Source organism: Nelumbo lutea, chromosome 1 (assembly GCF_056320005.1).
Source record: "Nelumbo lutea isolate HS-2025 chromosome 1, American lotus-T2T, whole genome shotgun sequence".
NCBI lineage: Eukaryota > Viridiplantae > Streptophyta > Magnoliopsida > Proteales > Nelumbonaceae > Nelumbo > Nelumbo lutea.
The window spans coordinates 41,597,783-41,669,871 of NC_142684.1; the positions used below are offsets into that span (position 1 = coordinate 41,597,783).

At 39.6% G+C, this 72,089-nt stretch overlaps 2 protein-coding genes across 2 annotated transcripts; both read left to right on the forward strand.

Moving 5' to 3' along the window:
• The first annotated feature begins 17,615 nt into the window (after positions 1–17,615).
• Positions 17,616–21,592, forward strand: LOC148874389 (UDP-arabinopyranose mutase). Its single transcript, XM_088963505.1, has 3 exons — positions 17,616–17,755; positions 19,999–20,128; positions 20,201–21,592. Exons 1-3 carry the CDS (start codon positions 17,642–17,644, stop codon positions 20,218–20,220), a joined length of 264 nt encoding a protein of 87 aa, XP_088819631.1. The 5' UTR covers positions 17,616–17,641; the 3' UTR covers positions 20,221–21,592.
• RGP5 (Alpha-1,4-glucan-protein synthase family protein) lies at positions 20,321–21,592 on the forward strand. The gene has a single exon (XM_088963504.1). The coding sequence runs from the start codon at positions 20,321–20,323 to the stop codon at positions 21,377–21,379; it is 1,059 nt and encodes a 352-aa protein (XP_088819630.1). The 3' UTR covers positions 21,380–21,592.
• Positions 21,593–72,089: the final 50,497 nt, after the last annotated feature.

Sequence of the window (72,089 nt, forward strand, 5' to 3'; positions counted from 1 at the left end):
TCGAACTTTAAAATGCGACAATTAAGAACCTAAACTTTTAAAACGTGACAATCCAATACCTGCCGTTAATTAGATGTTAGCCTACCATTAAGTGACATTTGAAAAAGATACAAATGCCCTTCAAGTGTCATTTAATTTTCTTTATCAACCATTTAAACATTGACAAAAAATTAACAGTCCCAAATCCTTGCTTGTTTCATTCAAGAAAGTTGGGGTCACGCGTGTGTGGGCATTTTGGTGACCCCTAATTTCTTGAATAGAAGAGGCAAGTATTTGGGAATGTTAATTTTTTTGTCAATGTTTGGATGGTTGATAAAGAAAATTAGATGACATTCGAAGGGTGCAAGAACGATCCTAGAAAAATGTAGTTTTTTTTAAAACTACGAATATGATTCCCGGAAGGGTGCAAGAAAATTTTTGAAAATTTGCCTAGCCATCTAGCATGGTTTGGCCATCCATATGATGGATTTTCCCTTCCTTCAGTGGTATTAGAGCGATGTTCAATCTTGAGCTAAAATAAACCAGATCTGAAATAGAATTGAAATCAACAGAACAGTTCTGACCAATTTGCGCACTTACCAGTTTTTTGAGAAACCGGTTCTCGAATTTTGGGCGATTTGATCTGAAATTATTTTTATTATATTCTGATGTAATTTTAGAATTGTTCTATTATTATTTCTTTGGTTCTTGGTTTGTTTGTGTGTTGGAGATCAAATTCTTTATTGGCTCCAATATTTGCGCACCCGGGAATTAATTATTTAATCAGTGGTTTGTAAATAATTTTTTTTCTTTTTAGAAAAAATGTATTAGGATTTATTTTGATGTAATTAATAGAAAATTAGGTTTTTCTATTTTTTTAGATTGGAACTCTTGCTGGAGCACGCGGAGACGGTGATGGAAAATTTTTTAGAAAAACTACAATATGCGATTAACTGTTTTTTGCAGGTTTGCAATTCATCTAGATCAGATTCAGACCATCACACTTGCAGCCTTAGACTATTATTTTTTGCTATGATTGATTGTCAATATTTAGCTATTGAAAATTTCAGATAAAATTCTTGTGAATTGTTGCATGTTTTGGGCACCGAACCCTAGGCCGACTTGACCTAGTTTGGTCCAAACTAGTTGGGCCGAACCAACGGTTTGATGGGGTCTGATCACAGCCCCATGGGTCACATTTTTGGTGGATCAAAATTGGTTATGGAGCAAAGGTTTGATGGCCCATCACATGGACCAATTCGGCCCCCCTGAAAACCCAGTTTATGATAAGTTAATCAACATCAACCCATTTCAGCATAATTGTTGTGTCGGCTGAACTGTACTATGCAATTTAGCCCATATACCTAAATGAAATTATTGGATCATTCATGGGCCTTTAATGGGCTGATTGTGTGTTAACTTAAATTAATTAGGGTTTTACAAACCCATTAAATGATTGGATCAATTTATGCATGTGCTTGTGATGTGCTGAATGTGATTCATTCATGGCCATAAGTGCTTGGCCCTTGTTTAATCGTATGCGGGTCTCTTCGAATACCATAGCTGAATGCACATCATTGTCATGGTGCCCTCAGATCATTGGATGATCTCCTTTTTCAATGAGCCCCCTGATTAGATTCCTCCCCAAAAGGAACCTCGTGGAACCCTAGCCCGTTTTGGGCTCATTTGAATCTGACTTTATGAAAGTCAGTGGGAGCCACTTTGATATGAACTAAACTAGACCTAGGGACTGTTTTTCTTGTTCCCTCCAGATTAATATAAGTGCAAGAGATAGGGAATATCATATGATGAGTTCTCTAAAGGCCTTCCGTCATTAGTGATGGAGGATGATCTGACCCAACCTATGAAACGGTGACACATGGACACTAACTCAGCACGAGCGACAACTCAGCATCGTAGCCTGGTGCGACCAAGTGACGGGCCTACGAAGTAGCTTGCTACATTGTAGCTCACGGAAGGAGGAGTTCGCCGCGACGTGAACCTCGGGCTCCCTGAGCTACCTTTGAAGAGATACTCCGAGGCAATTTTAGCTCTTGAGCTAAAGTCGTTAGCTCGTCTGAGCTCCCAAGCAGACAAGCCATCCCCAGGACCAATTCTACTAAGGGTAACCCTGGAGTGTTCCAAGTTCGCTACAGAATAGCTCACGAAAGAATCGCACGAGCACTCCCCAGGAAGCTTCCGACTAATAGACCATACCGGTCAAACTGCACCATATCTCTTACTAACGGCGCAATCCCAGTCCTTTTGGTAGTCTGCGTCCATATCTCATAGTAGGCAAGGGTGTGCCTGTCACTTCGAAAACGTGTCACTCAACCGGGTGAGATGTACGCCACAACGGCCACCTGTGCAGCCCTGCAGGTAACGGTTGTAGCAGGAGCCCACTGGCGGTTATGCTCGATCTAACGTGAGGATCCCTATAAAATCCCTCAGGGCAGGAGAGAAACGGCTTCTTGAAACCTCTAATCTCTTGAATATAGTAAGAATGCACTATCTGCACTCTTAGTCTCGTCTCCTTTTGCTTCTTCTCCAAAGTACTAACTTAAGCATCGGAGTATCCCCACCAGGTAGACTCCCTGGGGATTCTTCTTCTTTCTCATCTTAGGTACCTTCCAGGAGCCACGTGAGTGCTAGCTAGGAGTGACCGGATCGGGCTACATCATTTGCCGCCGTCTGTGGGATACGCTTCAAAAAGCCTTTCTCTAAACTTTCACATCTTTTCTCTCCAAAAACTCAATGCTCATGGCGTCCTCAAGCAATATCGGATGAAGCACGGAGATGAATAACTCCAAGGAACAGCCCCAGCTTCCTACTGTCTGTATCGGACAGTTCATTGTCCCCCTCTCAGCAGATAGGAGCCCTAGTTTGGATGTGCCTCTTGTAGTGGCACCCGTCATTGCTCCACTCCATACCGTAGTCGGAACAATCGTCACTAAACCCTCGGCTGTGCCCCCTGCAGCCAGACCGAACTAGTTGGAAGACTTGGTGCAGTGCATGCAGGCCATGCAGGCTCAAATGCAACAATTTCAACAATTCCAAGTCTACCAACAATACGTGCTACACTAGGTCTCTCAGTACCAGTATCAACAACAATTTCCCCAGCTATCGCAACCTCAACTTCAGCAATCGCAACTCCCTCCTCGACACCTAGCCTCACACCTGGCTCCTTGGAACCCTCCAAGGAGCCAGACCTCCTCCCGCAACAGAGAGGAAAGCCGGCCACTCCGGCCTCGCCATGAGAGGTCAGGTCGGAAGGACCCAGCTCGCCAAGTCCACATCGTCTCAGACCTCCAAGCCTGATGCCCCATTCTTGGAGAATCGGTTCGAGATTCTAGTCGCAGGCTCTAAGCAGGACCCTTCTATTTGCAGTCATCACCAGCGACCCGAACTACTTCCTGCACACACCATCCCAGACAGCACAGAAGTGAGTAGTACTAATGCCGAGCCCGTCAAGAAACAAAGACGTTGCCGCCGAGCTCGCCGGTCTGCCACCCGCGACTTGTTCGAGCTTGGAGGCAAAGAAGAAGCAAGCTCAGGCAAAGTCAAGGCTCCCATCCTTTCGGTTCAATCCCCTCTATCTCCCGAGCTCTTGCCTAGAGACTTTATGCTCCCCCCTCTTGACAAGTATGACAGGTCATTCGACCCAAATGATCACGTAGATGCCTTCCAATCACAGATGCACCTGGCAAGAGCCAGTGAGTCATGCATGTACGTTGCCTTCTCCACCACTTTTAGAGGAGCAGCCTATACGTGGTACTGAAACTTGGCACTTGGGTCGATAAGAAGTTGGGCACAGCTCGCACAAGCCTTCACATCCCACTTCATCATAAAAAAGCAGTGTCCGCGAACTGGAGAGAGTCTTCTCAGCATAGTGCAAAGAGAGGGAGAGTCCATCTGGGGTTACATCAGGCGGTTGAATGACGCTTGTATGCAAATACCGTGCCTGGACCACGCCATGCGCCTTGTAGTAGCCAAGAAAGGTGTGACGCATAAGGAGTTCAAGTGGCACATGGTCGTCAACCAACCAACGACCATAACCTAATTCCTTAAGCTCACAGACAAGTTCATAGCCACCGAGGAAGAGATCAACCAGAAGGGCAAAGGAGCGTCCAAAAAGAGGAAAAGGGAAGAAGAGCCTTCCAGTCAAGGGGAGAGTCGAACGAAAAGGATGTCGCTCGGGGGGCAAAGCTGGGTCAGTTGTTCTGAGCTCCAGTAGTGGACCAAAATGTTTACACCCCACTGAACATGAAGCTGGTCGAAATCCTAATGGCCATCAAGGACGCCCCGTATGTGAAGTGGCCACCCTATTTGAAGGGGAATCCCAATGAAAGAGATAAGAATCTGTATTGTAGTTTTCATAGAGATCACGATCATTGTACCGAAATTTGTAAAAACCTCCACGACGAGATTGAAGAACTCATTCGTCGCGGGTATTAATGAAATTTTGTACATAATAGTAATAATAATAATAAAGCAGGTCGGCAAGGGGAGCACGGTAAGGATGCTCCCAAGTCCAGCAACAGGCCGGCCGAACAGCCACAGAGGTAGCCTCCAAAAAAGAGGTCGGTTCGGGGGACCATCCACATGATAGTGGGAGGCTTGATCTTTGCGGGTTGTACTTTAGCAGCAGCTCGAACGTCAGTTCGTGAGGCCGCCCAAGAAGATTAGAATCCTCCAAAGCGGTCGAGAATAGAAGAGCCAAATTTCTTCACAGAAGATGATCCGCGAGGGGTCCACTACCCCACAATGACACATTCGTAATAAAGCTGAGAATCAACAACTTCGAGGTCAGGTGCATATTCGTCGACTCGGGCAACTTGGCCGACATCCTGTTTAAAGCTGCGTTCGACCAGCTTCAGCTGCAGAGAAGTGACTTGAAGTCTGCGGACACTCCTTTGGTGGGCTTCAACGAAGAAGAAGTTCGGCCATTTGGGAAAATAACAGTACATGTGGAAGTCGACATGTGGCCTTGCATGGTCAGATTCAAACATGACTTCCTGGTGGTAGCGACCCCCTCCCCCTACAATGCCATATTAGGTTGACCGATCACCCATGTTCTACGGGCGGTGCTCTCCACCTACCATTTGGCTATGAAGTTCCCAACAAACTTCAGTGTGGGGGTAGCACAGGACGACTAGCTTGAGTCTCGCAAGTGCTACGTCCCCGCCCTGAAGGGAAAGGCCAAGGTGGCAGATGACCTCGAACTGGAGCGGCCTATGGAGCAAAGCAAGGAACGAGCCGCGCCCATGGAAGAAATAGTCGCAATCCTGGCCTCAGCAACCGACCCAGCTCGAATGCTTCAGATCGGTGTTTCCATCTAGGAACCTCTAAGATACGAACTGTTAGTCCCATTAGACAGAAGAAATGCAACATAGCCTCGGAGCGGTGGAAAGCGGTCGACGAGGAGGTCGAGAAGCTTCTCGCAGCTGACTTCATAAGAGAAGTCCACTACCCTATCTGGGTGGCCAACCCCGTCCTGGTAAAGAAGGCCAACGGCAAGTGGCGCATGTGTGTCGACTACACCGACCTAAATCAGGCTTGCCCAAAAGACTGCTTCCCACTCCCCATAATTGACCACTTAGTGGACGCGACCTCAGGGCATGAGTTGCTAAGTTTCTTGGATGCCTATTCAGGTTATAACCAAATCAAGATGGATTCGGCGGACGAAGAAAAGGTTGCTGTCATCACGGAGTTGGGTCTGTACAATTACAAGGTTATGCCCTTCGGGTTGAAAAACGCAGGGGCGACCTTTCAAAGGCTTGTAAATAAGTTGTTTGCACCACTAATTGCTAGAAAAGAAGAATGCTATGTGGATGACGTGGTCATCAAAACTCAATTTTCACATGAATTAATACAAGACTTGCATTAAGTTTTTGAAATTTTTGAAGGAGGTTCAAAGGTTGAATCGCCGCATAGCCGCCTTGAGCCGCTTCATGTCCAAATCGGTGGACCATTGTCTGTTGTTCTTTAAGGCGATCAAGAGCAAAGGGTTCGAACGGACCCCAAGTGTTAGACAGTTTTGTATGCCCTTAGCTTTAATCAAAATTGATGTACTTTATGAGTTTATTGTAAATGAATAAAAGTGCATATTTGAATCATGTTCCCTTGGTATGTTTCTGTGTAATACCCTTAAGAAGTAGGGAGGGATTATACCTGATACGGAGAAACAGTATCTCCCAATGGAGGTGTTCACGCCCAAGGAAGGATTCAAAATATGCTCCCACTGAATATGGCACAGTGTAGGGTGGAGCAGAATCAATAGTGTTCTTCAAAAAGAACTTGACCCTTCGCAAGAATCAACTGGATGGTTTCTGAATAAAGCTCCAAAAAAAAGATTGGTATCAAGATTGAATCTTGATTACTCCTATAGAGAGGAGGAGATCGAACTGCTGGAGGCGACGACTGCAGGAAGGAGGCGGCAAGAGAGTATTCGCAGGGTGCAGAATTGTCTCTTCTTGTGATATCAGCTTTGAAAATAGGAGTTGTGTATTGCATGTTTAAAGGCTGCCGCCCCCTCCTCCTTTTATAATCTTAAAGGGATCTGCTCCTAAGCCCATTAGGAGTTGCTAATCCAAATCATATTTGGATAAGAAGTCCCTTTAAGTGATAATGGATAACCCTTATCTTATTTGCAGATCAGATCAGCCATCTCCTAATCTAATTAGGAGGCTTTCAGATCTAAATCTTATTTAGATCTTGGACTCTCTAAGTGAATAGGGTTTAGGCCCCATCCCATCTGCTGATCCAACTCAGAATTCACCCCTTTAAATGACTGATCAAATCAGCCTAGTTCGAAATGGTCTTAAGGCCCATTAAGGTTATGTATTCATTTAGCCTTCCAAACTGTTGCCCATTTGGGCTTCCTTGTATGGCATGGGACCCAAACATTGATCTACACATCAACCACATGGGTTCGGCCCAGCCTTTGTTACAAGGCCTGGCCGAATACACTGTTATGGACAGTGCACCCCCTGAAACCCATCTCATGGGCTCTATGGGCCCATGAGAGTCACTCCCCTTATGAGTGTGATGGAGCTCGCCCCGGATCTGGTCGAGCTTGTTGGACAGTTTTGTTTGCCCTTAGCTTCAATCAGAATGATGTAGATTATGAGTTTATTGTAAATGAATAAAAGCACATATTTGGTTCATGTTCCCTTGGTATGTTTCTGTGTAATACCCTTAAACTGGACACTTAATGAGACCCATGTTAGTTTAGAATGTTCACAGCCAGTGGGTCGGTCTGGGGAGACCTATCCTGATAAGGCTGACACTGTTGTGCCACCAAGTCGGTTGGGGTGGCCTGTCTCAGCTGCCAGGGTGAGACCCTAGGCACATACAGTGTAGGATTAATTGAATCTTTGAACTGGACCAGATTTCCAGTATTGCCTTGGACCTGGGAGATTGATGGGCAAAACTGAAAAGTTACACCCGACCCCTAGACTCGATTTTGACAGAAAAATTGAAACGGATGTTCCAACTCCTAGAAGTCTGTTAAGTCCATATATGGATCTATTAAGTTTACATACCATGTGTTCCTGACCCGTAGTAATGAAGCCTTGTGGCTGCTGCATGTAGATATCTTTATTAAGATCTCCATTCAGGAACGCGGTTTTGAGATCCATCTGCCAAATCTCGTAGTCATGGTATGCTGCTACAGCTAGCAGGATCCTAATGGATTTGAGCATGGCCATGGGTGAAAAGGTCTCCTCATAATCGATACCTTCTTTCTGAGTAACCCTTTCACCACCAAACGAGCTTTGTAGGTCTCAATCCTGCCATCGGGGCCCTTTTTTCTCTTGTAGATCCACTTGCAACCAATTGCTTTTACCCCGAAGGGCGGATCTACTAGAGTCTAGACTCCATTGGTCTCCATTGAGTCCATCTCAGCTCTCATGGCCTCCACCCACTTTTGGGAATCTATGTCTAACATAGCTTCCGTAGAAGTTACGAGATCCTTTTCACTAGTCAAGGCTTCCACCAGGTAACTATCCTGATCATAACCATATTGGATTGGTGACCTGGATACCCGAGTGGATCTTCTAGGTTGGTCACTACCTGGAGCTTGTGGGACATCTCCCACTGCACCTGAGCTCTCCTCATCAAGAACTATTTCTTGACGATGGGTGTCCAGGATGTAATCGGTTTCTAAGAATTGGGCGTTCGACTGCAGAACACTTTCTGCTCACTTGGGTCACAGAATAGATAAACCACCGAATCTTTTGGGTAGCCTATAAATAGGCAACAACTGGTTTTGGATTCCAACTTGTCCGCACTTGTTCTTTTAACGTGTGCAGGTCAACCCCAAACCTTCAAGTGTCTTACACTTGGCTTCCTTCTGATCCATAGTTCATATGGAGTCTTCGGAACCGATTTGGTTGGAACCCGATTTAGTACGTAGATAGTAGTCTCTAATGCATATCCCCAAAAGAATGTGGGTAATTCTGAGTGGAACCCAAGCCTAGCACATTTTTATAAGTGAGGCTGCTTAATGGATGAAGTTGTTCATCTTGGAATTTGGAATCCTACCATATCACCCATTGCACTATTGTGTAACAACATTCGATCTACGAAAGATTGTTGGTAGAGGGGACGTTCAGATTCAGAAGGTAGTTTTAACGGAGAATGTGGCTGGCCCATTAAATAAGCCACTCACACAGAAAGTGTTTGAGAAACACGTGAACAGTATGTGGGATCTCTTAGACAATGTATGCTCTTAGTTCTAATCAAATTGATGTACTGATACATTTATTAATGAGTAAAAGTACTGAATCGTTTCAAGTTGTGATTTGTGTGTTTCTATGTAATTACCCTTAAACTGGACACTTATTAGTCTCGTGTTAGTTTAGAAGGTTATCAACCATTGGATTGTCTTGGGGAAGTTTACCCTACCAAGGTTGACACTGATGTGCTGCCAAGAAGGTTGGGGCAGCCTGTCTCAGCTACCAGGGTTGGAACTGAAGCACATGTAGTGTGTGTTTGTTTGAAAAACTGAACCAGACCATTTTCCAGTTATGCCCTGGACCTTAGAGACTAGTGTGCTAAACTGGAAAGTTACACATAACCCCTAGACTCAATTATGGTACTACACTACCGGCAGTCGATTTCAAACTTGTTTGAGATTTTTTTGTAAAATATATATTTATATGATAATATATATTATGTTTTAAGAAAAATGTTTGCACAACGTTTCAATTCCCGTGACCCATCCGAGCAGAGAGTGCAACATTGCACCTTGCAGCTTGGGGAGAGGTCCTTTCCTATCGGGTAGTGTTTGATCATTAAGGTCTAAGAGGTTAAGTGTAAGAGACCATTTCGGGCTATTTACCTAATGGGCTATATCCTGCTTAAGTTCATTATCCTTAGGCTTTCATAGGATGGCTAGACTCAAAGATCATTTAATGTAAATGTTGGGTCCATTAAGAACCATACTGATGGACTCAGGGGTTCACTGTGCTTGACAGTGAATTCGGCCATGCCTTTTTCACAAAGACTAGGCCGGACCCATATGGGCTTATGTAGGGTAATTGTTGGGGTCCCATGCCATATAAAGTGAACCAAATGGGCCAGCAACTACAAAGGGACGTGAGCCACTTGCTTATTGGGCCTAAAGCCCGTGATTAATTGGATTAATCAAGGTGTTACATGACAACTTAAGCAGTCATGTGATTTGGGCGAATATGGGTTTGGATAAACCATTGGGATAAGAGGATAAGTCTTATCTACTTAGAGAGTCCAAATCCAAATAAAGATTTGGATTAGAAATCTCCTAACTCGATTAGGAGTGGTGATCCTTAAAGCTAAGAAAAGAGGAGATCAAATTTGCTCCAGTTTACTCTGCTCTCAGTTCTCTTTCTCTGTTCTTCACACCCAGAAACCCTAATTCGACCTCCAATTCTTGAACTGATATTGATCAGTTGTGACTTCTGATTTTTGCAAGAAAATATCAGAAGCAATTCGTGCTCACCTCCCTTGTTCGATCCAAGGTGTTGAATCATAGTTTTGTTGAAAACTGTGTTGTTGAATCAACTTCAATTCAAGCTGCGTCATCTTTAGTGGAAGCTGGTTTTGGTACTCTCTTTGGGCATGAACTATCACTTTGAGAGCTACATTTGTGGAATCTGTATTTAGCATACTTCTCCATTTCTTTTGGTTTCAAATCTGGTCTGGTTTCGGTGCAAGAATGATCCAAAAAAAATGCATTTTTTCTAAAACTAGGAATATGATTCTCGGAATGGTACAAGAAAATTTTTGAAATTTCGCCCAATTATCTAGCATGGTTCGACCATCCATATGATGGATTTCCCCTTCCTTCAGATAAGTGAACAATTAGAGATATTTTTGGAATAAAAACCTTGGACCACCAATACCCTTCATATTTTTGGCACACCTCAAGGGGTCATGTGATCATTCCATAATGAAAATACACATGATTCTTGATGGAGGATCAATTAAGTAAAACATATGCAAAATATACGGGGTGTTTTAGTAATGTACAAGGATATATTTTAATAAATATATGAAACTATAAGGAGTGTCTAAGTAAATGTCATGCCCCAAACCTAAGTCAAGACATGATAACCCCGCATCTTCAAAGAACATGCAAGGCTATCTTGCTTAAGATAAAAAATGGAGGTTTGTAGAATAACCTTAAATACCTCTAAATAAATTTATCCAAATTTATTGAATAATCCTTACATCAAATATATTAAAAAGAATCTAATGTCAACAAGTGGGATGAAAATTCTTATTTAACTAGTGAATAACTTCAAACTATGGTTCCTTTAAAACACAAATATATATATATATATATATATATATATATATATATATATATATATATAAACAAATAAACAATTAACTAATGAGATCTAATCTTGATTTCAAGAATAATGTGTTCTCTATTCTTTCCACACCTAAACAAATCTACAAAAGCTATTCTTCAGTGTTTGAAAATGTGGAAAGGAAATTGACGAGTACACTACTGAGTAATTAACAGTCCATCCCATTAGTTGGACCAAGTAAAAATAATTATACAATAATTGAAATATGATAGAAAATTCTTGTTGGGAAACTTACATAAATCAATACACATTTTGTTAAAGGAAATGACAATTTAAATAGTTGCAAACAAAACTTACATACAGAGAGAAAAAATGGTTAGAAACATATAATGTGGAATGTGTAATAGATATCACATAACAGATTCAGAAAGTAGACTACGACCACTTTAATCCTAGTGAAAAGGTCTAGAACTACATATATGCCTTGTGGTGAGGGTCCAGAACGGACTAACATATGATGCAATTGTATTCATCCCCAACGGTGGGGTCTAGAGTGTAGTCACTTAATTTCAGAATATGGACATATATGATAATCCAGGCATTGGTCTCAATAGCACATTTAACAATAGTAGTCAAAATATATTCAACTTGAATATCGAATATTCAAAAAGTCAGTGGAATATTTTAAGAAAGACAACGTATCAAATAATTCATTTCAAATAATTAATGGTGTAATTAGAATAATTCCAAATTACAATTGTTTAAAAGTTTCGATTACAATCTATCACTTCATAAGATCAAATAGTTTCTTGTGCATGATCCTATTTTATGTAAGAAAGAAAAAGTAGTATATACTTTTGCTCAATTAACTTTTTAAAGACTACTAGAGAGATGGAAGGTCACTTACTTGGTACTCTAAATCCTAGTATCTAATAAATATACCAAATCAAGGTGTGTTGTGAAAGCCTATAAATAATAAATAGATAAATAAATAAATAAAATATTATAACAAATCCATAATTGTAGATTCTATGTGCACGATGCATATGCCTCTAGCTCCTTGCCTAAATCCCACTAAATTTAAAATGATTTATCACTTGGGCTTCTAAGCTTTTCTAATTTCTAAATTATAGCTAATAAGTTCTCGAGACCAATTTCCATAATCATTTATAAGATAGGAATGAAATTAGCCCAAAAATATTACCAAACAGCTAATAATCATTCTTTGTGGATTTTCTAGTTTCGTTATGTCCAAAAAGCCAACTTCCCAAGACCATAAATTTTCACTTAGAAGTCTAAATGAGGAGTTCTACCAACCGTTTCGAAGATCTCATTAAAAGCTATGATTTTAGAAGCAAAGTTTGGCCCAAAACGTCACCAGAGGGCCGGTTTTCTATGACCTAAATTTAGATGACGTCTAGTCTACTATAGTATAAATTTTAACATAATTCAAAACCTAAAAATGCTACAATGTTGGATTTGTTGGGATCCTAATGGTGTGGGTTTTGATTAGAATCATTTTCCTTGCTAGAAAGTGGTCAAAAAATGGATGTTTGGTAAAAATACCCTAATTCTTGATTTAAAAAGTAATCTTAAAATGCATGAAAAGAAAAACTCAATGATTTAAAGAAGAAAATAACTTACCTAAATCGATTGCAGCAAAGATCTCAATCTGAATTACCATCTTTGAGTCTTTAATTCTTGACTTCTTCCTTTTAATAGAAAAGAGAAAAGGCTCTTAATTTTCAAAGAAAGAAAAGAAAAAGTCCATTTTGAGAAAATGATGCCACATAGGCGCTACATTAGAGAAAGTGGTGCTTCAAACAACATCCTCTTGTTTGGTACCATTTTCCGAAAAAAATTTGCTCCAGGCATTTAGGTTTAGTCTTTATTAGACCTGACAAAAAGTTGACCCAACCTATGAACCCGACCCTAACCCACCTGAAAAAATAGGGTTAGGGTTCCCAAGTTATGACCCAAGAATGTGTTCGACCCGAACCCGACCCTATGGGGTGGGGTATTTTTGTAATTATAGTTATAAATGAGTCCTATTACAAATAGGACTAGGAATAGATTAGGCTAAAAGCTTAACAATAAGCCTAGGAGGTTAGGAGTCTAGGATTAGAGTGAAACCAAGAAATTACTTTTTAGTTTTGTTCATGTCTTACCTTCTTCCATTAATTTTGATTTTTCAAAAGAAACTCTCTCTCTACTCTTTAGTCTTCTTTAGTCTTCTCCATTCTCACTTTTATGTTTTAGCCAAAAGAAGTAAGCTTTATTTTTTCAAGAACTTCAAAGCTGTTGGTGTTGAACAATGAGCCACCACAAACTCCAAGGTTTGTTTTCTTACTCTTTTTTTCTATTTAATGTATCTAATTTTTGCCTTTTAATTTTTTATTAATAGATTTTAGCTATTTAGTTATTTTTAATGGTTTATTTTGCATAGAATGATGAATGATATAATTAATCTTTTCTTTTCTATTTAATTATTTTTTATGGTTTTTAATGATTTTAGTTATATGTTCTTAACGATGAATGAACACAAATTTTCATAAAATTCTTTTTTCATTTTTCTCCAAAAATATGATTTAATGAATGAAAAATAGGACTTGCTTTTTTTTAAATTTTGATTTTTTCCTAATCTTGTACATTTTCTTTTTAAATTTGAATTTTCTTTAATCTTTTTTTTTTTAATTTTATTGATCCAAAATGTTTTTGTTACTTTTTTTTAGCCAATGAATAATTAATTCAAAAATAAAACTCATAAAAAAAATCATTTGCTTACTAACTCATTGTCTTTGTTTTGTTTGTATTTTAGTTTTTAAGAGTAAATCATGTCTTCTGTGCATGTGGTTGATAGTGATGCTGATAAATATCATTGAAGATTCCTCAAGTGCTTCAAAAAAATGATGAACATCTTCTGAGGTTTGGAAATAATTTGAAATTATTCTTGGAGATAAGTTTGAAGATAAAAAATAAAGAGTAAAGTGCAAACATTGTTCTAAAGTATACATCGTAGACTCTTCACATGGCACTTCTAATTTCAAGCGTCACATTGAAATTTGTCCTAGGCGTTATTGTAAGGATGTGGGTCAATCGATGATATCTAAGGAAGGGAAATTGACTAGAAATATTGATCTTGAGGTTTATAAAGAGTTAATAGCATTATGTATTATACGACATGGGTATCCATTATCATATGTTGAACATGAAGGAACAAGAAATGTTTGGTGTTATCTAAATGAAGATGTCAAAACATTGGCTAGGAACACTACTAAAGCACATTGTTTGAAAATCTATAAGAGAGAAAAAGAAAGACTTAAACTTGATTTAAATAATGTTCCTAGTAGGATTTGTTTGACATTTGACATGTGGACTTCTTCCTTTACTCAGGGGTACCTTTGTCTCACTGCACATTATGTGGATCATAGTTTAAAGTTGAATAGCAAAATTTTGAACTTTTGTCATGTTCCTCCTCCACAAAATGCATTTGCCTTAAATGAAAAAGTGTATGGAAAGCATGGGCAATTGATCCCAAAATATTCACAATCACTTTAGATAATGCAGGATATTTTGTGTGATCAACATAAATCTTCATTGCCTTGTAAAGGTGATTTTTTTCATATTCAATGTGGTGCTTATATTTTGAACCTTATTATACAAAAAGTTTGAAGGTGATTGATTAATCTACATATAAAATAAGAGAGGGAGTGAAATATGTGACATGATCGGAGGCAATGAACATAAAGTTTGAAGATTGTGCAAAGCGTGGGGGTTGTATTTGTTCCAAGGGTTTATGGTTGGATTGTCCAATAAGATTGATTTCCACTTATATGATTCTTGAGAGGGCACTCATCTATCGTTATGCCTTTGTTAACTTGCAAAGTGTAGACAAAAATTATATTTGGTGTACAACAAATGAAGAGTGGTCAAGGGTTAAAAAGATTAATAATCTTTTGAATCCTTTTTATGATATCATATATTTTTTTTCAGGAATTGAATACATAACAATGAATTTATACTTTAAAAGTGTTTGGAAGATTGAGTTGTGTTTATTTGAAGAAATGGAGAATCAAAATCTCTTTATAAGTGACATGGCACAAAGAATGAAGTGTAAATTTAATAAGTATTGGGATTGCTATAGTGTGGTGCTTGCATTTGCTATAATATTTGATCCTCGTTACAAAATGGGACTTGTAAAATTTTATTATAAAAAATTAAATGAGGAAATTGCAAATGCAAAATCGACCAATCTTTATACTTAGTTGTGTAGGCTCTTTAATGAATATGCAAACAAAAACTTTAGTGCATCATCATCAATTATACGCTCAACAAAGAATTATGATGTTAGAATTGATTTAGACGAAAATGATGACATTCCATTAAGTTTAGTGTGTATAATGTAATTTAATTCATTTATATTTCATTATATTTATAATTTTTAAGACTTATGACTATTGATTTTTGATGTAGGAATTTAATTACTTTGAGAAAGAGCCATTAAATTCAAATAAGTCAGAGCAAGACGTATATTTGGATGAACATAGACTTTATCACAAGCAACAATTGAATGTTCTTTCTTGGTGGAAAGATGACCAGTATTGGTTTCCTAATCTGTCTCTTATGGCAATGGATTTATTAAAGATTCCTATAACTATTGTTGCTTTAGAGTTAGATTTTAGTATGGGTGGTAGAGTTATAATCAAATGGAGAGCTTTTCTTTTGCCAAAACATGCATAAGCTTTGATCACTACTCGTAATTGGTTATTTGGATATCATGGTCAAATAAATTTTTATAACATTATAATTTATTTAGATTATAAATATATTTTTATTTAATTATCAAATATATTTCTTACATTATTAATGCTTTAATATTTTATCTTCTTTGATTTGATGTAGTTGATGATAATGAGACCAAGGAAATGTTGGGATTGGAGGTGCACTTTTCTAAGTCAAATATTCTTGAAGGATCATCATCGGAAGCTTCAAGTCCATTAGAGTTTTATGAGGAACAAATTTAGAAATGGTGAAACGTGTTTGAACTTAAAGTTATTTTGATTTCTTATTTAATTTTTATTGGAAGTTTGGAACATTTGCATATATCTTTTGGCCATCTAATCAGTAATCATCTATTTAGGTTAGTTTTTTTCTTTGGTATTTAATCTATACTTTTAATTGTTGACTTTTTTAATTTTATAGTTTTTTGTTGTTATTGGTAAAATTGTTAGAATTTTAGGCTATGTTTGGTTTAAAGGATAAAGTAGGGAAAGGTAGGGAAATCTTTACAATACTTGTATTGGTTCCCTTGCCTTTTCCTTCCCTTCCCTACTTTTTCCTCAAGCCAAACACAGCCTTAGATTAATTCATTTAATAGTTTATTTGACATCTTCAATTCTTCTTATTTCAGTTTTTAAAATTTCAATAATTGATAGAGTTGAGCCAAATTGACCTGTGGGTCAACCTTAATCCGAATGTTTAGGGTCAGGGTCTAGCATTCACTAAATCGACCCAAAATCAAACCGAAAATGCATCGACACAACCCGAACCCGACACACTCGACCCGATTCCCAAGTCTAGTCTTATGCCTTCTTTTGTTTTTTTACTAAAAAGTCCCTCTAGGGTGGGAAAATTATAAGGTAACCCATAGACCCCAATTGATAATTTTTTTTTGATATTTTGCAGTAAATGACACTTTTTAATAATAATATAGATATAGATGAATTTTTCAGGCTCAGCCCAACTTCAAGCTTGAGCCCAACCAAAGTTGTATTTTTAGCCCATTTATGTTAAGTTAGGCTTGTGTTGATAAATTCAGGCTTTCACCTTGAGTCAAGGCCCATGATCTATTTACAATTTTGAACCCTAAACCCGGCCCAACTCACCAAATTGCACACATTTGTAGGAACAAAATTGTCTAGATTAGATTTGTTTATGGGTCGGGTAGCTCGATGGTCTAGCCCGGTCCAACCCATTATTAAGTTGGGCTTGGTAATAATTTTAGGCCTGTGGGCTCGAGCTCGGGCCTAAAGCATCAGGCTTGAATTTTTTCCGGGTCAGGCTCAGGCTTTTCCAAAAAAGTCCAGCTTGAGCCCGAGCCTGACTTGATACTATATATTAAATAATAAAAATATATTTTATTTAATAAAAAATATATATTTAATATTTAAGTCCAGCTTGAGCCCGAGCCTGACTTGATACTATATATTAAATAATAAAAATATATTTTATTTAATAAAAAATATATATTTAATATTTTTTCTTTATTTTCCTTTTTTTCCAATTAATAATGAGCTATTTATTAGTTTTGAGTTTTGAAAAATTTTAATATAAATAAAATACTTTTTTGTTAAATAAAAAAAATTAAATGAATTCGGGCCTTGAATGCATTCTATTGATACATATGCAAAGCCCGACCCAATCCGGCTATAATCTAGATCGACGGGTTACGGTAGTTGATAACCATCCGAAATTCAGTGTACCCAATCAAATGGAAGGGTTCACGTCAGCTTGGGCATTTCCCAGTGAACATAAAATTGATGTTCCTCTCTGTTGGGACCCACATAATGAAAACTTTTTCTGAAATCTAAACCCTAGATTCGTTTTGGAGATTTAGCTGTTGATCCAAGAAGAAGCACTTCAGTTCAGACAATCCACCTGAGATGCATAGGAACAACCGTCTCTAGTCTTCCTTCCCAGGAAAAAAATAAAAAAAAGGAAGAAAAAAGGAAAGAAGAGCGGCGGGAGCGGAGAAAAGGGGAAAAGGTCTGCAATCGCGTGTCCGAGGGCGAGAACTTGGCCCAATTCTTTTCACAGTTTCAGTTTTTTCGGTGGAGAGAGAGAACCAATAACAGAATATGTGAATGAGACCACCGCCTTCCCTCCTTTCTCTCGCAATTGACTCTGCTCTTCTTAACATCAATCGTCTCTCTGATCTCTCTGTCATTCCTGAGCATATTCTTCTCGACCTCTTCCTGGTATTTCCCTCTTCCTCTTTCTTCTGTTTATCTACTTTCTGTTCTAAGTTTTCATTCTAGCAATCTGTTCCTTTGAGCAAAACATGGGTTGTCTCAATAGACTCAAATGTGTCTGCTATGTAGGTTTTTCTGCTGATTTATCTCTTTATGCAAATAATCAACTTGTCTTGGACTTGGTTGATTTGATGCGAATTTCTCTAGGTGATATGGGTTCCTCTTGTTTGGCTTCAATTTCCTTCTTTATTTGATTTTCTTGAAACCTTGTTGCTAATGTAGTCAAAGTAATGATGTTAGGCGTTTACATAAAGGGCATCACCTACAAGGAATCAAAATTTTGGCTAAATTGGCATGACTTTTTACTTGTTTGGAGAATTTAGAAAGCTATCAGCTAAAGCTGTTTACTATGTATTTTGGAAACTTAGTGTTTTTTTTTTTTCGGGTATTACAGCCTACTGTTCTGTGGGCTTGGTCTTGCGTCTCCCTTTTTTGGAGGGACGCTGAGAGTCCAAGCGACCATCTCAACGACTGCACCCTTAGCTATTAATCTTCTTATTAATGATTTTTTTTTATTTTTTATTTTTAGTTACTTGATTTTTTTACTGTATATTGTAATAGTATATGTGGTTTGGTTTGGATGATATGATCACAATCTGAAGCCCATGGTTGTTTTGATTGATGAGAATTGAATCGAGTTTGCTTTGTTAGACTATGATGATCTTTGGTTGTGGGTTTTTATTTGTCGTTGGAGCTCATTTTCATATTCTACATGGACCTCCACCTGCGCAGAATCTGTGTTGTCAAAAGTGTGCTCATGCAATACTGGATGGACATTATGTTAAAGACTTACAGAATTCAAGTGCCTGCTGTTGGGGAATTTTGGGACGATGTAGATCACTGAATACCAAAGAGATGACTCAAAATGCATGGTTACCACAAGTCCCACATTAGTACTTAGTATGGTTTAATGGTATAATACTGATCATTCAATTTGGACCTGATTCAAGTTTCCTTTATATGTGGAGCTTTCATTAGCTACTTATTGGTATCTTGAGGCAAAGTCAAATTAGGAGAGCTTCAACCAACCTAAATTTCAAGGTGTAAACCATGTTAATGTTTTTAATAAGTTCCATATGAAAGAATCTTTGTGAATCCATATATGCCAATGATGAATCTTCGATTGGTTTTCTTATCTTCTGATCTATATCATGCAAAAGGTCCTTTGCTCATCTTAGAAAGCACCAATTCACTTTGAAGATATCCATATTATCTGTATAAACAATAGTGCTGAATTTACAGTGCAAAAAGAGATTACCAGTTTACATGGTCATAGACTTATATGCCTTTTCCATATCAATTTTGCAAAGCACGTAGGTTTTTATCTTCTTTCCAGTGTTCATTAACTTGTTTGGAATGAGCATGCCACCTAAAATCTGTCTACCATGTGTAAATATGAAAAGGGATATGATTGAGCTTATAACATTCTTCATTTCTTAAGGTGAGAGCTTATAACATTGTTTATGCTTCCAGTGATGTTTCCAATGAAGCCTATGGAGTGATGTGTGTGATTAATTCTTGGCTTTTTGGTACATCTTAATGCCTGTTTGGAGTCTGTTTATTATTCATTGTGGTGCCATTTTTTGGTTCTAAGCTTTATGCATAATATATTTTTTGATTGATTACTTGTGTCTCTTTGATTTTGAAAATCTTCATTTTAGATTCACTTCTTCAGTTTCCCTCCCTCTCTCTCTCTCTCTCTCTCTCTCTCTCTCTCTCTCTCTCTAACGTTCAGAATGATTGTCTACAACAAACCGAATTCTTAATAGAATAAACCAGGGAAACCACTCGGTCAAGGGCAGTCCATATTTTAACCATACACAAAATGCATACAATGCAACCAAGTGAAAATGCAATATGGCCTAGTTAGAAGCCCTATCTTTATCATTCCCAATATAGGTCATCTTGAGTAGATCTACTGGGTCAGGATTAAATCTTTGGATGCATTGAACTGGGCTAATTTGTAATCTATTAATCTTTTAGTCTAGTCTTTTGGTTCAGACATTATATTGTATTGCAGCATTGATTCTTAGTAATACATAGTAGTACTGTTATTTATTTATTTATTTATTTATTTGTGTTGAGACTTGACAATTTGAACCTGGATGACCTCATTTTTTATTCTGATGGTTAATTGCACTTCCTCCCCTTGCTCCGGTGCTCCCCTCTTCCTTCCTTTCAATGTGCAGAAGACTATTGGAGCTGGAAAACTAACAGAGAAGGTTTTGAAACTATTCATGGCAACCGGCAATGAAAAGATCCTCTCACTTATTCAGGAACTTAATATCCAGCACATAATCACCCCTGTCCTCCCTACCAGTAAGTTATCAATAAAACTAACCCTCCATGTTTTTCTAATAATGTTCTTATCTTCTAAATTCCTCTGGTCAGGGTGCTCTGAGAAATTCTGAATGGTCAAAATTTGCTCCGGAGACATACTTTGGAGGACTCAAGCAACTGGTGCTTGTTGAAAAGAGACAGAACTGGTTTTTGCTTTTCGATTCTGGGAAAATGTCTCACACTGTCATCAAGGATGATGAGGTTGATATTATTATTGCGGCACTTCAGTCTGACCTTACTTCTTTCATGGAGGAATGGAGACCAGTCTTTTCTCGATTTCACCTGATAATTGTGAAAGATCCTGACCTCAAGGAGGATCTCAAAATACCAGAGGGCTTTAATTGTGATGTGTACACCAAGTCTGATATTGACAGAGTTGTGGGATCATCTTCCATTGTCGACCTTTTTTCTGGTTACTCTTGTCGTTATTTTGGCTATCTGGTCTCCCGCAAGAAGTACATTGTCTCAGTTGATGATGATTGTGTTCCTGCAAAGGATGAGAAGGGCTTTTTAGTTGATGCTATAGCCCAGCATATTTCTAATCTCAGAACTCCTGCAACTCCTTTCTTCTTTAATACACTCTATGATCCGTACTGTAAAGGTGCCAACTTTGTTCGTGGATATCCATTCAGCCTTCGGGAAGGAGTGAAATGTGTCCTATCATGTGGGCTCTGGCTCAACTTAGCGGATTATGATGCACCCACACAAGCCTTGAAGCCTGAACGTAGGAATTCTCGATATGTTGATGCTGTTTTGACAGTACCAAAACAAGCTTTAATGCCTTTGAGTGGGATCAATGTTGCCTTTGATCGTGAGGTGGTGGGACCTGCATTGTTCCCAGGGCTCAGGTTGGAAGGAGAAGGAAAGATGAGGTGGGAAACAATGGAGGACATATGGTGTGGGATGTGTGCTAAGGTGGTATGTGATCACCTGGGTCTAGGGGTTAAGAGTGGTCTGCCATATGTGTGGAGAAAGGAAAGAGGTGATGCCATAGAGAGTTTGAAAAAGGAGTGGGAGGGGATGAAGCTGATGGAAGATGTTGTCCCTTTCTTCCAGTCTGTGAGGTTGCCAAGGATTGCAGTTGTGGCAGAGGATTGCGTGCTTGAGCTAGCTGAGATGGTGAAGAAGAAGCTGGGGGTAGTGGATCCTTTGGTTGGACGTGCAGCTGATGCTATGGTGGAGTGGGTCCGGCTCTGGAAGGCTGTTGGATCTGGGTCGTCTTCTCTTTGAGAGTAAGCGCATTATTTCTCTCCTTTCCCTTTTAATTTGTTTCCCTACTCTTACCTGAGAAAATGCCAGATGGGCAGTCAAAAATAAAAATTGTAGTTTTTTTTTTTTTATGGTACTTTCAGCTTGTTTTTATGTGTAAGATTGAGCATGACTTTTGAAGCTGGACCAATTATTTTGGTTTTCCAAATGAACATTCTTGTCTTGTTGCCTGAATTATATCCTCACAAGTAACACACCAGTTAGAAATTTCTAAAAAGCCTTATGCTATATTTTAATCAATAATCTGTTCTCCTGCTAGGCATGTTATAGCCAATAATCTGCCTCATTGCCTCTGCTTTTCTGAATATGTGGATGTTTTGGAGTTGAATTTAGGTTTCAAGTGCCTCCGGCACAGGCTTTAGTACCTAGTTCAATGGGCTTCCCAGCCTCATAATTCTGCGTTTTTGTTCACTATCTTTAGTGGGTATGAGTTAACAACAAATAAGTTCTTGGGATAAGTAGACTGCGCTCCACCTCAGAATTCTGAATTCCACTGCAGACCTACACCATTTCAAAATTTCAAACAACTCCACCTATAACACCAATACCTGACTGTGTATTGGCATCAATTCCGAGCTGCCACTTACCCCAACTGTATGGTGGAGCTAAGATTTGTTGGGGTGGACTGAACAGTAAAAACCTTGTAGTTCTTCTCCAACTCTGCAGTTTTGGAATTGTTTATCATTAAGGTGCTGCACGTTGAAGCATATTGAGATCCTTAGGGTTGGTTTGGTTCCCTGGAATAGATGCTTGGAATCGGAATTGGACCAACCTTTTGTGTTGCTGGAACATCAAAGGGCTTAAGAAAAGGAAGATGGTGTGGAAGACTATTCCTAGTGCTGTCTTATGGTCCATCTGGTCTGAGAGGAATAGTAGGCTTTTCTGTAATAAGGCCTTAAGTCCAGAAGATTTAATCCAGAAAGCTGTGGGCAAGTTAATCTCTTGGGTGTCAGTTTCTAAGGAGTTTAGCAATTGTAATTTGTCTGTTGCTTTTCATTCTAGTTCTTGGAGTATGTAATTGCTGAGTTGATCGGTCTGCCTTTCTGGGACTGATCTCAGCTTGTATGTGCTGCTTTTGATTCAATAAATATTATGTTACATTTTACCAAAATAATAATAATAATATATTAATAATAAAATAATAAATAATTAATAAAATATTAGTAAAATATAATTAAATAATACTATAATAAAAATATTAATAAATTAATAATAAGATAATAATATCTTAATAATTACATAATAATAAAATAATTGTATTATAGTAAAATATTAATAAATTAAAAATTAAAAATAAAATATTAATTATTAAATAATGATAAATTAATATCAAAATAATAAAATAATAAATTATTAATAAAATATTCACAAATTAATAATAAATACTAAGACTTGAATTATTAAATACTAATAAACTATTAACAAAATATAAATTATTATTAAACCTCTATTAAAATATTCATAATAAAGTGATAATAAAATAATTATATATAATTATAGAATATTAATAAATTAATAATAAAATACTAAGATTCTGATTATTAAATACTAATAAAACAATAATAAAGTACTAATAATAATATTACAAAAATAATAAAATAATAAAACAATGATAATAAAATATAAATAGACTAATACAAAGTTGAAAATTTTCAATTGATTCCGATTCAAAACTCCAAGTGAACCAAACAACAACGATTGGAATCTGATTCCGATTCCTGTCTGAACCAAACAGGCATTGGGAATTGGTGATTATTCTGATTCCAGGGTATTCCGATTTCGATTCCAATTCTGGTCCTGACTGAACCAAACAGACCCTTAGTGTTTCTTCTCCATGAGTTGAGACATGGTGATAGAAAATTGTTTTGAGGATTCTGATATGAGGGTTTGGTTGTTCCCTTCAATCAATTTATCTGTTCTGAATCTCCTCCATGACTACGACAATGAATTGTTAGAGCTTTCTCAAAGAGGAAGGAATGTGTGCCGTGTACGATAAAATGTAGTAATGATCTTTTGTTAGCCAAAAACGTAAACAAATAAAGGTCTTTCTATGTTCTATCATAAAAGCTCAACAATATCAGATCTTAATGGCTGTATACTTTTCTTTTCCTGCTATTCTTTTGACTCCTGGGATGGATTATAACTCACTATTATTCTATAATATTTTTGAGTAACCAACAGTTCTATCTAGTTTCTACTCTATATGAACAAAGCAAACCCAGTCAGATGGTTAATCTTGTCATGTTTCAACCTTGACATGTGTCATGTAGGACCACTGCCTTAGGTCCTACATGACACTACTTCCCATCTTGTTCATAGCTAAGCCGGTGGATACTGACCGCCGGCATAGACCTTTTTCTTTTTTTAAAAAAATATATGCCTACTCAATTTCAGCATTTTTGGTACCTAACTTTTTCCAATGTTTTAGCATTTTAATATACTTAAGAAATCCCATGACAATTGATACATGACAACTTTGAGAAGAACCTTAAAAACTTTAAGAAATCCCATGACAAAAACAAATTGTTCAAATACAATATCCGATTGACATATTAATACTACAAGAACCTTAAAAACTTCCAAAATTTCCAACAATATCCAATTGACATATTAACAGTACAAGCCATTGGTAATGATAGTTGTCTTCCTTTTGGGTATTCAACTTTGGAATATTTCTTGAATTCCTTCACCACTCCCTGCGAGTCAGGCATTGGAGTGTTACTGTTAGCAATAGTTTTTTATTCAATAGATGTGTTAAAATAATAATTTCTTTCATTACAAATCAAACAAATACCTTGATGCCTCCAATTAATCAAACAAATACCTTAATTACAAATTATTCATCAACTAGAGAAAAAATCTCTAGATCATTCTTCTTCTAGGGGTTGACTGTAGAAAGAATAAAACCTTGACAATCTTATTTGTACCTTTCTTTCAAATTTCTTATTGATTTGAGGAATTATGTTTTGTTAAGCTAAAAATCCAAAGTTGGACTAGACCATAGGTCAAGTTGAGCTTTGGGTTAACCCTCAAGTAGCCTAATTGCAGCCGTGGATAGGGAACATCTCCCCATGAATGAAAAAATATAAGTATGGGGATGTCCCAAATGCATGGTTATAAGTGTTGTGAGGACAATGTAAGGACAAATTTTGTGAAGACTGAATCTGGTCTCTACTGTAAGTAGCATATGAGGCTTATGCAGTTTACACCTTGATGTTTTCCTTGAGATGAGGCTCAAAGAAAATACCTCAAGACTCATGCCTTACAATATGAGGCACATCCTTCACACCTTGGGATGCCTTGTTCATGTAAATGTGAACAAGTGGAATTAAATCCTCCCCACTCTGCACCCACCCAATGGAATTAAATCTGCCAGTCATGATCCTTATCTTTACCAAGCACAAGTGCTTAAAAAAATCTCACAATACCAGGAATATCAGTACCCCATATCTAACAAATTCCCTAAAGAAACACGCACCAAACCATTCTTTTTCACCCTCTCATCTCTAACAATATAGCAACACGCCACTATGTTACTGCACATATTTGCAGTACTTCTGTTCCAACAAAACTATCTATAAACAGGGAGTTCTACAAGACTAGATTGAAGTACAAGACTAATTTCTTTCAAAAATATAGTTCGTTCATTCAACCAAAAGTTGAAGTACATTTCTTTAACATAATAAACACCCAACATAGATTGGTTTTCCAGAATCCAACCTGTTATACTCACTACAGCAATAGATATCTTGAAGGACCATTAGTCTTTGTTTCCACTTGCCTTTTGAAAATTTAGTTAGTCTAATAGAAAAAATTGCTACACTAGAATAGCATAAGTTTGCATTGAACCCTAGCTCCTAGAAAACCTTAAAGAATCAAAGTTGGCACTTGGTTTGATTGCTTAGATGTCAGCTTTAGAATGTGGGTAGTACTAATAAGCAACATTTATAGTATGGGTGACTTGAACAATAAAGCTAATGCTTGTAGGTAGGGTGAGGCTTGAATGGAAGCGGTCTCTTTGAAAGACAGAGAGGCCGGTGAGTAGGGAGGTTGACTCTTGTGGTTAAGAGTATTAGGGGTAGGGAATTCGGAAGTGAGGTACAATCGAGTACCGAGTGTTGGGTATTGAATGTTGAATGCTGAGTATCGAATGAATTTCAATACGAGGAGGATCTCTATTTATGGGGGAGGTCCCAAGAACCTAAAAGGTAGGACATAAATGTGCTTGTTTCCTATCGGGAAAGGGAATATTTGATTTGTTGTCAATCATTAAGTGTGCCACTAGGGTTTCTCCACATGTCTCATGAGGATTTTCTTGAGGATCAACCTTCCTTCCCCTCAAAATCCCTTATTATTCACGTGTGCTACTATTTCTCGTGCGTTTTATTTTAATTGGTGTTGCATTAGTGACGTTATTGCCCATTGGGCGGTATTTTGTTAATCCTACATGGCGTTCTGTCATGTATTCTTGATGGGCTGTGGAACTATTGTGGATTTGGGCATGTGTGGGCCTCGCTGTGGGTTCAGCCCGGGTCTCTCTTGGCTTGAGTAGCAAATGGGCTTGTAGGCGTGCGATGAACCGCGGGTTTGTTGCGATTTTGTGATGCGCTCTATGAGTTCATCGCAGAACCTGTGGTGCATTGTGGGTTCATCGTAGTGGAAGGTTGACTATGGGCTGTTGGCATGCAATCCTGTGATGTTAGTTTAGTGTTTAATGTTCTTCGAGGGTCTGAGCGGACACTATATACCTACATTAACCCCCCTATTTATTGTTTAGTGGGAGCTTATTGATAAGTATTTTGCCTTCTTGCTTTCGGGTTTTGTAATGGGTTCATTTGTGTGTGTTGGATCTGAAGATTTTCCTTGTTTTATAACTTTGTGTAAATCTTGAATGCCTTATGTTGGTGGTGATAGTTTCTTACATTTCACGGTTTAGCCCCCCGTCTTTTGATGATTTCTTTCTTATCAATGGTTAGTGCTATGTGCTTCAAGGAAATTGGAAAAAGGACATTAGGAGTTACTTCTACCAACCATTTTCTTTTTGCCAATGGGTTGTGTAAATTTTAGCCCCCTTGGCTATAATGAATGCGGCTTGTTCGCGCGTGCTTGACTGTTCCGGTATTCGATATATACTTAATGGTGGTTGTTGACATGACGCCTCTTTGAGAATTAATGCGCCGTTTTATACTGCCTTTTATACTTTTGTGAATTTACTGGGATTACTTTTGGTCAAGCGTCGGCTGGGGTCACGTGCTTCGCCAGTTCGTCTTCCCTCGTGCCGTTAATCATTCCCGATACGTGGAACCTTGTTAAAAAGGGAGAGACTATTCTGTTCTCATCGACTTGCTGTGTTCGCCACGTCTCCTTATACGCTTAGGAACTTTTTCCTTTTCTGCAATCCGCTTTTCGTTCATGGCTCCCCGTCAGCGAAGGGTAGAGGAGGCTAGGAAAGAGAGGAAGAAGAGTGTAGAGAAAATGACTGAGTGTCCCTTCCCTGACTTTGTTAGGGAAGTGGATATGATGAAACTTTTATCTAAAAGGGAGGCGGCTACGATGGCGGACGGTGGCAGGGGTTTTTGGCCACCGATGCTGGTGTATAGGGGCGAGGAAGGGACCTTCGATGTTATTGCTGGCACGGAATTAATGTGTTTGTGTGACTATCCCGAGCGTTCTGTGTCCTACAAATGTCAGGAGCCTCGGACCGATGGTTCGAGGTCTGCTAACAACTACACTGCTTGGACGCAATTTATCCTCGAAAGCTCCATGTATTTCCGCATGTTGAAGGACTTCGGGCTCCTCAGGTTTGTAGATTGCTATACGAATCTTTCTGGTAGGGAGGGGGTTAAGTACGTTAGGCACCTTCTGGAGCATTGGTGTTGCCGCACTCATAACTTTGTGGGTGGTTCGGGGAGTTCACGGTTACCGTTGAGGATGTGGTCGCTTTGTTGGCTTTGCTCGTTGGGGGCGTTTTGTCAGCTCATCATTTGCAACACATTGAATCCATTCCGGCAGATTTGAGGGATCTCTATGTCGAGCTGCTTGGGGAGATTGCGGCTTACAAGGTTACAGTAGATCGGTCCACTGCTCGGGAAAGATGCCGTTGGAGGCCTGGCTTGAATACTGGTTCGAGTCCCATGGTAGGAGGGACGTGATGGTCTGGGGTGCGGATACGCAGTGGCATCTCACCTACATTTTGTATGTGGCTTCGCGATTACATTTTGTATGAGCAGATGGATGACATTGTTCAACAGATGTTGGACCCCTCCTGTAAGAGGCACATTAGCTACATTCCATTTGCGTGCCATTTCTATGGATGTTCCTATGTGAACGCTTTGACCACAGCGTCACACCCCGTCGCCTGTCTCTGATGCGCGTAGGATTTTAAGATAAGTGAATCGACGTCAGGCTGTCTTCGCTCGACGGATGTGTGGAGGCCGTACACACAGTGGCATTCTATGCCTTTCTGTGTTGGTATGCCGGTTCCAGAGGACAGTGATCAGCAGTGCGCCGTCGATGCGAAGAGCCCTGCCGTAGGCATAGCGTGACTAATAACTTGGCCCTGCTCCATTGCATACCTCGATCGTGCGGGGAGGCTCAACTCAGCGTTTATCGACCGGATCGAGTACTTCGTCAATTTGGCTATGATGGCATGGGTGCTCAGTTTCTGAGATCCGCCAGGGAAGGCGTCTTCTGGACTCGGCAACATGAGTTGGCCTTTCCTTGGGTGCACACAGTTCCCCGTCGCAGGTTCTGCTCGGGTGTAGGGTTGTTCTTCCCTCCGGCTTTCTTATCTCTATGCGCTTTCCGGGGGTTTCCAGGAGTTGTTGTGCGCAGGCTCTAGTCTCCGTCACGTCAAGGGTCCCCTTGAAGGTCATGCTGCTAACCAGGGAAATAGTCCCGCTGCTCCCTTGTCGCCCGTGCCACAGAGAACGATGACAAAGCGCGATGGGAAACGTCCAGCAGATGACGGGGAGATCGGTCCAAGGTCATGGAGGATCCCTCTGCTCCAACATCCGGGAGCGATGATGACTCGAATGTGGGTTTCGCGCAATCAGCAATTGCGATCCCACCACAAAGGGTCACATGTGTCCATTTTTCGAGCAAGCCGTGAAGAAAATGGCTCCCCAACCTCGAAAGAGGGCGCCGGGGGAGGAAGATTCGGTGCGCACCTTGTTCTTTTAGTCCTCTTTACTTTGACATTGTTCCATTTCGATTTGTGGCGGAGTGTTGCTTGGTTTGCTATTTTTCCTTAAGTCTGTGGAGACGTTAGGAATCTCTTCTGTGGGTGAGGAGGTTCGCGAAAGGTTGCTATTTTGTTGATTTACTGCTTGTGTCTCGCTTGAATCCATTGCACTGGTTGTTCGTTTTGCCCTATAGCATGCCTCGTTTCCTGCGGGTATCTCCGATGTGCCGACCACGCTTGTTATCAAGCGGTTAGTGGAGGACCTGACATCATCGCAGCCCCCAATGTGATCTTAGGGCTGCTGAGGGTGCTGAGGGTGGCGATGCTGCTCCTGATGCCGTGGTGCGAGAGGTAGGCTAGGTGGTCGCAGACACGAACCCAACCATTCGTCGTGCAGAAATCTTTGCTGCCCCACCTGTCGAGCCTGATGCCTCTGCGAATGCAAGAGTCAGGACTGATGCCGAGCCAGAGACCTCTGTTGCGGGGGTTGGTGCCCCTGAGGGCCTGGGAAATCAGCCTGGGGTTGAATGTGTGGAACCAGGGGTTAATGCTTTTGTTGAGCTAGAGGCCCCAGTTGGGGAGTTTGGTGTCTCCGTAACTTGGAGCATCAGTCAGTGGACGGGGACACGGAACCTGGGGTTGTCTTTCTGCCCGAGGAGTTGATTGCTGAAGAGGAGTTGGCTCAGATACGACAGGAGCATATGGAGTATTGCGATAATCATGACATCCCGTCTACATTACTCGGTTGTGGACCCTGTTTCAGTTCAGGGCCGTCGTGTAAGGGCGTCCGATTTTGCCCACTGGCTGGAGGCTTGCCGAGGGTTTTTTTGGAATGAGCTTCTTTATGACAGATCGACGAGCGTGTTGTCATGCCAGTCCATGCTTTTTGGAAGGCTGGTCTGGTGGTATCGCGATCTGTCTTGTTCTGTTCTCTAAAGGATGTGCGCCTTCGCCGAAAGGTTGTCAAGGTGAAAATAGCGGAAACGACAGAGAAGCTTGAGTTGCTAATGGATGAATGTGCCCGTCGCGGAGTTGAAAGACCTCCGGTATTTCGAAGAATGTAGCGGGGTTTCGGAAGTTATAACGGACATGAGGGAGGAATGGGCTAAGTGATGAACATTTACTTTTGATGTAAAGAAAGAAAAAAAAACTTATGGATTGAACCTTTTGAATATAATGTGGATTTTATGCGTTGTTAATGGTGCGGTTCTTTTGATATTATAGTTTTCTCGATTCTTGGTCATTTGCTTTTGTGTGTAACAAAAGTCTAATTTGTAAAAAATGGTAAAGAGGGCTGATTGTTGGCTCGTCGCAAGGTGGTTGGATTTTATTGGGGATTCGGGACGTTGGGGTGTGCAGTGTTTTTAGAGAATTGGAAGTTATCGCAATTATTCGCGCCTTTAGTGTGGTTGGAAGGTTCAGTGATTCTTAGTTATGTGTTCCGCAAAATTTCAGCGCGTTCGCGTACCTCTACGGTTAAAGGGGGGGAACATGAACGGCTATTGCTCAGAATAAAATTTATCATAGGTTGCCAGGCTTGAGCCTTATCGTCTTGAAATATGTCGTGTGTAGATTAACTGTACATTGCGTCTGTGAACGTCAAATGGGGCCTGGGGGATCGAATTCATTGCGAGTGGATGCTTCTGTATGCTTCCTATTGTGAGCAACTTATCATATACATAGGGGGTGATCCATGAGTGCGGAGCCTATCACTTGTTAGTGTGTGAGATTTGCTTTGGAAAATATCATATGATTTTTATCGAACATGTATTTGACACGGGTGCGCTCTGCCATAGATTGTTTACAAAAATTTGGGAGTTAATCGCAATTTAGTAACATCACAAGTGGAGTGGAAGTGTGTTCGATGTCACTAAGGGAGACAGTGGCGAATTGTGCTGGTGTTGCGCGGTGGTTCACGAATTTGTAAGAAACGTTTGCGGGTAAGGCTTTATCACAGTGCGTCAGAGAGGTTGAGCGATGTTACTGTATCGCGTTGAGATATTGCCAGATGAGAGTAAGCTAACTCAGATTGTGTGATATAAATGAGTGGGTGACTAGCATGCTCGTAGGATGGAGTTGTTCAATATCGCAATGTTGTTGTGTTTGAGGTCTATGATGACCCTTCATAGGCGGTACAGTTAAGGTTTGGTCGTAGTATGAATAATTGGCATAAGTTATAGCTTCTTCGTAACATGTTGCTTTTGTGAGTATGGTCATCGCATGAGAGGGCTGTATCGGCCTTCCCGTGGAAGTGAGATATTACTCGTCGAAGTTATTGTTGTTCTTTTGGCAAAGTTTTCACGCCAATGTATTAGGAGTGTGGGGTTTATTCCCCCTTAGATCATTGTATTTACGAGTTAGATAGAGTGTTTGCGGTTGTAGACTGGATAGGGATCATACCTAGTGTCAACAAAGCCCCCCAAAGGTTGTTTGGAGGTGTGGATGCGCTTGGGATTGCCAAGGCCTTCGCATGGAACATGCGGTATCGTGGAACCGGCCATGGCATGAGAATGCCTGGGGCTGCCAAGGTTTTGATTGCACCTAGGGTTGTCAGGGCCTTCGCATGGAGCATGCGGCATCGTTGGACCGGCCACGACGTCCTGGAACTAGCCATGGAAGGTTGCTAGGGCCTTCGCATGTGGCATGTGGCATTGTAGAACCGGCTAGGGAATGGGAGTGCCTGGGGCTGCCAAGGCTTTGACTGCGCCTGGGGTTGCCAGGGCCTTCGCATGGAGCATGTGGCATCGTGGAACCAGCCACAACATCATGGAACCGACCAAGGAATGAGAGTGTGTGGGGCTGCCAGGGCTTAACCGGGATTGCCAGGGATGAGTGCAAGTATGGAGAGCATATTATAGCATTTAGATCATTTGATTACACATGAAGAGTATAGATGTGTGTAGACTTTATCGCGGCTAGGGCTATATATAAAAAAAAAGGAACTTTATCGCAAAAAGTGTGATTTATTGATACATGTATTAGCAATAGAGTTCAAAAGAAAATAGATATACTGAAACATTGCACATTTATTCATGGAATGGATACATGTAGTAATGGGATTACAGGAATACAAAACTACTCAAAATAGGGTTTCAACCAATAGCCATTGATTTTTTCATCCTCTTCTTCTGTGTTTACAATTTTTAGTACATAATGGCCTGAAGTATGGGCTTCTTTTATCAGATACGACCCATCCCATGTTGGGGAAAATTTTCCTGCAGACTTTCCTTGCCTAACGTTGATCACCGTTTTGAGTACCTTATCCCCTTTTTTGAATTTTTTGGGACTCAAATGTCTGTTGAAGTTTGTGGCTAGGGCTTGTTTATATTTGGTCTACTTTTGCAAGGCCATGTTGCTAACTTCATCGATTACCTCGAGCTTGTCTGCAACTTACTGCTCCATGTCCTCTGGCCTGATTTTCTTAACCATCGCAAAGGCTACTATGGCGGATACGACTTTTATCTCTGCTGGCAGTACTGCTTCTTGACCATACACCAATGAGTAGGGCGTCACTTGTGTACTCTTTCTGATAGAGGTGCGATAAGCCCTAAGGGTTTCTGACAACTTTTCTACCCAGTCCTTTCGGTTGTCAGTCACTGTTTACTCAACATCCTCAGTAAGGTATTGTTTGTGGCTTTTGCTTGTCCGTTTCCTTGCGGGTAGTATGTTGTTGAAGTCCCTAGTCTTGCATCGTATTGCCCTAGGAGGTTGCAGACTTCTTGGCTTTTGATGGATAGGCTGTTGTCTGTCAATATCCGCATTGGGACTCCGAATTTGTGGATTATGTTTTGTCTTATGGCTATGTTTTCTGCACAGATTCGTCGCAAGGGTATGGCCTCTGCCCATTTGGTGAAATAGCCTGTAGCCACTATAATGAAGCAGTACCCTCTGGAAAGTGGGTGTATCTTGCCTATGAGGTCTACCCCCCAAGTGTGGAATGGCCAGGGTGTGATGATTGGGTGGAGACTGTTGACATGTTTGTGATTTCTTTCGCCATGGACTCGACACTTATGGCATCTGCGTACATGTCATTGTGTATCCTCCATCATGGTTGGCTAGTAGAAACCTAAATGTAGGATATGGTTGTGTAGCACTAGTTGTCCTTGATGGGCCACAGGTTCGGAGCTATGGGCTGCCTCTAGTACCCTGTCGATCTCATTACCAGCTAGTCATCACAAAGGCTTTCCTATGTGTGATTTTCTGTATAGTCCCACTTTATCGCAGGCCAGTAATACCCTAACCTTTGTAATTTTCAGAATAGAGTACTTGTGACATCACCACAATTGATTTTGTGCACTTCATTCAACACTGCTTCAGCCTCTACTTTCCCTAAGCATATTGTCCTTACTCCATCTGATTGTCTGTGATACAGTACCCCGTTCACGAGCTGGAATTTTGCGATCAACTTGCTATCCTGTGTCCCTATGGTCTGACTTTTCAGCTTCTAAATTACTTCGTACCTCCAATCATCCATTGTTATTTCATTTTCCTCTTCTACCCAATCCCTCAAAGTGACGATTGATTGTTTATTGACTGATTGGATGGTGATCTCTATTGGCTTCGCGCTAGCTTGTCTCTTGGACCCTAAGGTGGCTAGTGCATCAACGAACCTGTTTTTTTCTCTATTTTGGTGTTTGAAATCTACATCTAGGTTGTGGACTAACCTCTAGATCAAGGTCCTATATGGAAGAATCGTCACCTCCTTTATTGTTGTACTTCCGTCAAGTTGCCCAATCATTAGTTTAGCATCACTGATCACCTTTATCTTCTTTGCACCCGAGGACTTGGGCCTTGTACTCAGCCATGTTGTGTGAACAGGGGAATTGGAGTTTGAAGGAATAAGTGGATGTTTGCTCATCGGGTGAGGTTAGGGTTACCCTAGCGCCGGTCGAGGTGCTAGTGCTACTCCCGTCGAAGGTTAGGACCCACTCGTTGCTTTCAGCCATAGCGATCATGGGTGTGTCTCCCGGTACTTCATCCGATATGGGAAAATCACTACTTGAAGGGAAAATGGCCAATGGATCTGTCGCTGCTTGGCACTTGATGGCCCTTAGTTGGGTGTACTCTATCGTGTATTCATTGAGTTGCATGATCCACTTGACAAGTCTACCGGAGAGGGGAGGTCTGTCCATGAAGAACTTGATTGGGTCATTCCGGGCAATGAGCCTCACTTTTTGTCTTAGGATGTAGTGCCTGAGTTTCTGTGTAGCAAAAACCAATGCTAAACACTGCTTTCCCTGTGGGTATAGTTTTTCTCGGCTGGTTTGAGGGTTCTATTGGTGTAGTATATCGGGAGTTCCACTCTATCATTGTCCTCTTGCACCAGTAAGCATCCTATGGCCTTTGAATATATATTCAGAATTCTTGCCCGTCCTTGGGTGATGACATTGTTGGGGCCCTAGCAAGGGTTGCTTTTAGTTGTTCAAGTGTCTGTTGATGCTCCTGGGTCCATTTAAACTCGACAGACTTCTTAACTAACTTCATAAGTGGCAGTGTTGCATGCGTGAGGCTAGGGATGAACCTCCTTAGGTATGAAATCTTTCCTAAGAAAGTTTTTAGTTGAGATTCGTTGGCTGGAGGTGGGAGATCTAGGATGGCTTTGACCTTGCTCTCATCCGGGTGAACCCTTGTTTGGTCTACTCTGTAGCCTAAGAACTTCCCTAACGGCACCCCAAATGCACATTTTAGTGGGTTTAACCTTAGCTCTAAATCCTTGCATCAAGTGAAGACTTTTCTTAAGAATTTGGAATGATCCTCTTTCTTCTTTGCTTTGACAACTATGTCATCCACATAGCATTCGATTTCTTTGTGTATCATGTTGTGGAAGACGCTAGTCATCGCTCTCTGGTATGTTGCCCCCACGTTCTTTAGGTCGAAGGGTATCACCTTGTAGTAGAAATTTCCTATCGGTGTCCTAAAGGCTCACACGTCTACAAAATCCATAAATATCTGGTTCTCCCTACTATAGGCGTCTAGGAAGGAGAAAAGCTCGTGTCCCACAATCAAGTCAATCAATATCTCCATAATGGGTAGAGGGAATTGGGCAAGCCTTGTTTTGGTTCCTAAAGTCAACACTGCACCTGCGATAAGGTGAGGTTAATATTTGGGTGATATGCTAGTGCTAAATGACTAGGTAAGGGAATACTAACTTGAGTTGTCCATTCTTCTTCTTTACTAGGACTATATTGGCTAATCACTGAGGGTGTGCTATAGGTTTGATAAAACCCACTTTCAAAAGCCGCTCTACTTCCTCTTTGATATTCATGGTTATTTCTGGCTTGAAAATCCTCCGCAACTGCTTTATTGGCCAGAATTTGGGATCTATACACATGGAGTGTTTGACGAGGTCTAAATCTAATCTCGACATCTGGTCGTATGACCAGGAGAACACATCCTGAAACTCTGAGTGTACACAGGTTAGATTATTTTTTAGGTTTTAAGGTTTTTGCGATAAGGATAGTTCCTTACCTTTTAGAAGTGCGATTAGCTTTTCTTTGTCCTTGGTTGCTAGTTTGGCGGATATGTCTAATTGAATTGTCTTCTCTCTGTATTGAGTGAGTGTGTCTTCAAAGTTCGCCCTGCTCTCTTATTTATAGCCTTAAAGAGACAACTTCCTAATCTCATTAGGAGTTTCCTGATCCAAATCTTAATTTTCTGGACTCTTTAAGTGATAAGGATAATCCCTTATTTATTTGCAGATAAAGATCAACCTTCCTAATCAAATTAGGAGTTCCTTGATCCAAATCTTTATTTGGATCTAGACTCTTTGAGTGGATAAGGATAATCCCTTATCTTATTTACTGATCTAAATCCCAAATCCGCCCCTATTTAATTAATCTAATTAATCCAGTTCGAAATGGGCTTTTATGCCCATTAAGCTTTCAAGCTCAGTTCCTCTATAATGCTGGCTAGTTTGGCTCTCTTTGTATGGCGTGGAACCCTATCATTAATCTACACATCAGCCACATGGGTTCAGTCTAGCTTCTATTACAAGGCTTGGCCGAATTCACTACTGAATATAGTGAACCCCTGAGTCCATCACTATGGGCTCTTAATGGGCCCAACATTTATACTAAATGGTCCCGGGGTCCAGCCATCTTATGAAGGCCCAAGGACTGTGGGCAGATACAAGATTAACCAATCAGGTGTAACCCTCAATGGTCTTACACTTAACCTCTTAGCCCATAATGATCAAACACTGCCCGATAAGAGATGACCTCTCCCTCTGCTGCAAGGTGCAATGCTGCATTCTCTATTCACATGGATCCCGTGAATTAAAACATTTTTGCAAACATTTTGAAACCATAATATATATGTATATCTCTATATAAATATATTTTGCAAAAATAAATTTCAATAGTTGAAATCAACTATCGACAGTTTAGGTTTCCATCAGAGAGAGTGCATCCCTGATTATTCACTTTATTCGACGAAGGGGCTGACATTGTCACTATACCACCCACTCAGATGAATTCTCAGACTGTCCCAACATACTCAGGTTTTGACCCCCCTCTAAGGATCTCACTGATTGGCATATGAAGGATAGCACAATCCAACACGTAGTGTAGTATCATAATCGAGTCTAGTGGTCAGGTGTAATATTCTAGTTTTATCCATCTATCTCCAAGGTCCATGGCAATACTGGAATTTTGGTCCGGTTCAAGGTTTCAAAAAAAACCCACACTACATGTACCTCAGGTCTCAATCTGGCAGTTGAGACAAACCACCCCTACCAACTTGGCCATACATCAGTGTCAGCCTTGGCCAGATAAATCTCATCAGATTTATCCAATGGCTGTGAAGATTCTATACTAATACGAATCTCATATGTATCCAATTTAAGGGTATTATACAGAAACACAGCATAATAAGCTGAATCAAATCTGTACTTTATTCATTTACAATAAATGTCATAATGTACATCATGCTGATTGGAGCTAAGGGCATACATTGTCTAACAACTCCTACTTGCACTTAGGTTCAATCGGGTATAAGCCGGAGTCCCATACTTTCCATGTGTTTCTCAAACACTTTCTGTGTTAGTGGCTTAGTCAGTGGGTTTGCTACATTTTCCACTGATGCTACCTTCTGAATCAGGATGTCCTCTCTTCCAACTATCTTCCGTAGTACATGGTACTTCCTCTCGATGTGCTTTGACTTCAAGTGGGCTCACAATTCCATAGCATGAGCAATGACTCCAGTGTTGTCACACAATAGTGGAATGGGTGATGTGCTGGATGAAACTTCTCCTAATTAATGAAAGAACTTCTTCATTCACACGGCTTCCTTGGCAGCTTCACTTGCAGCAATGTACTCGGCCTCGGTTGTGGAATCTGTAGTGGACCATTGTTTGCTGCTTTTCCAGTTAACTGCACAAGACCCCACCATAAAGATGTATCTAGATGTAGGCTTTCTATCATCTAGGTCTGACTAAAAATCGGCACCGGTATTCCCAAGGATGTGTAGTGTACTACCATCAAATACTAGACGAAAACTCTTTTGTCCTTTGAAGGTATTTCAATATGTTTTTCACAATGGTCTAATGCTCTTGTCCTAGGTTCGATTGGTATCTACTTACCACACTCACAACCTGAGCAATGTTTGGTTGAGTGTACAACATGATACACATGATGCTCCTTATGGCAGAGGCATAGGGAACTACCTTCATGCCTTGGGAGACATACCCTTAGAGTGAGTGACTCCATGTCTGAAAGGAATTTTTTTTTCTTGGAGTTCTCCATATTGTATCTATTGACTATTTTGTCAATATAAGTATATTGGGATAACCCTATTATCTTCTTTTATCTATCTCTATAGAGTCGAAGTCCCAAGATATAAGAGACTTCTCTAAGATCTTTCCTGGAGAATTACTGCGAAAGCCATACTTTCACCGTAGTCAATATTCCTACATCATTCCCAATGAGTAGAGTGTCGTTTACATACAAAACCAAGAACGTAACCTTATCCCTACTGGTCTTCTTGTAAACACAAGGCTCATCCGGATTCTGCTCAAAGTCAAACTGTTTGACAGTAGAGTCAAACTGGATGTTTCAATTCCTAGAAGCTTGCTTAAGTCCATATATGGATCGATTAAGTTTACATACCATGTGTTCCTGACCTGCAGCTATAAAACCTTGCGGTTTTTGCATATAGATATTTTCAGTAAGATCTCCATTTAAGAACGCGGTTTTGACATCCATTTTCCAAATGTCGTAGTCATGATATGTTGCTACAACTAGTAAGATCCTAATGGTTTTAAGCATGACCACGGGCGAAAATGTTTCCTCATAATCGATTCCTTCTTTCTGAGTGTACCCTTTCGCCACAAGACGAGCCATGTATGTCTCAACCTTACTATCAGGGCCCTTCTTCCTCTTATATATCCATTTGCAAACAATTGCTTTTACCCCAGGGGGCGGATCTATCAGAGTCCAGACTCCATTGGTCTCCATTGAGTCCATCTTAACTCTCATGACATCTACCCACTCCAAGGAATATATGTTCAACATAGCTTTCATATAAGTCACAACATCCTCCTCACTGGTTGTGGCTTCCACCAAGTAACTTTCTTGGTCATAACCATAATGAACTGGAGGCTTAGATGCCCGGGTAGATCTTCTAGGTTGGTTATTAACTAGAGCTTGTGGGACATCTCCCACTACTCCTAAGCTCTTCTCATCAAGAACTTCTTGACGGTGATTGTTTATGATGTAATATTCCTCCAAGAAATGGACATTTCGACTACATAACACCTGTTCTCCTGGGTCATAGAAAATACCCTACAGAGCCTTTTGGGTAACATATAAATAGGCAATGATTGGTTTTAGATTCTAATTTGTCAGCACTTGTTCTTTTAACATGTGTCGAACAACCTCAAATCTTCAAGTGTCTCACACTTGGTTTCTTACTGATCCAAAGCTCATAGGGAGTCTTTGGAATGGATTTGGTTGGAACCCGGTTCAGCACGTATATCGCAGTCTACAATGCGTAACCCCAAAAGGATGTGGGTAATTCCGAGTATACGAGAAGTAATCGGACCATATCCAATAAAGTCTGGTTTCTCCTCTCTGACACACCGTTTAATTGTGGTGTAGCAGGAGGAGCTAGTTGTGATATTATCCCATTTTCCTTTAAGTAGTCCCTGAATTCGTTAGAGGGAGATTCACCTCCTCGATCTGATCGAAGGGCCTTGATGCGTCTTCCCAACTGTTTCTCGACCTCTTGCCTTAACTCTTTGAACTTTTCAAAGGATTCAGACTTGTGTCTTATTAGGTACATGTAACCATACCGAGAATGATCATCGGTGAATTTTATGAAATAAACGTACTGGTTACATGTTCTAACATTCATGAGACCACATACATCAGTATGTATAAGGTCAAGCGTGCTTGTTGATTTTTCAGGCTTACCATTAAATGGCCATCTCGTCATCTTACCCTGAAGGCAAGGTTTACAGGTTGAGAGATCTTCTACAGTTAGAAAATCCAAAGGACCATCCTTTACCAACATTGTAATATGATCTATGTTAATGTGGACAAGTCAGTAATGCCACAAACACGTGTGATTAATTGTATCATGGGTTCTTTTCTTGGGGTTATTATCCGACGTAGTTTCGGTTATATTTGTTTCCACAGAAGGATGAAGAACATAGATGCCATTTTCAAGTTCTCCATATGCGAGGAATTTGTTATTTCTTTTGATAGTAATCACATTACTAAAAGGAATAGAATAACCATCCGCACACAGTTTTGAAACAGAAATCAAATTTCTTCTCAAATTGGGTACATAAAGACAATCTTTTAATGTAATTATTCATTCTCTGAAATACAATTCTACAATTCCTATGGTTGTAGCTGCAATGCTTGCAAAAGTCCCCAAGTAAAGAATCACTTCACCGTCACTCAGTCTTATACTTGTCCTGAACCCCTGCAATGTGTTACATGCATGAGTATAAGCCCTGGAGTCAATACATCAGGAAGCAGAAGTGACCAACATATTGGTTTCTATGACAAATGAGTCGAAATTACCTTGTTTCTTGGTCTCCAAGTACTGAGGACAGTTCCTCTCCTATTGACCGGTCTGTTTGCAGAAGTGACAGGCATCTGATGTCTTGTCCTTCCTCTGCTTTTTAGGCTTGCTAGTTTTCTTCTAAGGTTTCTTCTTTGCCTTCATCTTCTTCTTGCCCGATTTGCCACCTTCAACAAGCACGACAATGGGCTCATCCTTCTTTATCAATTCTTCAGCCCTTTGCAACATATTGCTGAGTTCCTGAAGGGTAACATTTAGTTTGTTCATATTGTAATTCATTATGAACTGATTGAAGGAAGGAAGCAAATAGTTCAGGATGTCATCAACTTTGGTGACATGATCTAGCCCAGACCCAAGAGCCTATAGTTCATTGATGTATCCCATCATCTTAAAATAGTGGTTATGAACTAGTTGGTTCTTGGACATTTGTGCGGTCATAAACTATTTTAGGACCTTTTGATGAGTAGAACGATTATGCTATTCTTATATTTTTCTTAGACTATCCAAGATATCTTTGGACACTTCGATCTGATTGAATTGTTGCTGTATTTGATTGTCTAAGGAGGCTATGATATAGCATCGGGCAAGAGAGTTTTTCTCTTCCCATTCTTGATATTCCCTCCTGCGGTCTTCAGAAGCCCTATCACTTGAACGATTCGGAGCAGGGTTCTTAGCAACTTTGTCCAATTTCTCGGATGTTAGAACCAACATAAGGTTATGATACCAGTCAGCGTAATTCAGGCCCTTAAGCTTATTATCATCTAACAGTTTGGCGAATTGTCCGTTTGCCATTTCTGATAAAAGGCAGAGCAAATATTAATCCACAATCCGATTTGATTCAAGTTATCTACATAAATATGACTTTTAATCTATGTTCCGTTTCCATTTGTTCATCTTTGAGATTTCCCTCCTATCTCAGTGACGGAGACTGCGAACTATGTCTTGGGAAATGTGGGAAACCACATAGAATGCATGGAGCCAACTATTTCAGCTATATAACTCCACCACCTTTGTGAAGGATCACATCCACTTATCTCATGAGCTTTCCTTTTGGCCTTTGTCAGACAAGGTTCATTGCCATTTTAAGTTAAACTTTTCTGTCCAGTGAGTGCTTATCTATCATATTCATGAACGCCAAGATACCGTGAGAGTCTTCCATTTTAGGATAGGCACCTCCCACATCGGCCTATGACGCCCCTACCATCTTATGAAACAATCCAACAGATCCAACATCAAATGGATAATCCAATTTTATGGTGCATCTCCTCATTACTGAAGGATTCATCTTCATGCTAATGATGAAGGGCCTTTAGAGAGTTCATTATATTAATCTCCCTATCACATGCACTCATATTTTAGTGGAGGGAATGAAATATTACGCCATAGTTTTATTTAGGTCAAACCAGAGTGGCTCCCACTGACTTTCTCAATGCTAGATTTAAATGGGCCCTAAACGGCTAGGGATCCGCACGGTTCTTCTTCGGGAGGAAACTGATGTGGGGCCCACCATTTACAAGGAGATCATCCAATGATCTTATGGACACCATGTCAATGATGTGCATTTAGCCATGGTGTGCAAAAAAGCCACTATCGAAATAATCATGGGCCAAGTACTTACGGTCCATGTACGTAGCACATCACACATCTATATATCACATGCATGAATCAAATTGATCTAATCAATTAAAATATATGTGAAACTCTTAATTAATTAGATTATATCAGTATCAGCCCAATAGAGCCCATAATCTTATCATATAACATTATCTACGTACATGGGTTGTACTGCAAAAGGCAGTTCGGCCAATGTAGCTAAATCAGGGCTGGTTCAGTTTTATCTTATTAAAGTTAGGTGTTTACAGAGGTGGGCCGAATTAAAACTTGAAGTGGGCCATCAACCCTCTGACCTAAATCAAATTAGGGTTAGAAAGCCAATCCCATCGAACCAATAATTCGGTCCAACCAGTTTGCACCAAATTTGGTGTAAATCGGCCCAAGTTTTGGCGTCTAGTTCAAGATTTAATTCAAGAATAATGATTGGAAAATAAATTAATTCAAGATAATCAAATTATCAAGAAACTAAAATCAGAGGGCTGCACTGTGATTTTCTTGGATATCCTGCAAACCTGCAAAGAACAGTTAATCGTAGATTGCAGAATTGATATCTGCAAAATCGTAGATTGCAGAATTGATATCTGCAAAATCGTAGATCGCAGAACTTGTTTCTACGAAATCTTCTTCTCATCTGTTGCGCACTCCAGCAATCTCAAGATGGAAATAAAATTGAAAAACCTAATTTTTTATTATTACATCACATCGAATTCCTATACAATTTGTCTAAAAAAAATTTATTTACAGACCAAAATTGAATAGAAAAGAAATCGTAGGGTGTGCCAATCTTGGCACCAAAAAGGTTCGATCTCCATCACATGTGCAGCCCAAGAATTCAAGAAACATTCACAAAACAATTCTATAAATATGACAGAATAATAAAAATTTATTTTCCAGATCATCTGCCCATAATCTGGGAACCAATTCCTAGAAAAAATGCTAACTGCGCAAATCGGGTAGAACTCCTTCTGCCCATTTGTGCAGATTTAGATTTGATTCAATTTGGTTCAAGACTTGAACCTATCTCTAATACCACTGTAGGGATGGGAGTTCCATCATATGGATGGCCGAACCCTGTAGGAAGGTTGGGCAAAATTTCAAAAAATTTTTTTACTCCCATCCAAGAATCCTATTCCTAATTCAGAAAATTGCATTTCCAAGGTTCGTTCTTGTAACCAAACCGGACCAAACCTGAAACCAAAATTAGGGACGGATATACTTGATACGAAATCCACGCAAGAATGCTCCTCCTAATGTAGATGGTCACGCCCAAAGAGTGTACCAAATCCTCCCCACTGAAGATGACAGCTTAGGATGAGGCAGGATCAACATGTAGTTTTTCACTAAGAACTTGTGATTCTTCAACAAGAATCGAATTGGGTAGTGAGCACAACTTATAAATTGTTTCTTCTGGTAAGAAACAATATAAAGATCAAATCTTGGTCAAATCCAAGAACTGGAGATTGAACAGGGTAGGGCAGCGGCAAGAGCAGGAAGAAAAAAGAGCTGAATGCAAGATCAGTCTAACTGAGTTGTCTTCTCTCTGTACTGAGTGAGTGTGTCTTCAAAGTTTGCCCTGTTCTCTAATTTATAGCCTTAAAGAGACAACTTTCTAATCTCATTAGGAGTTTCCTGATCCAAATCTTAATTTTCTGGACTCTTTAAGTGATAAGGATAATCCCTTATTTATTTGCAGATAAAGATCAACCTTCCTAATCAAATTAGGAGTTCCTTGATCCAAATCCTTATTTGGATCTAGACTCTTTGAGTGGATAAGGATAATTCCTTATCTTATTTACTGATCTAAATCCCAAATCCGCCCCTATTTAATTAATCTAATTAATCCAGTTCGAAATGGGCTTTTAGGCCCATTAAGCTTTCAAGCTCAGTTCCTCTATAATACTAGCTAGTTTGGCTCTCTTTGTATGGCGTGGGACCCTATCATTAATCTACACATCAGCCATATGGGTTCAGTCTAGCTTCTATTACAAGGTTTGGCCGAATTCACTACTGAATATAGTGAACCCCTGAGTCCATCACTATGGGTTCTTAATGGGCCCAACATTTATACTAAATGGTCCCGGGGTCCAGCCATCTTATGAAGGCCCAAGGACTGTGGGCAGATACAAGATTAACCAATCAGGTGTAACCCTCAATGGTCTTACACTTAACCTCTCAGCCCATAATGATCAAACACTGCCCGATAAGAGATGACCTCTCCCTCTGCTGCAAGGTGCAATGCTGCATTTTCTATTCACATGGATCTCGTGAATTAAAACATTTTTGCAAACATTTTGAAACCATAATATATATGTATATCTCTATATAAATATATTTTGCAAAAACAAATTTCAACGGTTGAAATCAACTGCCGACAGTTTAGGTTTCTATCAGAGAGAGTGCATCCCTGATCATTCACTTTGTCCGACAAAGGGGTTGATCTTGTCACTATGATCACCCATTCAGATGAATTCTCGGAATGTCCCGACATACCCACGTTTTGACCCCCTCTAAGGATCTCACTGATTGACATATCAAGGACAACCCAATCCAACACTTAGTACAATATCATAATCGAGTCTAGGGGTCAGGTGTAACATTCTAGTTTTGCCCATCTATTTCCAAGGTGCAGAGCAAGACTAGAATTTTGGTCCGGTTCAGGGTTTCAAGAAAACTCACACTGCATGTACCTCAGGTTTCGCTATGACAGGTGAGACAAGCCACCCCAACCAACTTGGCGGTACATCAATGTCAGCCTTGGTAGGATAAATCTCCATAAATCTATCCAACGACTGTGAAGATTCTAAATTAACTCAAGTCTCATATGTGTCCAATTTTAGGGTATTACATCGTCGATGATTCTATATCTTCAAAACAATTCGTTTTCCCCCCTTTTTTTATGATTGTTAGGTATATAATAATGTTAATATTCTCAAATAGGGGCAAGGATGAATGGTACAACAACTTCATGTGGTAAAAAAAAAAGAATTGTGCTAAATTCTTTTTCTTTTTTTTTTTTTGAAATACTCTTATACATTAATTTTGTTTTTCTCAAATTCGTGATACGATTATCAGAACCATACGAAAGAAGGAAATGATCCCCATCAAATATATAAGAACATAAAGCAAAAGAAAAAAGAATTTATATATATTCCAATACTGATGTGGGATTATCTTCTCCATCAGATATATAGAGAGAGAGAGAGAGAGGTGAAGAAGAATAAAATGGTAAAAGAAATAGCATATGAGACCCTTTTTGTAAGTTCAAAAACTTCTTTCTCTTCCATTCAATAGATTCATCAATTGACCGTCTCAGACTCCAAATAATGCTCGTAAGATCTTGCCTCTGCAGTCTGAACGTTTCAATGAACGCTTCAACTCGCCTTCAATTCATCGTGACTCATTAATATCTCCCTCCTCAGCCCCTCCAGGAAGAATCCGACCTAGACGAAGCCGATGACGTCAACGATGCAGTGTCGTTGAACGTCTCCGACTTCCTTAGCTGCTGCTATTGATTCCGACTCTGCTCCGACCACCACTTAAGGTGACGTGTCCCACGTATCACTCTTCCTCAACTGTCATGTCGCCGGATTCTGTCTACGACCAATTTCCACATTGCATCCAGTGTGTCGTTCTCCTCCCGCTTTACCTCTCACCTTCTTCTTCATCGTCGCCTTCACAACGCGCCCTGGATGTCCCACAGGCTTCGCCTCTGTTGCAATGTCTATGGCAATTTTCCGGTACGTCCCTGGTTTTTACAATGGCAGAAGAGGCCGAGGAGTTCAGCCCTGATTTCCCGTCAGAATCGGTCACGTAGGACACATCCGACCAACCCCCAGGCAATGACACCGGATTTTTCAACGAAAACCATTGTTTTCTCGTCTGGCTCCACCTGCATTTCTTCCATTTCGTTAATCTCCAACCAGACTCCTTGTGAAACCTTCTGCCTCTGCTTCTCGGGTCGACTCTCATCTTCTTCGCTTCCGCTCTTGTCCGAGAGCTTCTGTTAGAAGTTTAACAAAGCTGCAGTGACGATGATTATAAAATTGAAAACGACAAAGAGATGAGGACGAGCCAACCATCTCTAGAACAAGATCCATAGACGAGGGAGCGTCGAGATCGCCGTATGGAAACTGTTTTTGGCCGATGAGTACTGAAATGAATTGACCATTGCTTCACAAACCGAAGATGGTAAAAAAGGATTTCTAGAAGTGAAACCCTAGATATTGATCAGATTCTAACATGAAAAGAACTAGAAAGAACAAAGACCCTAACATTTGAAAAACAGAAAAAAACACATTAGAGAAGAAACAAAGACTATAGCTAGATATGCTAGATAACTGATCAAGGCTCACACTTCACTTCTCAATTTTCCATAAAATTGTATCCAATTGATGTTCCCAAAAGTATAACAGGGTTGAACCTTGAAACCATATTAGACAAACAAGTTTTGTCATCCTGAATTGGCCGATAATTAATAATCATCTATGCTTTTAGTTTTTTTTTTTAATTGTAAAAAATTGTTTGCACATTTACATGTTTCATGGTCTTATTATTGAGCCATTTCCAACTTCATTGGTATTTTAAACTTTAAAGGGCTCTCTCTTGTATCCATTTTTTAACAAGTATGAATAAATTGAGTTATTTATCCCAAAGAATGAGGTAGCACAGAATTAGTGTAAATTGCTAAGTTCGATTTTTAATTGAAAATTATATTAACTTTTTTCTTCATTTTTAATCTCCTACTTATTCAAAATTGTTTCTTGCCTCCCCATTTGAAAATTATAATTTTTAATTGAAAATTATATTGAGCACGGGCCCTTTTTGCTAGTTATGTTCTACATGAGTTAGATGCCTAAAAAAAATAAATAAATCAACAAGATAAATAAGTAAGAAAATATTATCTTTATCAAAATAACATATTAAACCTTTAAAAATAAAAATCATACCTTCGGAGAACTCCATAAACTTGAAATTCATCTTTGAGTTCTCTTTCAGTAACTATGGGATCTAAGTTCCCAACATAGACTCAAGACATTATGCTAGGCCAATAACAACCGTGAAAGAAAATATAGGGTTTGCAGAAACCCTTGCGATTTGATCAAGACAGCGAGAGACGACTTTGGAGAACCATGCACCGCAGATTTCTAAACCCTAAGATGCAAAAAAAAAAAATGCTAATTTAAGCACAAATGTGCATTGCACGAGAAAAGCAAAAAGGATGATGAGATCGGTCTATCGTTTTTGTTTTATTATTTGCTTAAACAAAATAGTAAGATAAAGCAGCTTATATAATCGTAGTTAAATGGTTTGCCTCTCCGAAACCCATCGACCTCATATCCAAAACCCCTTATACCTGTCGACCTCCTATTACTCGAACGAACAAGAGTTGATGCTCGCTTGAATATCTCCAAATAAAAAAAAAAAAAAAATCATCCCCCTTCTCAAGTGAACAATGAACAAGGGTAGATGTTGGTTTGGAGTTGCACACCACTTGTAACCCTTCTCATTCCCCATTCGAACAATGATTCTTCCTATGCAAGATTCTTTGTCAAAAACCTAATCTAATTCATCAAATGTCAAAAACCTAACCTAATCCAATGGCCCGATCCAGGCTTGGACATACTCTTAGGCCTGCGGGCTTGAAGTCGGGCCCAAAGCACTAAGCCCACTTTATTTTTGGGCCAGGCTAGGGATTTATCATAAAATCTCGGCCCGACTTTATTTTACATAATAAAAAATATATAAATATTTGTATATATTATACAATATATTTTATATGTATTAAATATTTTCATTATTAACCCAAAACCCTAACCTAGCTTTTCCCTCTTTTGGCCTTTTTTCTCTCTTTCGAATCGCTCTTCATACTTTCTTTCTTCAACCATCAAATTTCCCTATTCTTCTCACTCGGTTACACATTTGTTACCCTTCCACCTCCTCCACTCAAATAGTCCAAGTCCACCACACCATTGGTCTTAAACAAAACTTGAATTATCTTTTAGATCAAATAAAAGCTTTAGAAAATTTGGGAACAATTAAAAAAATAGTTGCAATTTGGGAACAATAGGTCAGGCTTTGGGCTTGGGCTTGGCCTTTGGGATTTTATGAGGGTCGAGCTCAGGCCCTAATTACAGGTCCGGTGGTCAGGTTGGGATCAGGCTCAAGCTTTATCAATTCTGTTAATAACTAGTGAAAGCCCGACCCATGAACAAGTCTACTCACAACTAAGAGGCTAATGCCATGCTTGGGAGTGCTTATGTTAAAGATAAGTGCTTAAAAATAAGTGCTTATTCGAATAAGTGCTTATTTGCATCTGGCACCCAACTTTTTCAAGTGTTTATTTTAAAAAATAAGCACTTATTTCATATTGGGCGTTTGGTAGTCTTTTTCTCTAATAAGCACTTAAATAAGCATTTGTGATTATTTTCTCCATTTTCTTTCAAAATTTCAAAATGTACCTTTGTGAAAGTACTTTTATTAAATTACTTTTATAAAAACACTTTTATGAAAACACTTTTATAATAGTAGTTTTGCAAAAGTACTTTTATGAGAGCAATTTTATAAAAGTATGCTTATAAAAGTATTTTTACGAAAACACTTTTATGAAAACACTTAAATAAAAGTAGTTTTACATAAGTATTTTTATAGAAAATGAATTTACAAAAGCACTTTTATGGAAGTACTTTTATAAAATTCAACTAGGGATAATTTTGGAAGAAAAAATTGAATAAGTACTTATTGTATAAGCACTTTAAAAATCTGGAAATTTGGGTAAAAAATAAACCATTATTTTTAAAATAAGCACTTCTTTCGGGCTTATTTCCCAAACACTAATAAGTGCTTAATCGTGTGGTCCTGGCCTAAATAAGTGCTTATTGCGAATAAGCACTCCCAAACATGGCCTTTGTCTTGTCTCGAGTGCAAGTGGAAATATCTCAAGCTGGGTATCAAGAAAGATCCTTAAATGCTTGAAGAACAGAATCTCAATGTCTAGGCTAAGTACAAAAAAGAAAGAAAAATGGCCTCTAGAGTCTCTAGTTACACTTCCAAGCATCTTGGTAAGCAGTGGGGAGTTTTCAAAGATATCTATATCTATATATTAAAATGAAATGTGCCAAGTTGACACTTTCTTGCTTTCTAGTTTGTTTTCAAAGTCACTTGTCTTTTTTTTTGTGTTTTCTTCTTAAAATATTTATCCTTTTTTTGTTTTCTTTGAATTTTCTAATTTAAAAATTGAACAAAATAACTCAAGTGAACAATCACTTTTAAGACCTTTAGCACTCATTAACTCACCATTAACTCTCTCTCTCTCTCTCTCTCTCAATAACTAATGCCACTAATTCTAGGGGCGAAGCTAGGAATATTTTATGACGGGGGGGGGGGGGGGGAGAGGGGGGGGGTGTATGGCTCCCCTGGTCCCCCTAGCACTCTTATGTCTATTATTCCATTAAATTTCATAAAATTCACTAACTATATCTGAATCCATTTCAATTTAAATATAATTATATATATTAGATATATTTACATTAAAATGTAATTATTAGTAAAGATTAATTATATTGAAATTGAAATATCCAATGATATATTATTACGCTAAGGTAAATTTAATTAATAACTGTTATTGTTATTGATAAAAATATTTTTACTAATATAATAATAATAATTTAATTAATAAAAGGAATAAGGTAAATTTAAAATTAATATAAAACTAAGACAAAATTATCTATCAATTATTAGTTTGTAATTAATTTTTTTACTAATTTAAAACCAACTAAAGTTCTACTAAAAAAATAAAAACTTAATATAGTTAATTAAATTTCATAAGGAACTTAAATTTAATAAGGATTTCATATACTTAATTAAATTCATTTTATTACTAATTTAAAAAATTAATATAAAATATTAATTTTAAATATAGTTTAGTTATTTTAAAATCAATTTAAATCCCATTCAGAAATAAGGAAAATTATAAAAACCTCCTTGGGTTTTCTAACGATCCTATAAAACTCTCCAGTGTTTTGACCTTAACAAAAATCTCCCTTATTGTTTTCAAAAATGGTGCAAATACCTTTTTTTCATCATCATTCCAAATAAAATATGCCTATCTAATACATTAATATTACTTCACTTCTGCCTTTTTGCCTTTGTCCAAGAAGAGTAAGGAGAATTATGTTTTGAAAGTTATTTGGCAAAATAAATTAGTGAAGGGTAACATTAAACTTTAAATTGTGTATGATAATGCATTAACAATGATAAGGGTATTATTTTGGTAACTTTAATCTTTTTGTTACCGAAAAGCTAAGGGAAAGGAGGTAGTTAACTTTTTTATTTCAAAACTATAGGGGCGCATTGTTAGGGTCAAAATACAAAGGTGGTTTATAGAATTGTTATTTAAATGCTTTTTTCTATAATTTTGCCTAAAAATAATAATAAACCAATAAAAGTAAATAAAAATTATTTTCCAAAAATTTAATAAAAATTAGAATGAAGATAAAGAAAATAATACTTGAATTGTGATTGGATAAATTAGACATAACCCAAAAAATAATAGTTGAATTGAACTTAGATGGAGCACCACTTAGTTGAAAATATCATAGAGCTCCATCCTCGATTTTGCTTATAAATTAAACTCATGCATTGCACAGACCTGACTAGTACAACTCAAAATGCAATAGCAGCAACAATAAAAATTCCATGAACAATCTCCTCCCCTCGGACCATCTTGACCCATCTGCAGCCTCGCCAACCTGGTCACTCACCACCAATTCTAAACGTGTTTCCACAGCCAATGCAAGCGGAACAGTGCATCTACTAAACTTTACTTATTATGACAGATGCGTTACTAATAAATGTCTAATTCTTGATTATCTTCTCAGTCTATGATGTTTCACTTGTTGAACAATTTGGGTTTTTCGGTATAATCAATCGATCAACTCCCTAGGCTGCATTTGGAAATGATGCAAATGGAGTGTAAATCCCGGTTCAGGGTAAATTTGCACTCTGATTCACTTTTGCTTGTTTTTGGCAATATTACATTTATGCATTGACAAATGATAGAACATATTTTCCAATGCATATTTACAATAATAATAAGATGTAAAAGTACATCAATAAAAGAAAGTAAATTTGCATTCACATGGACTTTTTGGAATTCGTGTTTACATCCATTAAAACTAAAAATCTGTTTGATAAGAAGGTAAATTTGTCGGTGCAAAACTAACCCAACTTTATAATTTATATGGACCATTTTACATTGTACATATTTACCTTCACACTTACCTGCATCGTTTCCAAACACAGCCCTAGAGAAAAGTGATTAATATAAATATATGATATCTCTCTCTTTTGAACATCAATTTAAATTAACACATTCCCTGAGTCTATGCTTGGTGAGTGCTCTAATAATGTGGATTAGAGGATGTGGATGGATTAGTGTCTTCTTTTTTAGTTTTCACTGTTACAATGGATCTTCTCAATTGAAGAACCATAAAGATGCATTTCAACAAACGTTGGGGTGATTGGCATGGAAATGAATCATTTTATTGATCCTCACCTGCCAATTCAATTGAGATAAGAGAAAGAGGGAGAATGTTCGGGAAGAGAAAAGAGAAATCAAAATGGGTTATGTAACCCAATCGGGAGTATCACCGACGTGTTTACTCCTGATACAAATCCTAAAATGTATTGATTGGACTTTGTTGGTGCAGACCTGTTCCACCCCAAGTTTGCAAGGGCTCTTCAAATCTCAAACTTAAAATTGTTATACAAACATACATGAGCATAGTTGCATATATTCATATATAAGTGCTTATATACATAAATAAAGATTTAGATAATATTTATATTGAATTGGACAAATCCTCAGCCCTAATCCAAGTCAAAGTTAAGTTGAATTCGTTACTTTCATACTTTTCTACCCTAAACCTAACCTGAAACTCAACCCACCCAACCTAAACTTATTTTTTTGGGTTTGGTTTGGACTAACCCGATCCATGTTGCAGACCTACTTCAAGAGACACGTAGTTTTGTAGGATGGGCAATTTGGATGTGGTTGAGATAAACATCGCAGATGGAATGCATAGTGATCATTTTGATCCTTGTCATCATCTCCAAAGAGAGGTATTAAACTAATTCTAATTAGCCAAACAAATTATTTACAACAGATTCCAACCAACTTGGTGGGACAGACCACAAAATATTAATATTAACAAACAACTTAGCTTCCTGAGCCAACGTATGAGAAGTTCAGGTCATGAAGCTTCCAAAACAAAGACAAATTCCAACCATTTACACTCAACGTTTAAAATTTTCATACGATATATCTGATACGGGGTGTATTGCATTGTATCTTTAAAAAATAGATGCAGAATACATATGGAAATCGGGCGTCTCATCCATTTTCATGCGTATTGGACCATATTGGGGGTGTACCGGGGCATATTGAGGGCATATCAGGATATATCTGGGGCGTATCAGGGCGTATCGACGAAAAAGATATGGTCAAAAACTGAAAAAAAAATAAAATAAAAGGGAAAGCAAGCTTCTTTTCCTTGAAATAAACATTCTTTCACCCTTAAATGACACTAAAACAATGGCAAAAATATGTAAGTTATTTATTTATTTTTTTATAATATCTTGTGTTTTCTTTTTTTCTTGAATGTTTAAATTTATGTTGATCTACACTTCTTACATTCAAAATCACATTTTTTTTTTGTGTTTAGCAGATTTATGGTAATTTCATGAAGATATCTGGGGAAATATAAATTAACAAAAAATTTCAAAATGTAAGTTTTCTCTGAATGACTAAATATTTTTTTTTGTGTTATTAGCAGATTTATGGTAATTTATTCTTTAATAATTAGTTTTTTTTTATATATTTATAATTAAAAAATAAATAAATAATTAATTATATTTTATCATTTGGTCACAATGATTGAATATATTATAATTCTATGGATCACCGATCATATCCACAAAGCAATTGAAATTTCTTATTTAATAACTGCTTTTTGAATATATTATATAGTGTTTATTTATTTTTTATAATTTTTAGAAATAAACAATAAATAAAAAGTTATTTAAATAATAAATAATTATTGATTATATTTTTACTTAAAAGTTGTACCAATGCATGTATTATGGTTGGATAGGAGAGTTGGGCTTTCCCATTCCATAAAACATTAATACTTAAGAATTATAATTTATAAATTATAATTAAGCATGAGATTTTTAATGAAATAATAATTAACTATAATATATTTCTTCATAAAACCATTAAAATATATTAATTTAATGTATACACATTTCATTGAGGTTTTATATTCAGTGTTATTGATGCATTTTATGATTTATTAAAGTATTTATAGTGTTTCCAAGTGTATCTTAGTTTTTCTTCGATATGCATGCTTATCCAAGGCGTATACTGATATGTCTCTTAAAATTACCTTTCTGATACACTTGGTGTTTCCAATACTTTGAACCTTGCTTTGCACATAGAGAATAGTATAATCTGGGTGCTCACAACAATATCCCAACCGTCCATTGCACCCATACATTGGAAACATCTCCCTTGTAATTCATGAAGTTCGCGAGGTGATGTTTCCATGTGCAATTTTAACAACTTGTTGGGACATTGTTGGGAGCAGATTTGAACTCATATAATCTACTTGCATCATTGAGACCAAGTAAAAAGCAGCGATTGAAGAATGACATTCAGCTCACTTTCTATAGCATTAAGAAAAAAGCCAAAAGGACCTGATGAGGGGTAATTTGGTCCTCCAAATCATCTCGTGACATGTGGCCTTCGAGTGACACCTCGGTGTTGAGTAAGTGAACTAGATCAGCAAGTTAGCCTAAAGCACCTCACCTCGACCGAGCTATAAGAGTCAACGGCGACCTACGAGGAGAGCTCGTTGACTAGGATGGATGATGCGTTACCAGCCCGAGAACTCTGGAATGTTAATACCTTGATCGTTAGAATGGCCTAACGCACCGCATGCCTTAGAGTTATTCAGGCAGATCGTAACCTCTGCGCAGATCTCGTAACTGACATATTAATGCGCCCAACTAAGCGGATACGGTTCCATGAGAAGATGAAACCCATTGAGGGCTCTAACCATCGATACCTATATAAGGCACTCACTTCTACCTATAAAGGTACACGCGATTACATAATCTCAAGCTCTCTCATTATCTCAAAGAACTCTCAAAACACTCTCTAACTTAAGCATCGGAGTGCCCACCCAGGTAAAGACAACCCGAGCACTCTAACATTCTCTCTTATAGAACACATCAGCTCAGCCACCTCCAACTCAGCCTAACACAACTTGGCATTGACAAGGAATCTTTCGAATCAGCGTTCAAGTCATTTGACACGAGGGAGCGGCCAGATCATGTGACATCAATTGGCGTCGTCTGTGGGAAATCGTTACAAAAGCTATGTACTTGTCCTTGTTTCAAAAAAAAAAACCTCAAGAACTAATGGCTTCATTAAGAAACCAGCTCGCCAATAACAACCAAGTTCCTACTATGACCATCGGACAGATAAATGTCCCTTTGAACCCAACCGCTGTACTAGATAACGTGAATGCACCTCCTCCTGCGGTCGAGCCCATAGCGGCTCCTGCTGGAGTTGACGCGTGCCAGTTCTACGATGTGGTGTAGTTCATACGGGGTATGAGCGACCAACTCAAGTTTTGGGAAAGTAAGTTTGCCTTCATGGTGTGGGGCAACAACAACAACAGCAGCAGCAACAGTAGTAGCCATACCAGCCTCGACACCAATAGCAAAACCAATAGGTACCACGACAGAATGCCAAACTGAGTCAGCTCAGTAACTAGAACTGGCCCCAGTTGATAACGCGGTCCCTGACCAAAATCAGAATAGTTACCGGTGGAAAGCCGAGCTACGGTTCTCATCGGAATTGAGGCCACCAGCTTGTCCATGGGATCCAAGAGAAGGCACAGAAGATGTGCTCATCACATTGCAAAGAAAAGTCAACTCGCTCCAGTTGGGATCGTGACAAACAAAAAAGCATACAACAAAGCAGTTATCCATGTAGGTGCTTCATCTGAACAACCTCTCATAACTTGGGAATCTCCACTTGCACTAGAAATTCTCTAGGCCCCGAGGTCGAAGAACTTCAGACCACCTACCTTCGAGATCTACAAGGATGCAACTGACCCGGTCGAGCACGTCGACAAATTTCAAGCCCTAATGTTGCTTTACGGGGCTAATGATGCAAGCATGTGCATCACTTTCCCTACCACCCTTAGAGAAGAAGCTCGGCTCTGGTACTCCAGGCTGGCTCTTGGTTCCATAAAAAATTGGAACCAGTTCGCTCGCCTATTCATCAACCAATTCACAACAAATAAGAGAAATTCCAAGTTTGTGACCTGCCTACTCAATGTAATATAGAAACCTAATGAAACACTTTGGAAGTATACAAAAAGATTTAACATGGAACTTCTGCAAATCCCGAATCTAGACCCAGCCGTACATCTCACAGCAGCCAAAAACGGCATACGTCACCCTAACCTATGCTGGGAAATTGAGCTAAACCCTCCAACCACTATGGAGAAGTTCCTCGCAGTGGCGGATAAGTTCATCAAGGAAGAAGAAGCCCTAGGCTTGTGGTCTAAACTGTTTTGGAAAAGGAAGCGAGCTAAAGAAGAAGCAGGTAGAAGCAATTCCATGAAGAGAAGTATGTCTTCTAAAAGAAGCAGGTCACCAAGAAGTAGGCAAAGCAGCTTACCCAGAAGAAAAAGTAAGTCACCTCAGTGGGGTTCAAACCAGCGATCCGGCACCCCACCTTTGTACAATAAAACATTTACCCCCTTGAATGCAGAAGGGGGGAAATATTGGTGCAAATAAAATCAACCAACTATGTAAAGTGGCCACCTAGGATGAAGGGCGACCCAACCACCATAAACCCCAATAAGTACTTCCACTTCCACTGTGACGTTGGTCACGACACAGAGAACTGCTAGAAATTAAAAACGAAATTGAAGACTTAATCTGATGAGGATACCTAAAGCAGTTCGTCAAAGATGAAACCTTAGACAAGCTAGGAACAAGAAGTTGTTCCCAGGAACCAGCAACAAGAGTGACCTATTTGGGGGGTCATTAACATGATCTTTAGAGGGTCAATAGTGGTCGATTGCACCACTTCAGATGGAAAGAACTCAGTAAGGGAACTTGAGCACAATAACGACAATCTACCAAAGCACCCTCGAAAGGAAGAAGTAATTTATTTCACAAAAGATGACACACGCAAAATACAGTATTAGCATGATGACGCCTTAGTGGTAAGATTACTGATCAATGATTTTGAAGTGAAAAGGATCTTTGTCGACTTTGGAAGCTTGGCCGATATCATTTTTTAGAGGCCTTTGAGCGCATGGAGCTTGAAAGAAAAGATCTATAGCCAACTGACGTACCCTTGGTCGGCTCTAGCGGGGAAGTGGTCTGACCTGTTGGTCGGATGAGGGGACCAGTTAAGGTGGGCTCGCTTCCTAACATAGTTCAGTTCGATCACAATTTCTTATCGGTTGCTACTCCCTCCCCATATAATGGCATACTGGGTCAACCTATCCTGCACATCCTTCGGGCAATTGTCTCAACATATCACCTGGCTGTGAAGTTCCCTACTGACAGAGGCATCGAAGTCATGCTAGGCAACCAACTGTAGTCTCTTAAATGTTATGTAGCCACCCTAAAGGCAAAAGGCAAGATTTTTGTTGACATCGATTTGGAGCCTCCCCCTGAAAACACAAGCGAGCGAGGCCAGTCGACTAAAAAAACCATCCTGGTGCCAGTCCCAAAGGCCAAACCAGAGAAAATGGTTTAGATAGGAGCTTGCATAACAGAACTAGTGTGCTCCTACTTGGTAAGTTTTTACTTAATAATTTAGATGTTTTCCCAGCATAGACCCTAAGATAATTACTCACAAGTTAAATGTTGACCCTATAATTAGACCAGTCCGATAGAGGAAAATGATCCTTGCCCCAGAGAGATGGAAAATAGTAGATGAAGAAGTAGGGAAGCTACTCACCATGGACTTTGTGAGAGAAGTGCATTACTCAGGTTGGATTGCAAATCTAGTGTTAGTAAAGAAAGCCAACGGCAAGTGCTGCATGTGTGTCGGCTATACCAACCTGAACTGAACCTACCCTAAAGACAACTTTCCTCTCCCCCAGATAGATTGCTTGGTAGATATGACCTCAGGGTTCAAGTTGTTGAGTTTCATGGATGCATACTCCGGCTACAACCAGATTTCGATGAACCTAGAAGACGAAGAAAAAACTACTTTTGTAACTGAGATGGGCTTGCACTATTATAAAGTCATGCCCTTAGGATTGAAAAATGTTGGAACAACTTTCCAACCACTTGTAAATAATGTTTTTTCAGATTTAATTGGAAATAAAGTTGAAAGCTACATTGACGACATGGTTGTAAGACTCAATTTTCAAAAGATTTAATCGTTGACATGGACCTCATTTTCAATGTTTTGAGAAAGTACAACTTAAAACTTAACCCAAACAAGTGTGTCTTCGGTGTGATGTCAGGTAAATTCCTTGGATACATTGCTAGTCGACGTGGCATCAAAGCCAACCCGGAAAAAATCCAGGTGATACTAGATGACCCCCTAGCTTGGTTAAGGAAGTCCAAAAACTAACTGGCTGAATAGCTACCCTAAACCAATCTAAGTCGGTTGGGAAGTGCTTACCTCTTTTCAAGGCAATAAAAAAGAAACAGGGCTTTGAGTGGACTGAAGTGTGTCAGCTCACCTTTGACGAGATGAAAAGATACCTAAGTTCACCTCCCTTATTGACCAAACCTGAGACTAGGAATGAGCTTAATCTCTACCTCTCCGCGAGTGATGAGGTAGTCATCTCGGTCCTAATAAGAGAAGAAGAGAGTGTTCAATGACATGTCTACTACATAAGCAAAGTTCTGCACACCACTGAGACAAGGTACTCGGATATAGAAAGTTAGCCTTTGCCTTAGTGTTAGTAGCCCGAAAGCTAAGACCTTCCAAGCCCACACTATCATAGTCTTGACCGACCGACCTCTGAGGTAGATCCTTCAAAAGCTTGAGGTCTCAAGGAAACTAACAAGGTGGGCAATTTATCTTAGCAAATATGACATCCGTTACGAGTTGTTACCAATAATAAATGCGTGACCAACTTCATCACTGAAAGCACCTTCAACTCGTTGAGCTTGTAACCACATCAGAGGCGTTGACTAGCGCAACACCTGCCCCAGCTCGAGAGATATCGACTTGGGAAGAGGAGCCTTGGATACTCCATGTGGACGACTTGTCCAATCAAAGTGGAAGCGGAGCTAGGTTGATACTCTATGGACCTAGTGAGGTGAACCTAGAATATGTACTCCAGTTTTTATTCTGAGTTTCAAACAACGAGGCTAAGTATGAGGCACTTATAGCCGGGTTGTCACTAGCAAAGGAAGTCGAGGCCAAACATCTCATGGTTTGTAACGACTCGCAACTTGTAGTAAAACAAGTGGCATGCCAACATTCTACATTAACCAGTAGCTGACCTGAAATACCTGACCAGTCCATGGCCATTCACACAATGGGGGATCGACATATTGGGTCCCCTTCGGCCAACAACCGGATAGAGGAAATTTTTGGTGGTAGCAGTCGACTACTTCACAATATGGATAGAGGTTGAACCACTAGTAACTATTACAGCTCGGAATATGCAGACCTTCTAGAGAAATATCGCATGCAGATTTGGGTTGCCAAGAGTATTGATCTCAGATAATGACAATCAGTTCAAGGAAATCAAGTTTCAAAAGGGTGCACAGAAATGGGTATAAGGCAAAACTTCACATTGGTCACCAATCCTCTGTGGTCTTAAAGCTCGACTTTCCTGAGCTAAAGGTTTGTGGGTGGACGAGTTGCCGAATGTGTTATGGGCCTACCGAACAACCATCAAAATGGAAACTGGCAAGACGCCCTTCAGTCTGACATATGGATCTGAAGCCGTGGTACCAACAAAGATGGAAGTGCCAACATTACAATCAGAAACATTCAGTGAAGAAGTTAACAAGGATGACTTACGGACCAACCTCGACTTAGTGGAAGAAGTTACAGACCTGTCCTGCATTTTGACCGCTGCATACCAATAGCGGGTGGCTCAGTACTATAATGCCCGAGTCAAGAAACACCAATTCAGAGTTGGCGATCTAGTGCTCAAAAGAGTTATGGTACCTGAGCCTGATGTGGGAAATCTAGGACCGCACTAGAAGGCCCTTTCAGATTCTCCAAGGTGATAGGTGGAAATGTGTTCGAGCTCGAAACACTGGAAGGAAAGGTGGTACCCCAAGTATGGAACACATACAACTTGAAAAAGTACAACCTTTGAAAAGAAATGTTTCAAGCTGCATCCGCGAATTGGTGGAATTTCGCCAAGGCATTCGGGCCGACCTACCAACAGCTCGACCGAAAGGAAGAACGTTTTCGCATTAAGGCATCTGCTGACCTAGTGACAAATTGACTAAGCTAAAAAATAGATGTAAAAAGCTAAGTTTCACTAAGCAATAAAGAAAAAGGCCTACAGCCGTACATGTGTATATTGAAAAAAAAACTTGGCATTACTAAGTTCGGATATCCAGGGTACGCATGCCCAAAGAAACAAGTTACAAGAGCACGCAGGCTTCCGAAATCATCAGAAAAAGAGAAACCACTAGACAAGTCAAGCTACTTCTTATCGCCGCCCTTGTTGTCAACATCATCACCTCCCCCATCCCCTTCCTCGCCATCTTCCTCCTCACCCTCCTCGGGAGTTAAGGGCTCCCTACCAATTTGTACGGAGAGCTTGTCAGGCACATTGTTTACAAAGAAGGAACCAAAATTGAAGTTAGGGTGCAACATTTTCAGATAGTGGTGGAATAGCTTAAACCCTTCTTCATTGAAGGGATAACGCCTTCCGCCTTTTTCTTCTCACACTCAGGGGACTTTAGGAAATGAGCAACGACTGCCCCCTTGGCTCGGCGGATGTCCTGGGTATATTTCGTCTACCTCTCCTCCAGCTAGCGCTCCTGGGCAGCAATAGTGTCATGGGCCTTGGACAACTCGCTTTGCATTTTCTCGCTAAGCTCGTAGAAGCACTAGTGATCCTCTTTTGCACTAAGCTAGACCTTATGCATCTGGACCTGGAGCGCATTGATGTTCGCCTGCAGCCCGCTTCTCTCTTTTTGGCCTACATGAACCTTGTCCAATAGGACCTTCTCGATGATATTCACCTACCAAAAAGAAGAGAAGCATGATCAGAACATAAATTGTAGAACCAAAAAGCGGAAACTTTACAAGGAGACAAACCTGAACAATGCAGCGAGTCAACTGAGCTCCAATGTCAATTGGGTCTAGGCCGCGGTAAAACCGCACATTCTCAGGAAGCAACATTCCCTTAGCCACCCGAAGAGCTATATGAGGATCAATTACACAATCGAGTACGGAGACATCCACATTAGGAGGGAAGCGAGGAACGTCTGAGGTATGAGGGCTGGCCTTGCGTTCCTCTTGACCGACCTGAGGTTGAAAGGCAGTAGGACCTGTAGAGAACTGGTCAATACTCATTGGTTCACTACTTCCCTTGAGGTCGATGGCAGGAGGAGCAAAAGATGATAACCTCACCTCTGCACTAGCCAAAGTCCCCTCTATCGAGGAGCGACAATTCACCCTTCACTTCTTTCTTGAAGCCTTCTTCTTCTTGGAAGCCACCAACATTAATGCCTTGCTTGCCATATTTGAAAAAGAGAAAAAAGTGTTAGTCGAGCTAAAAACTAGTAAAATACTAAATGCAAGTGCAGATGACTCGACGGTTGAGTTACCTACGCGACTCAAGCCGACCTGTATAAGCTAGGGCTCGGCCAAAACTCTTTCTACCTCAACCCTCTAGCAGACAAATTCTTGAACCACAAAATGCACCTCTTCACTAAACTCCTTATCGAAACTTCGACAATCACTATATGAAATGGTGCTCATGCCCCAACAACCACTCCTTGAGAGGAAGAAAAACCTACTCTTCTAGTCCTTAACTTTATCGGGAAATTTATTTAACACCTTGTATCCACCTCGGAAGGGGAGATAATGTTAGATAGTGTATGCCCTTATCTCTAATCAGATTGATGTACATTAGACATTTATTGTAATTGAATAAGAGTACATAATTGATTCATGTTATATCTAGTGTATTTCCGTGTAATAACCCTTAAACTGGACACTTATGAGACTCATGTTAGTTTATAATGTTTACAACCGTTGGATAGACATGGGGAGGTAAATCCTGCCAAGGCTAATACTAATGTGCTGCCAAGTCAGTTGGGGTAGCTTTTCTCAGTTGCTAGGGTTAGACCCGAAGCACATGTAGTGTGTGTTTGTTTGAAGCACTAAACCCGGATCGATTTCCAATTATACCCTGGTCCTTGATGACTAGTGGGCAAAACTGAAAAGTTACACCTAACCCCTAGACTCGATTATGGTATTGCACTGAGTGTTGGATAGGGCTGCCTTTTATTTTTCAATCAGTGAGATCCTTAGCAGTGTCAAAACTGGGGTATGTTGGAGGAGTATGAGAATTCACTCGAGTGGGTGATCATAGTGGCAAGATCAGCCCCTTTGTTGGACAAAGTGAATGATCGGGGACTGCGCTCTCTCTGATGGAAACCTAATGCGTATTTGCTACACTAGCAAGTTTACTGCCGCACAAGTAGAAGAGTGATGAATAGAGTGTCGTTTCTCACGAGGACTTATGCAGCAACTATTAGTAGTATATCAGCCTATTCTTATCTGATTAGCCGAATTGTAAATCTAATGCAAAACTGAAATCCTAACTAGCAAACTACCTCTAACATGTTGGATCAAACACCTTGCAAGCAAATTGAGAAGACAAGCTAACTATGCACAGAATTGATTCAACAATTAGATCTCTAGGTCATTCGATTAGACTAGGATTCAGCCTAGGTTTGGTGAAATCCCAAGGCAATGAACAACCTCTCTCAAGTGCATGTTCATTCTATGCATGAGTGGTGATTCTTCTATCTCTAGCAAAAATCTAATCCCCATGTATGCATTAAGATCTAGAAATTCTAGGGCATCATTTCAGATTGAATGATCACCAACCGAATTGTGCAAGTTATCTCTAACCTTGCACTCAATTCAGTTCTTGATTAGCAGATCCGAATTTCTAGACTCTTTTTCAAGCAATCTAAAAACTCCAAGAAAGAAGAACAATTCGACCAAACAGAATTGAGATTGCCTAAATTCTTTCTCAAGCAATTCAGACATTACAAAGATTAAGATCAATTCAGCTAGCAGTTCTAACAATTAAATTTCTAATCAAGAAGCATCAAAATTGAATCTAATCCATTTGAATAACCCTAGAGAACTAATTACAGATCTGAAATTACATGAAACATCATTCAATTACAACAAGAAAGATTGAATTAATGGAGAAAATAAACATGAAAGCCCTAGCTGAATTCGATTACCACTTGTGCAGAAATCAAGGAAGAAGACAACCTAGATTGATCTCTTCCAATGGTTTTTTTTCCAAATTCGAAATCAGCTTCTTCTTCTCTTGAATATTCTTGAATCTTCTCATTTCTTCTCCTCTCTTGCGCCTATCTTTCTCTTTTCCCCAAAAGGAATTCACCCCAAAAGGTTTTTTTTACCCAAAAGGTATTCGACCCCTATTCCCCTCTTTCTCTTCTCATTTTATAGCCTTCTCTTCAGCCCCTTTCTCTCATCTAGAAAGTTCTCTCATCAACAAAGTTTGGCGCCTTTAGCTTCTCTTGATTCTTCTAGAATTTGCTGCCCCTAGCTTCTTTTGGGATGCTCTTGAGCTGCAATTTGGGCTGCTCTTGAGTTGGAAATGGGCCTCCTCCTTACTGGGCTGAATAGGCTCCCTTGGAAGGCTGTGGTTGGGCTCTCTCTTTGGGCTCTCCCAAAGAGTGCTGCTGCATGGGCTTTAAGGGCCAAATAGCCCTCCTTTGACCTTCCGGCTGGGCCTTGCTTCCAACTGAATTGTATCACTTTCAATTTGGCCTCCTTTAGCATGGTTTTATGCTTTTTTTTTCTAGACTTATCCCCTATGACAATTTCCTGAAATGAAGCTCAATTGGGGTAACAATTCACACAAATCAACATCAAAACCATGCATAAACACCAGGATTTATCTGTAAATTGTGCACACATCAAAACCAAAACTGTCGGTAGTCGATTTCAACCATGTTTGAGATTTGTTTTACAAAATATATATTTATTGAAAACAATACATATATATATATATATATATATATATATATACTATGTTTTATGAAAAATGTTTGCAAAAGGTTTTAATTCCCGGGGTCCATCCAAACAGAGAGTGCAACGCTGTACCTTGCAGCTGAGGGAGAGGTCCTCTCTTGTCGGTAGTGTTTAATTATTATGGGCTGAGAGGCTAAGTATAAGACCATTTATGGCTTTTATACCTGATGGGCTAATCTCACTTAAGAACCATAGTCCTTGGGCCTTGATAAGGTGGTTGGATTGATTGACTATTTTGTTAAACAATTATGCCTTTAGCTCCAATCAGATTGATGTACCTTTTTGACATTTATTGTAAATGAATAAAGTACATAATTCATTCATGTCATTGTGGTGTGTTTCTATGTAATACCCTTAAATTGGACACTTAATGAGACTCGTGCTAGTTTAGAATCTTCATAGCCGTTGGGTAGATCTAGGGAGATTTATCCTGCCAAGGATGACATTGATGTGCTGCCAAGTTGGTTGGGGTGGCTTGTCTCAACTGCCAAGGTGAGACCTGAGGTATATGCAGTGTGGGTTTTCTTGAAACCCTGAACCGGAATAAAATTCCAATATTGCCCTAGACCTTGGAGATAGATGAACAAAATTGAAATATTACACTTGACTCCTAAACTCGATTATGATACTACACTAGGTGTTGGATTGGGTTGTCTTTGATATGCCAATCAATGAGATCCTTAGAGGGGGTTAAAACCTGGGTATGTTGGGACAGTTCGAGAATTCATCTGAGTGGGTGATCATAGTGACTGGATCAGCCCCTTTGTTGGACAAAGTGAATGATTGGGGATGCACTCTCTCTGATGGAAACCTAAATTGCCAACAGTTGATTTGAATGCAGTGCTGTATCTTGTAGCCGAGGGAGAGGTCCTCTCTTGCCGGGTAGTGTTCGATCATTATGGGCTGAGAGGTTAAGTGTAAGACCATTGAGGGTAATACTTGATGTGATAATCTTGCATCTGCCCATAGTCCTTGGGTTTTCATAAGGTGGTTGGACCCAAGGACCTTTCAGTGTAAATGTTGGGCCCATTAAGATCCCATGGTGATGGACTAGGGGTTGACTGTCTCCTACAGTGAATTCGGCTAGGCCTTGTAACAATGGATGGGCTGAACTCATATGGATGATGTGTAGATCAATGTTTAGGTCCCACACCATACATGGATAGCCAATTGGGCAGCAGGTTAAGTGGGCTAGTGAGCACATAGACTTAATGAGCCTAAAGTCCATTTGAACTGGCTTAATAAGATTAATTAAATAAGGGGTGGTTCTAGGATTTGGATCAACTCATTGGATAAGGGATTATCCTTATCCACTCAAAGAGTCCAGATCCAAATAAAGATTTGGATCAGGAAATACCTAATTTGATTAGGAAGGTTGATCTTTATCTACAAATAAGATAAAGGATTATCCTTATCTCTTAAAGACAGTCCAGATCCAAATATAAGATTTGGATTAGGAAACTCCTAATAGGATTAGGAGAACTCTCTTTAAGGCTATAAATAGGAGAGCAGGCCGGACCTCCAAACATACTCATAGTCTGCTAAATTGAGAGAGAAGACAACTCACAGTTTGACTGCTCCTGTCTTTTGCTCTTTTTTTCCTATTCTTGCCGCCCCTACCCAGTTCGATCTCCACCACTAGGAGTGATCAGAACCGTTCTTGATATTGCTTTTTGCTAAAAGAGGCAATCTGAAGTTGTGCTCAGTAGCCCTTTACTACATTCTTGATAAAGAATTTAGTTCTTGTTGAAGAGCCATCCTGCTGATTCAGCTTCACCTCACACTATGTCATCTTCAGTGGGAGCAGATTTTGGTTTTCTCCTTGGGCGTGAACACTTTCGTTGGGAGTTACTGTTACTCCGTATCAGGTATATGCCTCTCCTCCCTTTTGGTTTCAGATCTGATCCGATTTGTTTCAAGATTGATCCTTCCAAATGCAGTTTTCTAAAATAGAGAATGTGATTCCCATATGGAAGAGATAAATTTTTGAAATTTCGCCCAATCTTCTTGTAGGGTTCAGCCATGCATATGATGGATCTCTCATCCCTTAACATTTAGTGTCAATGTTGGGACCATTAAGAGCCCATACTGATGGGCTCAGGGGTTCACTGTGTACAACAGTGAATTCGGACATGCCTTGTAATAGAGGCTAGGTTGAATCCATATGGCTTTTGTGAGATCAATGTTAGCTAGCAATTAAAAGGGGAAGTGAGCCCACTTACTTAATGGGCCTAGCGCCCAAGATTAATATGATTAATTAGGATGTCACATGACAACTTAACTAGTTTAAGTTGTCATGTGACATGGGGTAAATATGGGTATGGATCTGGGTTTGGATCAGCAGATAAGATAAGGGGATAAGCCTTATCACTTAAGGAGTCTAGATCCAAATAAATATTTGGATTAGGAAGCTCCTAATTGGATTAGGAGAAGCTGATCCTTAAGGCTTATAGATAGAGGGGGCAGATTGCTTTAGTTTCACCTTTTTTTTTGCTCTCAATTCTCTCCCTCTGTTCTTGTCGCCCTACCCTATTCGATCTCCAATTTCTTCGACTGATCAAGATTGGATCTTGATTCTAAATTTTGCAAGAAAAATCAGATTTAATTCGTCCTCACCATCCCTTGCTTGATCTTTGCTGAAGGATTGCATTGTTGAACCTGCTCCATCTCAAGCTACACCATCTTTAGTGGAGGCGGGTTTTGGTACCCTCTTTGGGTGTGAACACCTGCTTTGGGAAATACACGTGTGGATTCCATATCAAGTATTGCTCTTCCATTCTTTTGGTTTTAGATTTGGTCCGGTTTGTTTCAAGAACGATTATTGAAAAATGTAGTTTTTCTAAAACTGGCAATACGATTCCTGGAAGGGAAAAAAGAATTTTTTAAAATTTTGCCCATCCACTCTGCTTGGTTCGGCCATCCATGTGATGGATCTCCCTTCCCTTTATAAAAGCAAAAAGGAATGTTGGGGACCTTCTTCATGCTACACAACCTAGAAAAGAAATCCAGGTTGAAAGGAAAGTTGCGGTGGTGACACACACCGTTCAACCCTTCCAAAATCCGAGCTGACCTAAAGAGACACTGTAATACCTCAATACCAAGACAATGAATGGGTGTAGAGGGAACTGAAGACTAGTGAGCAGCACCTCCTCATAAATGCAGACAACATCTCACCCATGTTCCCAAGGATACTCATCAGGGCGGGGCTCAATACAATCTTACTTAGTGGGGATCTGGTAAGTGTGGTATAATTCCACAATACGCTCCCCAGAAAGTATAGTTGGAATGAAGATAGTCGGTGCCTGTTCGACCTCACTCCTCCTCCCTACTAGAGATCCAACACAGGACTCTCCCATAGAATCCTTTCTTGAGGAACTCGCCTCGTCATCCGGCCCTTGGTCTGATAACCTACTCTCAGAAGGATTGTGAGACATATAGAAAAGGGAAATTACTCATCAAAAAAAACAAGGGAGATCGGCAATGGTGACTAACAGAACCTTTGACAACAACCTCCTTAGATCAGACACCACCCCAAAAAGCTCTAAAAACAGTATGAATGGGGACCCCATATTTATAATCCACCGAACAAAAGTGAGCAACTAAGATGTGCTGATAACAGATCGATGGACGAGACAAAGATGTTGCACATGGGCAATCTTCGAATTCAAATCGTCGTGTGCTCAGCGATTTTAAATTCGAAAGGCACACACTCCTTTTCAAATTCAAAATTCAAAACTTGCTATGATCCTGCCTGATCTCAGACCGGACCAAGAAAGCAAGCCGGGCAATCTATGGACCAGTTGGACCAATTACCTAATTAATAGATACTCTCTTTGCCGAGCTGACGTAGGCTTGGGAGTGGGGGGCAATTGATGAGGGGTAATTTGGTCCTCCAAATCATCTCGTGACACGTGGCCTTTGAGTGACACCTCGGTGCTGAGTAAGTGAACTAGCTCGGCAAGTTAGCCTGAAGCACCTCACCCAAGCCAACCTCCACCTTGGCCAAGCAAAACTAATAGGTTCCCTAACTTGTGGTGACGTGTCTCAGAGATCAACCGAGCTATAGGAGTCCACGGTGAACTGTGAGGAGAACCCGCTGATTTGGACGGATGATGCGTTACCAGCCCGAGACCTCCGAAACATTAATACCTCAACTGCTAGAATGGCCTACTGCACTACACACCTCAGAGTTATTCAGGCAGATCGTAACCTCCATATAGATCTCGTAACTGACATATTAATGCCCCCAACTAAGCGGAAATAGTTCCACGAGAAGATGAAACCCGTTGAGGGCTTTGACCATCGATACCTATATAAGGCACTGCCTTCTACCTGTAAAGGTGCGTGCGAATACTCTCAAGCTCTCTCATTCTCTCAAAGAACTCTTAAAACACTCTCTGACTTAAACATCGGAGTGCCCACCCTGGGTAAAGACAACCCAAGCACTCTAACATCCTCTCTTGTAGATCACATAAGCTTGGCCACCTCTAGCTCATCCCAACACAACTTGGCCCTAACAAGGAATCTTCCGAATCAGCATCCGAGTCATCTGACACGAGGTAGCAGCCAGATCATATGACAACAGGACCCACAACCACTGCCACAATGAAATTTTTATTATGGTCATGAATAGTGATTTAGACTCTAGTAAAACCAGAAGGCCTTTATTATTTCTATCTAAGCCACCATTACATTGAATGATAATAGTACCCACAACAGAATGACAAAGTAAAGATTGAAAAAGTTGAACCAATTAGATTACATTAAGAACCTTAGGCAATTCCAAAGAAGAATTCCCAAACCAAGCAATGGATTAAGATTACATTAAGATCCCTAGGCAATTCCAAAGTGCGCTAGCCAGCAGCTTGGTTGGCCTCTCGAAACACATGTCGATATATACAATAAAGATTATTTCTATTGGTTGGTTTCCAAAACCAATAATGCATAAAAAAACTAACATAGTATTTGTAACCAACATGAGAACCAATGGATGAGCGCCCCAATTAATTAGAATCAAGTTTAAGTGGAGAAGCAACTTGAAGGGAACTAGGTAAAAAGGCAATCTTTGTACTTTGCCAAGCTAATAAATAGAATAGAAAGACAAAGCATTATTAAATGCTATGAGAAACTTATTATTGAACACTACTTGCTTGACAACATAAGAAGAAGGATGTCCTAGGTGCTGGTGCCATGTGTCAAGATTAACTCATTCACCAATGCTGGTTGTACGTGTAGATGATGGAATTTGGTAGAGACCCTGATCAATGACTCCCTTTTAGAAGTGTTTACTTCATTTTCCATGAAGGAATGTGAAATCCATAATATTGATGGCCAAATCATACCATATGGTTGGGCAAATTTTCAAAAAATTTTTTGCAACCTTTTGGGAATCGTATTCCTAGTTTTAGAAAAACTATATTTTTTAAGGATCGTTCTTGCATTGAAACTAAACCAGATCTAAAACCAAAAGGAAGGAAGAAGTATACCTGATACGGATTCCACAAATATAGCTCCCAAAGTGGTAGTTCACGCCTAAACTGAATCCCAAAATCAGCATCCATTAAGGATGGCACAGTTTGAATTGAAGTTGGTTCAACAACGTATTTTTTAGCAAAACTGCAATCCAACACCTTGGATTGTAAAAGGGAGGTGAGCACGAGTTTTCTCTGTATTCTTCTTGCAAAAATCAGAGGTGGAACTGATCAAGATCAGTTCAAGAAGTGGAGGTCAAATTAGGGTTTCTGGGGTGGAAAGAACATACACACACACACACACACACACACACACAGAGAGAGAGAGAGAGAGAGAGAGAGAGAGAGAGAGAGAGAGAACAGAGAGCAGAGTTTACTGGAGCAGATTCGATCTCCTCATTTTTTAGCCTTAAGGATCACCACTCCTAATTGAATTAGGAGGCTCCTAATCCAAACCCATATTCGTCCAAATCACATGACTGCTTAAGCTATCATGTGACACTCTGATTAATCCAATTAATCATGGGCTTTAGGCCCAATAAACAAGTGGCTCACGTCCCTAGGTAGCTGTTGGCCTGTTTAGATTCACTTTGTATGGCATGGGACCCCAACAATGAACTTAAATAAGCCTACATGGGTTTGGCCCAGCCTCTGTGAAAAGGCCTGGCTGAATTCACTCTCAAGAATAATGAACTCCCGAGTCCATTAGTTTGGGCTCTTAATGGGCCTAACATTTACATTAAATGATCATTGAGTCCAACCATCCTATGAAGGCCCAAGGATAAGTGACTTAAGTACGATATAGCCTATCAAGTAAATAGACCTTAATGGTCTCTTATACTTAACCTCTCAGCCCATAATGATCAAACACTACCCAACAGGGAAGGACCTTTCCCCTGACTACAAGGTGCAGTGTTCCACTCTCTGCTCTAATGGGTCCTGGGAATTAAAACATTTTGCAAACCATTTTTCTTAAAACATAATATATATATATTATCATAGAAATGTATTTTTCAAATGGGCTAATTCTGTCACTATGATCACCCACTCGAGAGAATTCTCAGACTGCCCCAACATACCCAGGTTTTGACCCCTAAAGGATCTCACTGGTTGGCATATCAAAGACAGCCTGACCTAACACTTAGTGCAGTACCATGTTATTCTCTAGGGGTTATGTATAACTTTCCAATTCTTCCCACTAGTCTCCAAGGTCTAGGGCATAATTGAAAATTGGTCTGGGTTCAGTGTTTCAAAAAAACACACACTACATGTGCTTCGAGTCTAACCCTAGCAGCTGAGACAGGCTACTCCAACATTTTTTGCATCACTTTAGTATCAGCCTTGGCAGGATAAACTCCCCAAGTCAATCCCGACTGAGAACATTCTAAACTAACACAAGTCTTATAAGTGTCCAATTTAAGGGGTAATTACATAGTAACATACCAATTATAACATGAGTAATTATATACTTTTACTCATTTACAATAAATGTATTAATACATCAATCTGATTGGAGTTAAGGTCATAGACTGTCTAACAGCTCCCATTTGCAGTTAGGTCCAATCTGGTACAAGCCTCAGTTCCATATTGTCCATGTGTTTCTTAAACACTTTCTGTGTCAATGGCTTAGTCAATGGGTCTACCACATTCTCTATTGATGCTACCTTTTGAATTTGGATGTCCTTTCCACCAAAAATCTCCTATAGAACCAGTGTTGTCACACAATAGTGGAATGGGTGACATGGTAGGATTCTAAATTCTAGGACGAATAACTTCATCCATTGGATAGCCTTACTTATGACAATATGCTTGGCCTCAGTCATGGGCTATTTTGATTATTACAAAGGACCTCATTGAAAAGATGTAACCAGATGTAGACTTTCTATCATCTGGGTCTGACTGGAAGTCGGCATCAGTATACCCGACCATCTGTAGTGAATTACCATTGAAGATAAGATATTACTCTTTAGTCCTCTGAAGGTATTTGAGTATGTTTTTCTCAGCAGTCCAGTGCTCCTGTCCTGGGTTTGACTGATATCTACTTACTCAACTCACTACCTGAGAAATGTTGGGTCGAGTGCACAACATGACATACATGATGCTCACTATGGCAGAGGCATAGAAAACCTCTCATGCCATCTATCTCCTTAGGAGTCTTGGGAGACATACCTTTGGAGAGAGTGACTCTGTGTCTGAAAGGGACAAATGCATTCTTGGAGTTCTCCATGTTGTACCTATTGACAATCTTGTCAATGTAAGTAGGTTGGGATAATCTTATTATCCTCTTCCATCTATTCATTGGTTTGTATCTAATCTATTGTACAGAAAGGTGAAACCCACTGAGATCTCTTTCGGGTTTGATTATCTCACCGTGTATATTGTGCCTTGTCCTCTGTACTGTTGCCAGTTTAGTCATGTCTCTGGGACCTTTAGTGTTTCCACTTCTGTCAGGTATAAACGGTTGCATCTCTGTAGAGCCTGTCTAGCTTAAAGCCTATAGATAAATGGTGTCAGCCTGCCTAGAGACTTGCTATCTATCATGCGCAATTCGATGATGTCTCAGGAGACCATATTTGAGTGGTGTCAAGTTGCTTGGGGTTGTATCGACCATTGGTTGTGGTTTGAAGGTGTTTAAAAAGCCCGGAACTCAGAGATGGGTTCAAACACAATTGTTTTTATGTCTTTTTCAAGTCTTTTTTGCCAGAGCTATCCTTAAGAGTTCAGGATGCCATTTTTATCTGAGTTTCCTTCTTGGGAGCGTGGAACAGTTAAAAGCTTCACAATCAGCCTAAGAAATAATGTTTAAGCTTCTGTGTAGCGGTGCAGGTTAGAACTTGTTTGCAGTTTTTTAAGGAATTCAGAAGCTTAGGGAGCCTAGAGTGTGCAATCCATCCATCGCCCCCTAGCTACACCATCATTGGCAAATCTGTAAATGCATAGTGTTTGGCATTAGTATCTCTGTCTTCCTCTCTTCTGTATTCTCTAGAGAAGTCTTAGGAGAAATGCCTGGCCTGGGTAAAGCTTTACCAGCCTCCTGTTGTCAAGATCAGGCCCATTCGGTATTCTGTTGTCAAGATTGGGATTTAGTACCGCTAAAAAATATGCCATTCAGTTGTCCAAAGATCCTTTCCCGACAGTTTCATTTCCAGTGGTGTCATTGCCTGCCGTTTGGTGTCATGATTTGAGGGTAATAGAAAGTTCTTGGAGTTGGGTGATATCAGCTCACCTGTTTTTTTTCTCCGGCCACTTGCCTTTTAGAGTCTGGAGTGTTTTGGGAGTTACACCTGGCTGATTCTGGTTTACATAGGACTATATTAATTGTTGTTCTCAGCTTGAACCAATTTAAGAACTCGTCAAAAGTATGGACTGAACCACCTATTCAGAATTCCAATGTGACCCACATGGGTTACCAATATGTGTTGAAGAAAAAAATAATAATAACAATAAAATAAAATCCAAACAAACAAAGCGAGCAAAAAAAAAAAAAAAAAAAACAAAAAAACAAAAAAAATGATAAAGAAGAAAAGCGAAAGGAGAAATAAAAGTGGGACTAAAGTGTGCTAAGAAGATGGTATACATGTGATAATAAGAGATTGAAATATGCTAAGTGCTCGACCTGTCCATGCAATGACAAATTTTGCCTTCAGAAATCGTATGGGTCCTGAAATGTATGAATAGGGTGCCACCCGGAATTAGCTGACCGAATTCGAGGACAAGCTCAGGATATCTTGGACTTAATCTGCACTACCACGTGGGGAAATGTCATACACCTGGCTCGGGTTGAGTTGCATTGGCCGTTGTTGAGAGCCGCATTTAGATGTTTGGATTTTGAGAAGGTGGTCTTTTGTTTTGGCTATAATCAATTATGTCCGATCCAAAAAGAAATAGCTTATTTGCTATGCATGTACCTTGAAGACAACATTTTGATACCAGTTTACAAACAAGGGTATCGAACTGAGCTGTCAAAGTATCTTCAGTGCAAAGCCCATCAATTGGAGGTATCGGACAATCACTTGGTTCCTCTCCCTTATTTGTTCC

Excerpts from the sequence above, each read along its gene's own strand:
- LOC148874389 (XM_088963505.1), top strand. The coding sequence starts at position 17,642 with ATGAGACCACCGCCTTCCCTCCTTTCTCTCGCAATTGACTCTGCTCTT. Across the intron at positions 17,756-19,998 it reads TTCTTCTCGACCTCTTCCTG|AAGACTATTGGAGCTGGAAA; the intron begins GTATTTCCCTCT and ends TTCAATGTGCAG. Across the intron at positions 20,129-20,200 it reads CACCCCTGTCCTCCCTACCA|GGTGCTCTGAGAAATTCTGA; the intron begins GTAAGTTATCAA and ends TCCTCTGGTCAG.
- RGP5 (XM_088963504.1), top strand. The coding sequence starts at position 20,321 with ATGTCTCACACTGTCATCAAGGATGATGAGGTTGATATTATTATTGCG.